This window comes from Nelumbo nucifera, chromosome 8 (assembly GCF_055504915.1).
Source record: "Nelumbo nucifera cultivar China Antique chromosome 8, China Antique-T2T, whole genome shotgun sequence".
In the NCBI taxonomy this organism is placed as follows: Eukaryota; Viridiplantae; Streptophyta; class Magnoliopsida; order Proteales; family Nelumbonaceae; genus Nelumbo; species Nelumbo nucifera.
The window spans coordinates 48806969-48879057 of record NC_142656.1 but is presented as its reverse complement, the minus strand read 5'-3'; the positions used below and the strand labels follow the sequence as shown (position 1 = coordinate 48879057).

General features: G+C 36.0%; 2 protein-coding genes and 2 non-coding genes across 9 annotated transcripts; 1 reads left to right on the top strand and 3 right to left on the bottom strand.

The window, feature by feature from the left end:
* Positions 1 to 37241: 37241 nt before the first annotated feature.
* LOC104611724 (methyltransferase) lies at positions 37242 to 57010 on the top strand. Of its 6 annotated transcripts, none has more exons than XR_016079804.1 (9): positions 37242 to 37377; positions 37547 to 37578; positions 37982 to 38124; positions 39133 to 39199; positions 39957 to 40034; positions 49816 to 49961; positions 51514 to 51594; positions 55960 to 56164; positions 56313 to 57010. XR_016079804.1 is itself a non-coding variant. In XM_088893921.1 (8 exons), the coding sequence occupies exons 1-7, from the start codon at positions 37320 to 37322 to the stop codon at positions 51551 to 51553; spliced, it is 564 nt and encodes a 187-aa protein (XP_088750047.1). In that variant the 5' UTR covers positions 37243 to 37319; the 3' UTR covers positions 51554 to 51590; positions 56313 to 57010. The 6 variants fall into 6 exon arrangements, 2 of the variants coding, with proteins under 2 accessions (XP_088750047.1, XP_088750046.1); XR_002023469.2 differs by having other exon boundaries at positions 37243 to 37377; positions 51514 to 51590; positions 56106 to 56164; XR_016079803.1 differs by having other exon boundaries at positions 37243 to 37377; positions 51514 to 51590.
* On the bottom strand, positions 55852 to 56739 carry LOC104611747 (uncharacterized). Its single transcript, XM_010278945.1, has one exon. The coding sequence runs from the start codon at positions 56737 to 56739 to the stop codon at positions 55852 to 55854; it is 888 nt and encodes a 295-aa protein (XP_010277247.1).
* Positions 57011 to 66744: 9734 nt separating the features above from the next.
* Positions 66745 to 66825, bottom strand: TRNAQ-UUG (transfer RNA glutamine (anticodon UUG)). The gene has a single exon. It is a non-coding gene; the product is annotated as a tRNA-Gln (tRNA).
* Positions 66826 to 68123: 1298 nt separating this feature from the next.
* Positions 68124 to 68195, bottom strand: TRNAQ-UUG (transfer RNA glutamine (anticodon UUG)). The gene has a single exon. It is a non-coding gene; the product is annotated as a tRNA-Gln (tRNA).
* Positions 68196 to 72089: the final 3894 nt, after the last annotated feature.

Genomic DNA, 72089 nt, shown 5'->3' with positions numbered 1-72089 from the left:
TTAAATTTGCTTTGGAGTAATTGACTAATTAATGAAAGAGAAATTAGACTTTAATGAGACATTCGGTATTAAATATTGATTAACGAAATTAATGATGAACTAAATACATGAGGTTGATATACACTTTATTTTGGAGTGGGAACCTTAAGCGATTTCTGGTTTGTTACTGATTTTTAAGAGATGGGTCTTTGGTATTTTAATGGAAGAGTTGGATTTTACAAAAATTGATTTTACTATACAGTTACATTGACTCCCATTGGATTTCCGTCTAAAGAGTGTGGGTGAGAGGGTTGCAACTTGTATTCATAGGGTTGTCTTAGATAATTATTTGGAGTTGCAAAAATGTTGGACCAGTCATGTGCCTATTTAGGTTGAAATTGATCTTCTCCAACCCTTGAAACATAAAGTCCCTATGAATAGGCATGATAGGACTATAATATGGGTGGATGTGAAATATGAACGCTTGCCGCCTTTTTGTTATTTTTGTGACAAGATAGGCCATGACAATAAGCATTGTAGGGATAATGTTGATCGTGAAGTTGCTGGTGACATTGGAGTTGTAGTTATAGAACCTTTGCAATTTGGTTTGTGGCTTCAGGTAGAAATTGGTGGTGCATCTTCACGCTCATCAAGTGCATTTAGGTCATCATCTAATGGCTAGAAACCCAAGATTTCCAATAATCATCCATACATGAAGGAAGAAGTGTAGATGCAAGAATTGTAGTGGGTGGTGGAGGGTCGTTGGAGCGGTGTTGAAATTGTTGATAGATGTCCACCTATTATACCATTTAATACTAATTTGGTGGTAGGGGGAAAGAAGAGAAATTTTTTTTAGATGATACTATTGGTAGTGTGCATATGTTTAAGTTGATGGAGAATGCACATAGTGTTAGTGTGGATGTTCTAAATAAAAGGGCTTTAGGGATGGTACCAGAACAACCCCTCGTTGATCAATGAGCATTCTTACTTAGAACTGTAGAGGTGTTGGGTGCCCCTCTATAGTTCAAGAGCTAAGTGTGCTCACATGGGGCCATCGTGTTGAGTTCTATTTGTTTGTGAATCAAAGGCCTTTGAGATGAGGGGAAGAAAGAGTTCTTCAATGGCTAGGCTTGGATAAACATTGTGTAGTTCTATGAACAGATTAGCATGGCTCGTGGCCCAAGTACAACACAACTCAGATGGTGGCCTAGCATAGCACGACACAAAGTCACTACATGTTAGCTCATCCAAATAATATAACCATTGGAGACCCCCCAATAACTATATTTCACTTTTTTTTTCAAGGGGGTTATAGAAATACCTCGTAATCACTATAAATAATTAGTTTTGGGGGGTATTTGTGCATTTTGGCATTGAGAAAGTGAAAATGACTTAAATGCCCCCTAATAGTTATATAACAATTAGTTTAAGGGGCACCTTGATAAAGTGATAAATACTTTTGTGAAAAACCAAAATACCCCTCCCAAAAACTATAAAACAACTAGTTTTTAATGGTATTTTGGTTAATTGAATTATTTACAACTCCTATTTATACCCCTTATTTTCCCTCATTCTCACCACATCAATTCTCATATACTCGCATAATATTCTCCCAGTCACTCTCATACTCTCATAGTCTCATGTTCCCTAGTCCCTAATTTTGAAGTTGAATCAAGTTCCAATGACTTGTTCAAGTGTCTCAAGTTAATAATTTGGAAGGCTTAAAAACTTGATTAATTGAAATCAAGTTGGTATTCTAAACTAGCAGACCGGATAAGTGGTAATTAATTTTCATTTTTTAGGGCTTTAATATTTTATTTTTTTAAATAACTAGTTTTTCTCAAAATCCCTTTTCTAATAAATTTGACTTCAATGATGTCTAGTTATAGTACAATAGCATCGATATGGGTGTCAGTGGTATTGCTGCTTGAAGAAATCATTCCTATTACTAATGTTATGGGCAAGAGTTAAAGTATCAATATCGAGTATCGTATTAAACAACTTGGATATGGATACGTTTTGGAAATGCATGGATACAGACGAAAAATATGAAAGACTTGGATACATTAGGGAAACACATACAAATTTCATAAATACATTAATAACAATAAATTGATGGTCAAACAACCATAAATAATGTATAAATATATATTTAATGGTGTACACAAAAATATATCATACAATGCATTAATCAAGAGTCCAAGATGGACTTATTATATTTATCCTAATTATTACATCAATTATTTTCTATTTTATTATTTTTACATTTTAACATTAACAAAAAAGTTAACCAAATATTAAATTCTCAAATATAAATTAAATTACCATTTAATAATTATAAAAACATATAATTTTAACTTAAAATATATAAAATTGCTTAAATTTTCTAAGATATATATCATATGCAGATTCATAATTTTTAATTATTAAAATAATTATTTCAATATTAAAATTTTTATTTGTATGATTTTTTTAAATTAAAAATCAAATTTTCATATAAATGTAGATTATTGGATTTGATAAATTCAATTTAATATTATATTCTTGAATATTTTGCAAACATATTTTTATTTTTTGTAAATAATAAATATGTTGTCATTTAATGTAAATTAAAATATTAATTAATAATTATAAAAATATATAAAATTTGTAAGATATATATCTTGTGCAAGTTTATAAATTTTAAGTAGTAAGGTAATTATTCTACTATTAATATTTTATTTGTATAAATTTTTTGAGATTAAAATCATATTTTGATATAAATAATTTTTTTACTCCTTTTGATGTAAATAGAGAATTAATAGATTATTCATTCCATTTTTTATAAAATACTAATTTTAAATATTATTTATTCTAATTTTTAATTGGGGTAGTTAAACATAAATATTGATTTTTTATTTAAATATACAGTAATAAAAATTTGCTATTTCATTAAATATCACAATGCATGGCATGGTAAAGTGGTTTGACGGAGAGCGTAAGGCTCACACACCACACAAGTAGTGCTCTGGCAGGGTTCAAATCATGTTATTAACAACAATTGAATTTTTAATTGAAGATGTTGCGTATCAGTCGGTATCGGTGCATATCGACTGATACAATGTGATACGAGTCGATGCGCACTCGTATCGGTCCAATACGTGCGATTTACAAGATTCGTTTTCATTCATAATATATCTTGTATTGCCCTAACCCAATACCAATACAATACACCCCATATCGGATGTATAGAAAAGATGGTACTAGCCATTTGGCGAAACACACGACCAATAATTTGAGGAAAAAATAATGATAATTAATCACAAATTAGGTGTAGGCTTTTTAGTAATTTTGAATATTCATACGAAATAATGAGCTAAGAACTAGCAAAATATATTGTACATGCTAAGCAACTCTTTTTTATTATTAATTGAAGACCTTAGACTTAAAAATATTTTACAATGATCTATTAATCCCTAATTTAAAAACATTATAGAAATACTATAAAGCATATGCTTTAAATTTTTTATACATATAAACAAAATTTAATTTTTACTTTGTCAAATCTTAATATTAAAATTTCACTTACATATGATATTTGGACTTCCAAATATAGTATTAATTATATTTGTGTCATAAGGGCATTTTGTTGATAAATCATAAATTTTACAAAAAAGAATTTTAAGTGTTATAATACTTGAATGGCCACATGTTTACCTAACAATTGTTGTAAATATTTTAAATACATTACATACTTATGATATTGAAAATTAAGTTCTTTCTTATTAGTTTTAGTAATGCTAGTAATAACAATTCAGCTATAAATATTTTAAAATTCCAATTAAAATCATTTTTAAATAGAAAATTATTTCATATTAAACGTGCATGTCACATTTTAAATTTGTGTACAAGAAACTTTAAATATTATTTTACCTCATATTTTTAAAATTAGAAATTCTATTTTGTTTATTAGAACTGTTGGAACAAGAAAATACAAATTTAATTATTTATGTAATAAATATGGGATAAAATATAAAAAAATGTATGAAATATTCAACATATGTGAAATTCTAAACTATGTTGGATAGTTATATTTCCTAAAAAGACATTCGTACTAATTTTTATAATGAGAAAATGCCGATGATTTTATAAATAATGATGATTGGGAAGTTGCAACTTGTATAAACAATTTTTTACAACCTTTTATGATACGACTAATTTATTTTCGAGTATTTGTTGCCTAACATCTTGTATTTAGTTAATGTATATATATAATTAGTGAATGTTTTGTAAAATATAAAAATGATTTAAAATTTTAAAATATTGTTGATGCAATGAAAATGAAATTTAAAAAATATTAGAAAATATTTTTCCTTTATATACTTATTGACAATATTAGATTTTCCTAGATTTAGAAAGATGGTGTATATGCTTTACTTGAACATTATTATAAAAATATGGGAATTGATATTGGAACAAAAGTTTCTTATGGATAAAGAGTGACCAAAATGAATCATTTACAAACTTAAAATTAAATGGATTTTATAATGTTAAAGTTAAGCATAAAATGGAATATTTTGGATATCATTGATTTTAAGTAGTTTTTAGCTGAAATTGCTCCAAATAGTTGGTGTAAGGAATTAAAGTTAATTTGTCTTTAATTTATTCTCAAAGAAGACCAATTTATTGTTGGTGTGGTCGGTAGTCCTTTAATAAAGAAAGGTTCATGGAGGGTTACATACTGCATCTACATTGAACCTCTAATTTTACAATTTGACAAGGCCTATTGACCTTAATCTCTACATAGGTTGATGGTGGTAAGGTTTTAAGGTTCTTTGTGGCTCTATAATGAGATCAACATGAGATGGGAAGAGATAGAAGAAGGTATGAAACACTTTGAAGGCAAAGAAAATATAAGTTGTATTCAAATCTAAAAGGTGTATGTTACAAAGCTTGGCCTAGTTTATATAATGTAAAGAGCGATATTTTATAGTTTTGTTGCATAAAACATTCAACCAAAATAGCTAAACAAAGAGATGGTTGACACAAATAGATAAGCATAAGACTAAAAGGAAAATTGGTGGCTAATAACGTCTTATATTTGCTTGTTAAGAGATTGCTTAGTGAGATATCCATTAGTGGGTCGGTTTTATGGCCATTGGGAGATAACTATAGAATGCTAGCAGTTGGCAATAAAGTATGATGACTAAAACATTGGTGCTTGTTTAGATGCCACAAAAGTCTTTGCAAGAGTCATTTAGTCACATACTAGTGTGATTTTATAGCTTGATGGGATGAGTTTTCATTCATCATTCCTTACTTTTGTCTCACTTTGTTCTCATCCTTGTTGCATTGCAACTATTTTTCTTATAACCATTAGATATGGTCTTATCACAGTCAGATTCCTCATCACTACTACGAGTAAACCTGTTCACGTCAAGTAGCCCGACAGGTCAAACCGAAAACACTAGGCCCATGGGCATGGACTTAGGCTCAGGCCAAAATATTAGGCCCATTTTTTTAGGTTGGGCTTGAGCTTTTTCAAACATGCCTAGTCGAAGCCCGAACTCAACCCCAATAAAATTTTCTATAATATAAAACATATTTTATATAATAAAAAACATGTAATATATGTAGAGAGATTGGAGAAATAGGATGACTTACCAATGGTGGGACCATGTTTATGTTGTATACTTTTATTTTATACTTTCTTTCTTTCTTATGTACAATTGTTCTATTTTATTTGTTGTATTTGTAAGGGTGTTTTTTTTTTGTCCTTTCACTACTTTTTTTGAATTAGTATAAAATTTTCCTTTTGGGGATGTGAGATTACATACTTGATTTAAGTTTGTAACATTCAAACTACTCTAATATGGTATCAGAGTAGGCTCAATCCTTTCTTCATTGATCTTGGACTTCTTTCTTTTTCATAAGAGCAAGATTTAGGGCTTCCAAATCGTCTATTTGCATAAATGTTTGTGGTCATTTTGAAGTAGTTCCGATCTAAACAAGAAGACACATTTTTCTAGTGAAAGATGCCAGTCAAGTAGGTATTTCTTTGTGTTCTTTCATTTAATCGATCTATTAGGGTTGAAACTAGAAACTTTGAACCACCTTCTTCATCATCACAAATTTTCATTGCGATCTAAATTAGATTTAGAGGGTTTTGATCCCTTACTTGGTCCAATAGTCTAAGTATCTTACCTTTCTTGGGTTTGAAACCATTGTGGAAGGGAATGATTGTTGGGGATTGGTGGATGGTAAAAATAAGAAACATGATAGTGAGGATGTTGAGAAATTGCAAACATGGAAAGTCAACAATGCCAAAGTGGTTTATTGGATCCTTAGTTTCATCATTACAGATGTTACTATTCCTATGTAGGGTTTCTGTATTGCTAAGGAAATGTTGACATAAAATGAAAAAAGGGATATTTGCAGTTCAATCTTTCTTGTCAATACTAAATCAAAACTGAAATATTTTCTTACAACAAGGGAAAAAGAAGATTTAAGAGTACTATGCTAGTTTTATAAATCTCTGGTTTGAATATGAATTAGTGGATATTGGTGAGACCTCTTTTGTATGTTGTGTTGTGGTCTTGAAGGAACACTTCACTAATAGGAAAGTTATGCATTTCTTAATGCATCTAAGGCCCAAGTGTGAAGTTATTAGGCTGAATATTCTTATTAGGGGAAACACTCCTCTTGACACTATTTTAGTATAGTTGCTTGGAGAAAAAACTCGTTTATTGACTCTGTCAACTATGGATCGGATATTAGATTTAGAAATGGAGACTATTTTTCTAGCGAACTTTCCAAACAGAAGAATGACCTATCAAAGATATAGTGCTATGAATGCACGGAATATGGACATGTTGCTTTTCACTATAAGAAGAACTTGTGTACTTATTACAAACAACACAAACATGTAATTACTGAATGTTCCACTAGGCCACCTAAGGGCTGGCCAAAACTAAGGAACTAAGAAGAGTAGACTGAAAGCTTGTCAAGCTACGATAGATAGTTAGGATGGTGATTCTATGATTTCTTCTTCTTTTGGATTGAAAGGTGATACATTTGGTGACTTTATTAAAGAAAATGTGCAACAACTTGTATCATCTATCATCTCCTTTGCATTCTCAGCCATTGGCTTATTTGGTAAGTCTTCTTTATTGTGTTCCTCACCTCATCACATTTGTATTATAGACTCTAATGCTTCCAATTACATGACAATGGCATACCCCGGATTTAGTTAGTCACTTAAACGTCCATCCAATAAACACATTGTTACTTCAAATGGAGGGAAACTTAGTATAACTGGAAACAATGATTTGTACTTATTTACCTTTCTTCTTCTTAGTTTTACCTTCCCAAAACCCTTTTTGTACCTAAGGTTACTAATATTTTGATTTCGGTTGGTTAGTTAATTAATGATGGTGATGTTGTTTTCTTTTCTTGTGATAACTATCTTATATAGGACATACAAACTAGAACAATGAAGGAGAAGGAGCATAGGTTGGGGTGATTGTTTGCCTTGGATTTTGGATAGTCATATACTTTGTAGAAATCAAATTATTATCATTTTTTTGAACTCTAAAGCAATTTGTAGAAATAACTTATGGCCCCCTTGGCATAGACATTTCAGGCATCCTTTTGGTAATAAACTTGATTTTTTTTTTGTTTCAATCTGGATGCCCAGCTTCTAAGAATTTTTTATTAATAAAACTTGCATTTTTTGTTGTTTAAGCAAAATTCATGTGTTGCCTTTTCCTATTAATTTTGAGCATAGTAATGTACCTTTTCATATTATACATAGTGATATTTGGCCATTTCTTATTGTTCCCAGACTTGGATATAAACACTTTGTTTCTTTCATTGATGACTGCACCAAATACACATGGATGTATTTTTTAATGAAAAAAACCAAAAGTGCTCCCCACATTTGAGAACTTTATTCAATGCCTCGATAAAAGTATTTTGACTCAAGGGGGAATATTATGATGACGACTTAGGTACTTTTCAAACCTTTTTGGAAGATTAAGAAATTCAATATAAAAGATATTGTCTTATACTTCACAACAAAATGGGGTGGCAAAATGCAAGAATGGGCATATTCTAAATATGGTGAGGACCATTTTTTTATTCATACACCTAATTCTTTTTGGGAGGAGGTGACCAACACTACTATGTTTTTTATTAACTTGTTTTTCTCATCAATGTTACAAAAATTGTAACCATATGAATGTTTTTTTCATCGTTCTCCTAGTTTTTATTTGCTTCATGTGTCTAGATGTGTTTGTTTTGTTCACCTTTCTCCTCATGAATACAGAAAGCTCACTTTTCAAGAAGTTATGTGTGCTTTTGTGGGTTATATTCTTGATCACAAGGGCTTTCTTTGTTATAATCCCAAACTTCGTCGCATTTGTATCTCATAGAATGTTATATTTTTGAAAAACATTTCTTTCTTTTTTCTCACATGGAAAAATCATCTACCTTTTCTAGATCTTTATTGCACTCTTTTAATTATGTAGGACTTGTGGATCCATGGTAAATCATCTACCCATGGTATCACTCTTTTGCTTGTGTATATGGATGATATCTTGATTACAAGAGATGACGTCAATGGCATTTCTTCTTTGGAACAAACTCTCAGCTATTCATTTAAAATGAAAGACTTGGGTTCCTTGTCTTCTTGGGGTTAGAAGCATCACATTTTGACTATGGGTATTTTGTCAATCAACAAAAATATGCTATTGATTGGGTGGAATCGACCTCATTAACAGATGAAAAGCAAGTTGATACACCGGTTGGACTTAATCATAAATTATCTAAGGATGCGGGTGAACCTTTAGGTGATGCCACTACTTATCGACATTTGGTTGGCAAGTCACATATATTTGACAATGACTAAGCCTGATATTTCTTATGCTATTTAGATTGTCAATCAATTTGTCTTAGCTCCATAAAATCCTCACATGTCATCAATTCTTCAGATTCTTTAATATGTTAAGTGAACACTATCTCATGGTATTTTCTTCTCCTCTTCTTCTCCATTTAATCTCAAGGTTTATACTGATGCTGATTGGGTTGGGTATCCAAACACTAGACATTTCACTACAAGATGGTGTGTTTTCATTGGAGATTCTAATATCATGAAAGTGTAAGAAACAACAATATATTGGTTTTAAGTCATCTACCAATGATGAGTATCTCACGTGTCTTCTGTTTATAGTGAATTAGTGTAGTTTTGCGATCTCTTTACCTTGGTCTTTCATATTTCTCATCGAAATCCCTTCAAACCATGTATTTCATGAACAAATAAAACACATTGAAGTGGATTTTCATTTTATTTGGGATCAATATCTTGTTGGTTCTATCACTTTTCTCACATGTCTTCTAGTTTTAAGTTGGCAGATCTCTAGCAAAACTTTGACACATTCTTGACATCCATTTCCCAATGACAAGCTAATGCTTATTCCTATTCCTAGACATTAGTTTGAGGGGGAGGGTAGAGGGGTTGGAGAAATAAGATGATTCATTAGTGGTGGAACCATATTTACGTTGTATATCTAAGCTATATACTACCTTTTGTCTCTTTTTGTACAATTGTTCTATTTTATTTGTTGTATTTGTAAGGGGCATTTTTATTCTTTTACTACCTCTTTGAATTATATAAAGTTTTCTTTTTGAGTGTGAGACTATACACCCGATTCAAGTTTGTAACGTTTGAACTACCCTAACAATAAATGCTTTTTCTTTGTTTCTCTTCTCTTTTTTCAGGCCATATTGAGATCTTTCAACATTTTTGGGTTTTGAGGTCACTCAAAATAAATAAAGCAGTTTAATTATTGAGTAAAATAACAATAAAATGTTTTTTTGCCCAATTTACAGGTTGGGCTTTGAGCTCTGGCCCGGGCTTTGGGATTTATGGAAGGCTCAAGATCGGGCTCAGGCCTAAATGTATTCTTTTAATAAAGAGGCAAAGCCCAATCTAGCTCATCCAGTGAAACAAGTCTAGCTATGGAAACCTCAAGTTACATCAATCATTCTTCTTGTTAACTTCTCTATAATTGTGAGTGCGAGTAGGAATTTTCTATTAAATTTATTTGAACTTCATTTTCTCTTAGATTTGATCTAAAGAGTCCTTTTTCAACGTTTCTATACCCTAATTGGTTTTTGATTTTGGATTAATTTTTCTTATTTGGAACATTTGCTTTTAGGACCTAATCTAGAAACATTTCAATTGGAGGCTTGAATGCCTTAAAGAAAAATCTTAGATTGTCAACCTACCAACCTAGGGTAGAATTACTCTATAAATTGATATGCGATGCATCTAGATGACACAAACCAATAAGGAATTGCCACATGGCTCATGTCGGAGGGTAAAATGGCAAAATCGCTGACAAACTGGCCTTATGTGCACTTCATTGTTGATAAAGAACATGGGCCAACTTGGAGGACCATTACATGTGCACTTAGTGACTTTCCTATAAATAAGGTATTCATCCCAAAGGTACATTCTCTATCCACTCAATTTTCTCTATTCTCTTGCTCTAGCCACCTTGGCTCACTTTGTGCTTAATTTCAATTATTCTTCTAGGCTTTCAAGCTCCTACCTTTGCACCTCAACTAACTTGAGTGTTAGAGATCCGCCCCTAGAATGAACTCTAGGGCCTCTTACTTGTTTTTATAACCTCAGGTGACTCAACTGTTCATGTCTTCAAGCTTGTGGTGGTGATATGTAATCTTTCACATTCTCTCTCTTTCATGTCTTCAAGCTTATAGACCAAGAATTATTATTTTTTTTAAAGCAAAAAAGGTAATTCCGTTCCACTAAACATTCAAATCTCAGTTACAATTCATCTCCCAACTCTTTTACAATGAAGTCAAGAGGAAAATTCTTTTTTATTTGTGAATGCAAAAGCTAGGAAAATATGGTATCCTTTTTCTCCAAATCCCTACATACAAGACAATCTTACCTCACCCAAAGACAATAGAAAGGGGAAAAGGGACAAACATTATACTAGACAACCAAATATATACCAAGATCATAAAGAAGGCCGACCAACTAAGATAGTTGAATGTCAAGAAGACCCACCTTGTCCAACACATATATGCCACAAAAAAGTCCTTAGAAAAGAGGCTTTAAACTGATGGATGAAAGTTTTTGTAGTTCCCCAAAAAGTTGATAGATGTTTATGTTTAAATCAGACATACCTTTATTCCTTTGCAGAGAGGGATTTGAACACACCATCAAATAGTACCAATCTAAAAGATCGATTGTCTAGAAAAATGAAAAGGAAAAATCAAATTAATTAAGCAATCTAATTTTGATTTATTTATGGAATTTTAGAAGCACATATCTTACCTGTTCTTGGATAGTCATAACTTTTCGATCAATATTGTAGACATTCATGAATTGCTAATTTTTAGTATAAATAATTGTTTTGTATGAGACTTATCTGTTAGTAATTAAGTATCCAAGAAATAATATAAGATATAGAATATTAATGTTACTATGAACAAGGCATTTAGCTAAAGGGAGGGAATCCAGGGAATTTTCTATAATTTGCTTATAAGTAATTCCTACAACCACCAATCATAAAACAACGGTTTAGTTGGAGTTAACTCTAATTTAACTTTTATGGCCTCGATGCGAAGCTAAGGTAAGTTAGCTAACTAATCATAATTAACATTAGGCTGTGTTTGGTTGCAGTGCAATTTTATTTGTACTAATACAAATATATTGGAGTGTAAATGTAAAAAAACGAAAATTCTTGTTTAATTTTGTTTTGGATTTTATTTTTTATTTTGTTTTATGTCTTAATTTAATTCATTTATACTGTAATATAACAAAATAAGTTAAAATTTGAAACAAAAATAGTCGAACCTAATAAGTAATCATACTTTTACCTAGTGTCAAGTGGATCAAAAGAGTAGGCCATGACCATTGCGTCTGCTTTTCTGACTGAACTATTGGTTAATTGTTTGAACTCTTCATAGCATTCCTCCTGCCCCTAGTGAGATCTGGCCTATTTTGTTGATATTTTGGCTGAAAAACAGAAGCACTTTCAGTTATCTTGTCTCATACGTGTAGGGAGGCGAATGGTTTAGCTCATTTTCTTGTTGGCTTTTCCTGTGTAAAAGGGTCATGGTTAGAAACAGTCCCTTCGTGGCTTTGTTCTGCTGTGTACATGGATGTTTCATCCTTTTATTAATGAAAGTTTCGTTTGATTATCAAAAAAATAAAAAAAATAAAAAAATAAAATAAATCACCTAAAAGAAGAATGCTTACAAGAGATTTGAATTCAACCCTCACCATTTGATGTAAGACCCCACATCTCACCATCAAACTGCGATCCACCATAAAAGTAGGACCTGCCATATATGAAATGTGCAATGTGAGATCATATTGGTAGAGGGTTAGAATGTGTTTTATTGGCAGAAGATCCGGACTCTCATATATTAAGTAATGGGTGTTTGAGCACGGATATAAAAATAAAAAAATTAAAAAAAAGGGAGCGTGACATTTGAAATCAATATTTTTTAACCCTGCAGAAATGTCATCCATACGAATCCCCTAGCTTGGGTCCACTCTCATGCATTCATTGTTATATGCAAACACTTTCAACGGCCCAATAAAACATGGACAAACTAGAAGTTCAACCAAAAAGCAGATAATTCAGTTTTGAATTTGAAATAATTAGGGATTGTGTGTGTTTTATTAGGGAGTGTTTGCCAACATGTATTGATTTTGTTTTATAAAATGAAAACAACTGCCATATCAGCCAAAACAATACTTCTCTGATGCAGCAGTTTTTTTTTTTTGAAAAATAAGAAAGCATTCATATTGTCGAGTACCCAGTAGTGTCTATTACCGGTCCGCATTAAGGTGGCATTTGGTTCTTACTTATCATCAGTTCTAAGTGATGAAAAATCAAATGTGCTTTTAATTTTCTACTGATAGTCAATTGATACAAGTAAAACAAAAAAGTTGCTTATCTTTATTGGACCAAATACCATTTAAGACTCTAAGCCTCTAACAGGTTAATCAAATGAAGCATTCACATCTAATCATCATTCTTTATATAGCCCATGGGATGGAGAAGAATCCCCCCCTTCTTACCTCTAAAATAGTGCTTGACAAGTGAGTGAAACAAGATTTTAGACCCTTAGGCTCAGTTTGGAAGGAATATAAATACAAATTTGTAGAGTGTAAAACCTTGTATTTTGTATTATTTTGTATGTATTTACACTCTACAAATTTGCATTTGTACTCCTTTCAAACTGAGCCTTAGGTTATGTTTGGTTTTTTAGAAAATAAGAGAGAAACTGAAATAGAGGAAAAGTTATTAACAATTAAAATTTGTGGAATTCTTTTAAGCTCAGTTTGGAAAGAATATAAATACATACAAAATACAAGGTTTTGTACTCTACATATTTGTATTTTCACTCCTTCCAAACTAAGCCTTAAGTTGTGTTTGGTTGCAATGTAAATAAATTTGCACCGATGCAAAAAATATGGCAGTTCAAATGATTTGAGTGTAAAGTCTGACCTATTTTTGTTTCAAATTTTAGCTTATTTTGTTTGATTGTAGCACAAATGAAGTAAATTAGGGAATAAAACAGAATACAGTAAAACCCAAGACAAAATTAAACAATAATTTACATTTTTTTCTTCATTTGTACTCGCATACATTTGTGCTAGTACAAATAAAATTACACTGCAACCAAATGCAGCCTTAAAAACTTTCCACAATTTTCTATCTCTCTTGTTTTCTATCATACCAAACACAGCCTTTGTGTTGATAATAAGACCTTAGTCTCAATTTTCAAATGTATTAATATCTATACCAATTATTGGAAAGAAAGGGGGTGGATAATTTTATCAAGCTCTAGTTTTGTGTGAGCCCTTAAATAGTGAGATTTGATGTTTGGTTGAATAATTGAATTATAAAATGATTTTCCTTTTGGATTTTAGAATCCTGGCTTAGACATGGACGGTTGCAACAACCACTTTTTCCAGCACATGTGATGGATGAACCCCACAAACCTTTGTCCTCATGCTTATACACCACATGTGACCCTGATTAAGACCATTTCACCCCAATAATATAAGCATAGATTTAAGATTCCACATAATGGAAGTGATGTGATATGGTACACACATTCCATTTCAGTAACCCTCTGGGCCCCACCTAGTCCAACAACCGTACAACCTAAATGATGCGCGTGATCATCATCAATTGGAGTCCTTTCTGATCAACCTTTCGGCCTTTCAAATGCAGTGATTGATTTGAGTGTCCTTATGATCAGTATGTCCCATAAAGCCCTGAATTCCTATCATCCAATTTTTGGGCCATATATGTAAGGTTAAAAACCATGAGAGTTGGGAATGTGAGCCCATGTGAAGTTCAAAGGGTGATGGTGGCTAATGATCGAATGGTCCTGATTGATATGGGGCATTGTAATGTAGAGGACTGTTTGGACATCTTGTCCTTTCTTTCCAAGTACTAGCTTTAGGGCTTTGGAGGATTTTCATATTTGCATGGTTCCTTGGATGCAACCCCAATCTTATAATTTGCTTGAGATGACATCTGTCAGTGAGATATTCCAAATACACGGTAGAGATGTGCTACAGGGTGTTGTGGGGCGATATGATCTCAATTTGCTTCATGGAGAGGATGTTTGTTGTCAATGTCAAAAGAGATAATTGAGTGCTTTGTGTTTGATTTGTTTGGTTGAAGCTTTGAATCACAAATTGCTTCTATCTCTCCTCTCTAATTGCTGCAATAGTTCAATTCTCTCTCTCTCATAACACATTATATATCACATGATTTAGGGTCCATCATGGCATGGCCATGCCAGTTAAGAGACAAAATGTGCTCCCCTAATGGGCGTGCCTTTTAGGAGAGACAAAAGAATATGGCAGCAACTTGGGCCTCGGCTTCTGGGGCCCATAGAACCTTCTGGGCCACTATATTTGGATTCTTCTTTTGTGCATGTTTAGTAAAGAGTCAAGACTCATCCATGACCAGGTCCCACTGGGAAAATGATCATCTCAACTCTCAATACTACACAAATGATGAACATGGTAAAAGTTTCAACAGTTTGAGACCGATAGTAATGAATCTTTTGCCCGAGCTATCTCTTCAGTAGGACCCCTTCACATCGGGAAAGAGAAATGGAATTTGGGCTCTATATATAATATATTCTAGAAAAGAAAATTCAGGAATGGTTGTTAATATCCCATTTCATCCAGTCGAGAGTATCCAATGCATGGAGCTCGAATTCCTTAATTCGAGATCTTGAATCACCACACAGTAGTCAGTAGGGATTTCAGTGGGCCGGGTTCAGTAGTATTAGAGCTGTCAATGGGTCAGGTTTCTTCGATAGAACAAAAAAACCGATTATATTGGTTTTGGTTTTATGATATCTGTTCTAATTAATAATTGGGTTGCCGTTCCAAGTTGATTAGGATATCCAGATCCATTATATAGTTAAAGGTTCAACTATGATATAGAAAATATATGATATCCAAAAAACAATAAACCAATAAATTAGAATCATAAAGTGATAGTAAATAAGGTGTTATTTATTAAAATTTAAGGGTGAGTTTTGATTGGCCAAAACTCTTTCCATATCATATAGCGGGGTATTCGTTTTTAGATTTTGAGGGGGGGACAAAAAATCCATGTTCTTTTTTTCTCAGATTTATGTGGAGGTCAAGAAAAATTTATTTTCTTATGTATCAATATCTCCCAGATGGATAAACAACTTTTTCACGTGGGAGTAAATTGTTAACACTTGGATAGGACAAAAATGCTTATCTGAATAAATAACTTACCGAAAAATGAACGGGGCCTAAATGTCCCTTGGTTTTGTTATATTTTATGTTTAAAAGTCTATACTTCTTATCATATATAAAATAATTTTGGTTAAAAACACGTGTCTTAATCAACATATAAACAGTTTACTATTTATATATTATTTAAAATAAAGTTTCAAGTTATCATTACCAGATGTAATTATAGATGTTAAGTATAACCGGGTTTAATCTGATCGGGCCCGATTAATAATTGGTTCATTTTTAAATCTATTTTATAGAACTAATTAATAATTCGATTAGTACTAATCCACCGGTCCACCCTGTTCCAAACCTGACGCGACCCATTGACAACTCTAATCAGTACAGATCTGAACGTGAATACAACTTGATAGAGTGGCTGTGTGATGAGGGGACGTGAAACTGGACAAGATAAAATATGAAATAATTAACAGCATAAATTAAAAAAATTGATATCCACACAACGGAAACTTATAGAAATAATTAATTGTAAATGTTATCGTAATTGGTTGAGCCTTACGGTTGAACCGATGAACCAATGACCCACTTCTCCTGGTTCTTTTGATGGTTCTTACAGCCTGAACTATCTAATTGGCATTTGGCAGTTAAACAGTTGAAAGTTGAAACCGTTATCAGTGAGTTTTCTTATTATTATTATTATTATGTATTTTTAACCATTTTTATCATTAATGACAATAATTCCCATTTATTATACTCAATTTTATTTTAGAAAAATCAATAATGCTGGAAATGCATGATACCAGAAGAGTTTTGACCAATCACAACTAGACATGTTCATGGGCGGGGTGGCCCGACGGGCTGGCCCGGCCCGACCCGACCCCCGGACGGGCTTGAACATGCTTATAGGCCCGCGGGCTTAAAGTCAGTCCAAAAAGCCCGGCCCGCAATAAATTCGAGCCAGGCTCGGGTTTTGTCAAAATAGCCCGGCCCGAACCTAGCTCGGCCCGACTTAATATTAAACTTAAAATTAGTTATGCGATTATGTCCATTTGAATAATTTTTTTGATTTAAGAATGTAAAATTGTGTTTTAAAATATAAAAGAAAGGGAAAAATACCATCTTGTAGGCCCATTGTTCATTTAAATAGAAAAAAAATACTACCTGAATTTTTAATTCTAATTTGAATAGGGAAAATTGTTTTTTTTTAATATATAACATTAAAGTCATGTCTAATTTTTCTGTAATTTTCAATACTTTTTGTTTTTTATACAAGGCTCATTTACTAAAACAACCCTATAGTTTCATAAATTTACTAAAACCTACCTTATGGTTTGTGTTTTACTAAAACATCCTCTATAGTTTACAATCAATTTACTTAATTGACCTTCCATTAGATGAAAGCGAAAAATGACAGTTTTAATCATACTCCATTCAAATAAATTTAATCAAAAGAAACTAAAAATAAAAATGCCATTTTTGCCCCTAATAAAACAGGGGCAACCACTCTATTTTCTCTATTTGGTCAATTTTGTTTTATATATAAAGAAGTGTCAGAGGTACTTTTGAGTAAACAACCATGGATCCATACTCTTGAACATTTTCCACTCAATTTAGGGGCATATTTGGAATAAACAACCATGAATCCATATCCTTGAACATTTTCCACTCAATTTAGGGGTATTTTTGAAATAAACAACCATAGATCCAAACCTTTGAACATTTTCCACTTAGTTTAGGTAATCATGTTACCATTTTCAGATGCCAAAACAAATGGTTTTTAATGAAAGATCGATTAAGTAAATAGGTTGCAAACTATAAGGGGTGTTTTAATAAAATACAAACTATAGAATAGATTTAAGTAAATTTGTGAAACTACAGGGAGTGTTCTAATAAATGGCCCTTTATATAATTAATTAATTATGCAATTTATGACATTACTAATTAACTCATTTGACCCAGACCATTGAACCACTAGCTCACCACCTGAATGAAAAAAAGTCCTATTTCCGGGTAAGCTTTAAAAACACTGATTCATGGTTAACCTACACCATAGCTTATATATAACGCAAATCGAGTTGCCAATTAATCTACAACCCAGAGCCAATTGGAGTCATACTGAATGCATCCCAATAGGATTCGGCCGGTCTCATTGACAGCCCTACTCCTTATCACAGGGTTAAATGGTGGGGAGGGAAGATTAGAGTTGTTTAGATATATTAAGAAAAAGAAGTGGGGACCCTAGCTATCAGATTGTTAATCAATGAAACACTTATCGAGTGGACCACAAATATGAATGTTTCATAAATCAGGTAATCTCATCCGTCCAATCCAAATTGGAAACTGAACAAATCTAGGGTTTTCAGCAGAGGAAGAACAGGAAAGAATTTGCTTCATATTTGTCTTGTGTGGGTACAATGCCCACACCTTAGAGGACAGGCCATAAGTGGATAAGTGGGGCTACTGTACTTGCAGGAAATAGTTGTTTGATAAAACCAGATTTCTCAAGCTATTTAACTATTACTGTAGGTCTAGTCTGAACTGTAGTCAAAATGAGCAGTAGAAGGTTAGAAAAAAACCAGATAAGGTTACAAAAGAAAGCAGTTTTTTTTAATTATTATTATTATTTTTTACATAAGAAGATGAAGCTAGCTAGGGGCCTCTTGTTTTCTTATCTTTATGAGGTAAAGGGAAGGAAAGAAGATTAGGATGTCTTTTTCTTGGCAGGCCTAGTGAAGTTGATATTCCATTATCTCTGCTGGTCTTTGAGGATATTATTTCCACACGTGCATTAGAAGGGTCTAGGGTTAGCAATTTCTAGGTTTTGGAAATGGTTTTATTGAACCAAAATCATATCTGTTTGATTCAACCGGTTCATCATTATCATCTAAGCCTTGTCCCAACTATATGAGTCAGCTACATGAATCTTGTTTTTCCATTTCATTCTATTTAGTGTCATATCCAGTCTAAAATTGTAACAAATTTTTACTATTTCCACCCAAATCCTTTTCCTTGGATCGATTCTTCTAATGGGTGCTATAGATGGTCTTTATGCATGTAACTAAAACACTTTGATGTTTGATCTACTTTCTTTCATTTTATCGTCTATCGTTGGAGGTATTCCTAGATTCATGTGACTTCATTTCTGACCCTATCCTTTCTAATTTTATTAACCATCCAATCTCCCTCCCCTCCAATATCACCAATTTGGAGTTTTGTGCATTTGACTCCTTTAGGTTGTGTTTGGTTTCTAGGAAGATTTTGGTGTGATGGGAAAGGATGGGATGAGAAAGGGAAAATGGGTGGAATTTTTTCATGTTCCGGTGTTTGGTTGCAAAAGGGAAAATAGTGGGAAAATCAGTCATAATAACAATTATTAATTAATTAATCTCCCCTTTCAACTATAAAAAAATAGTAATATTTTTATTATCTTATATTTTATCATTATTAATTATTAAAATTTTGATTAAATAATTTTATAATTAATTAATATTGATAATTAGTCAATAAATTATTAATTAAGAAATAAATTTTTTAAACTTATTTTATTAATATTTACTATGAATTAATTAATAATTTTATTTTATTATTAGTTCTTTTAATTATATAACATTTTTATTATTTATTTGTTTTTATTTGACATTAGGTAGATTAATAATAAAATCCTTATGTATTTATTCACTAACTAATTAGTTAATTATTAGCTATTTTTTGTTAATTATGAATTAGTTAATAATACTTTATTATTTTATTATTAATTATTTAAAATCCACAATTAGTTAATTAATTATTATCATTAAATATTTTACTTTTTATTAGTTAATATAATTTTTTATTTTATTAATACCTATGACTTAATTTAATACATTTAATATGTTAATATCATTTATTCATATATTATTAAATTATTTTTCATTGCTAAATTATTTCTTTTAATTATAAAATATTTATTTAATTTTTAAATGTTTTGTTGCTAATTATTAATTAATTAATAATATTTTTATGATTTAGTATTTTATTGTTGATTATTAATTTTAATATTAACTAGTTAATTAATTATTAACATTTTAATTTTTATTGGTATATATTTCATTATTAATATTTTATTTGATTAATACTTATGCCTTAATTAATAACTTTAATATATTATTCTGAGAAATAATAGCTATTAAATTATTTTATTGATAATAATAATAATTATTTATTAATTATTTTAATTAAATTATTAACTCATAGAACTACAAGGAAGGTGTTTTTTTTGTTAAACAAAATTTCCCCTACTCTCACTTGTTTCCTACAAAAATGGTGGGATTCCACATCCCAAGAATTGGAATCTATAACCATCCCTCCTTTTTTCCATCCTATCTTATGGCATCCCACAAACTAAACATGAGGAGGGAGGAACATTCCATATTTTACTTTCTCATCCACAAACGAAGTGGAGCCTTAGAGATAAGGGTGTCAATGGACCAGTTTTGGATTGGATCTTGTCCAGTCCAAAACCAATTTGAACAGATTGGACCAATCCAATTCAAAATATTTATTAGAATGGATTGAACCTGGTCCATCTGTAACAATTTTATATTGGATTGATTGGGTTGGATTAAGCCAATATCTGATCCATTGATATAAGATAAGAATATATGTATCAATGGACCGGGTTTGGGTTGAAACCAATTTAAATCAAAATGAATTTGAACAGATTAGACGATCCAAACATTTAATTGGACCGATCCAAATTGATCCAAAACATTCATTGAATTGGATTGGACCTGATCCATATATAATGAACTCACATTGGACTGGATTGGATTGGACCAAATCTAGTCTAATTGACACCCCTACTTAAAGATATATATTCTTCACCAGAAAGGTTACAATAGATATATGCATTTCTGCCACACTTATTTTTTTGGATATATTATTTATTAACTGCCAAATGTGTGATTGAAACTACGCATAGGCAATTAGGCATACTTCGGTTCAACCAGCTATAATTGAACAAAAGAGAAGGACTAGACCGGTCCAATGGGTTATGTGTGGCTGTTTTCAGCCGGTCCACCAACCAGACACTTGTTTTTGGTCTGGTGGGTAGTTGAACGAACCCTCTTCCCTCAATCCATTGAGAGGATCGCGACATGTGCAATTCTTTATAGTTACTATCAATCTGAACTTTATTCTGAACATGAGAAATACTCTAATCTCTAATGGAGTAGTCCAACATGTGAGTTGAATAAAGCTGAAAAAGGAATAGAAAGAGACAAATTAAGCACACTCTGAACAGCCCCACCATGTGAACAATGAAGCCAAGGATGGGATATGTAAAATGTGTATGTATCAGGATAGAGATAAATAACCCTTACCAAAGGAAAATTTGTCACAATATACTGTCAAATGTGCAAATGAATAAATCAATTTTCTTAGATTTTTGTAGTGATGGTGGATGGGGTGTGGGGTTTCTGTTCTTTTGGTCACGTTTCAATAGATTTGTCATAGGGCCTGTTTGGTATGTTTTTTTGGAAAGATCTTTTGGTAGCTTTGACAATCAAAAAACATATTGAGCTTTTACATGAAAATATGAGCAGTCCAAAACTAGTTTGGCAGATGTACATTTTTCCATGTATCTTTCCGTATCTTACCGTGTAATAATAAAATGCAAAAGATGTGAAAAACTTCATTTGAAACTTCCCAAAATCAATCCAAAATGGGCTTCTCACATCTTTTCGACACTCCGGCTTTTGACGAATAGATCTTTTGTGAGACAAATGGAAATAGACCAAAAATTGGTCTGCCTGACCTATAAACAACTAAAAGACTGTACAGAAAGACACACAAAATGGACCACCCATTAGATCAGTTCTAGTTCTGTATTTTGTGTCCCAATTTATAATTGGGTCTTGCTGTTCCGAACCGATCATATAGTTAATAGTATATAGAGGTCCCTAGTTTTACTGCCATTTTTATTAAGTTATATTATAAAAAATGTAGTTCTAAGTTCTTATATATTATCATATATAAGGGATTATAGATTACAAGTCTAATCAGGTCAAACCTGATTATTCCAATTAGTAATTGGTTCGGGACTGATTCATCCTGTCCCAAACCAGACCTGACCCAATATTTCAAAGGTTTTACATTCATACTTTACAAACAGAACAAAATAAGTCTGTTTAAATGCCATCATATATATAATGCATATATACATATTTTACACATAATACATATGTTTTCTACATGTTTGTGTATAAGTATGTGCCCAGGTTAGTGTAAATACATAATATATATACCCATAAATATAAAATATATATACATTGGTGTATGTATTATAAAAGGTTGAGTAGACTCAGGTTGTTGTGAGCCAGTTTCAGTCTGGGAATGGGCTACCTGTTGCCTGGGTCAGTCTCAGGCCCAATGTAAAGCCTAAGAACTCAAGCCCAACCCATGCAAAAGCTTCAAGACTAACTTCTTTTTACTATGAGACTTGCTAATGACCACCCCCTATTAAGCACACAGGGCAACTGTATCCATTATTTTGTTTGGGATCCACTGCTCATGAGATGAATTTGGATTTGATTTTCGGTTTAATTTAGGAGATTAAATCAGATTTAATTTCTAATTAATGATTCATTTTATCTAAAAGAATTAAAAAAAATCAAATCTTGATGGGCTGACCAAGTATTAATTTATGTGCATGTGTAAATATTTTTTGTGTTGTGATATAGGGCTAAAGTAGAATGTATTGATAGGATATTTAAGGCTGAAATGAGCTTTTAGGTTCAAGTCACCACATCCTAAAAATGATTTTTTGTTGGATGTTTTGCTTGGTCCAATATATAGGTGAGTTTGAACTTGTAAGAAAATAATATGATCTGAACCCAAAACCTTGATAAACCTCCAAACATTGTGCTTGTTTGAAGGGATTAACTTGAGCAGCTTGGTTGGAGTAGTTTTAGGTTGCGTTTGGTAGGATTGCAAACAATATCTGATTGTTTGAAATTCATGAAAATACACCCTAACACAAATAAAGCTTATGCATAACACAAATAAAGCCTCTATTAGTCATTTTGATGAAATTCATGAGCTTACATGAAATACTTTGCAAAGAGTTATAAGAAGCAAAACTCTTTAAACCAATTCTTTTGATTTCATGCAAGACATAAGCTATTTCCCAAAGATGAGTGATTTTTCAAATAACTAAATATTTATCGCTCTCCACTTCTCTACCTCCCTTATTCCTCTAGAGAGAGACATAAGTTAAGCCCATCACAATGAGCCAAAGCTTCAGCAAAATGGAAGTGCCACTATCATAATAATTATGGAAACAAAAACAAAACGCATTGGAGCTGTTTCTCACAACACCACTTCCTTTGGTTTCACTCGAATTCTCACAAGAACCAACAATATTTAGTTTGAAAGGATGGATAGATAGGGACTGTTGGGGAAGATGGGGTCACTGTAACTTTGGAGGAGAAGCTCTGAGGCACGTCTGAAGACATTGTCTTTAGAACGTTATTTGCCCCCACTCAGTTGCACTGAGTTTGCTGTTGGGTTACATGCAAATTCGTTCCCAGGATACAATAGAGTCTTGGGCGAGAATCTACAACCAACAAAGTTGAAGAGTCTCCAAAGAAACTTTTTGTGAGACTGTAGCAGACCGGACTGAGAGAGAGAGAGAGTGAATTTTGAAATTGTGTGATTTGGAGTCTGATTCATGCTCCTTAAATAATTTGTGAAGAGTTATGAGGAAAAGATAGGTACTGGTTTAGAGAAGGCACATTGAATAGTCACAATTTCAAACATTGTGACTGTTTAAAAAGTAGTTAACAAACTTTGAATTGTGCCTTTTGATCACACCTGATCGAATCGTGACCGTTGATCTCATCAACGGTGATCAACGGTTAGCAACACACCAAAACCAAAGCTACCCATTGCGAGTGCGACTCTAAAGCGCCTCATTGCACGCACACACGCGCGCACACGCGTGCGCATGCGTTGCACGGTATCGAATCCCCATACTCTCCTCTACTAATTCTAAGGAGTGTAAATCAGCTCCTATTGAAGTATTGAAAATAAAACTTGTAATTTTCCAATGTGGGACAAGTTCAAAATTAGGTTTTGTAAGAGATAAACTCATTTTTTCAATCAAGTGTGCAGATGCAATTTCTCATATAATTGACCAATCAAACCCATTGGATTTAATCTCTTATGAGATTAAAATCCAACAGGGACTGCTAATAAATGCAAGGAATAGTGGCCCTTTTGACTTGCTTGATGGGAATATGAAGAGCACTAAGATAAATATGTTGCTTTTAGAGGATGGGTTTGCATAAATCAAGCTTAAATCCACAAGAAACTTATTGTTTTTTAATGATTGTTGATGCACGGACCCCTTTCCCCTCAAATCTTTGACTATGGCCTCGTTTGGCACATCTTTCCACATGGGCTGTCAGCTTTTTAGAAGCTCAACAACTTGTGTTTTAGTCTTCCTCCATTTGGTTGGAGGGACATCTTTCCACCAAAAGACCATGCCTTGAAAAAGATGTGAGAAGCTCGATTCGAGTTTATTTCGGGAAGCTAAAAATGGAGCTTTATACCTTTTTTTGCTTGCCCAAGTCTCGTCTTCGTGTGGAAAGATGTGCCTGAAAACAAATGGTCTATAGGCTGCCAAAATCTTTATGTAAAAGCTCACATTATCTTTTGCTTATCAAATCTTCCAGAAGATCTTTCAAAAAAGACTTGCCAAACGGCACCGACATCTTTCTTTTCATATCATCCAATATTATAATTGAGGGTAGAATTTTGAAAATATGATGAATTTGAGAGGTATTATTAGGAATAGTCCACCTATATATTTTGTCAATTCTATGCTGAGTTGGAAATATTGGAAAATTGAAAAGGTCACTATAATATCTCTACAACTGAGAAGCCAAGGCTCAATTGACAAACAAAAGATTGGAGCTTTCAATACAATGCTCGTTGCAACAACAACATTTAGAAGCAAGTTGAATCCCTTTTTTCATAATCACATCATCAAGAGGTAACAACATGTAGAAATTTTCCAAACAAAAATGGATTTTTCAGTAGGAAGGCATGCTTTCCAAACATGCTTAAACTAATTGGCATCATTATCATGAATGAGATTCCAAGCTGAAGAAATAGAAAAATCGCCATTCAAGTTTATGTCCAAATGAGTTTATCATCTTCATCATTGAGAGTGGGCTTCGAATTGAATCTAGCTAAATCCATAATGAATTCAAGAATAGAAATAATCAACTCAAAGCACCAGTCACCATTGATACTTAAGACTTAGTTGGCATTGAAATCCTGAACTTGCTTATTATCCATTTCAAAAATAAGACGACAAAGACTTGTCCAATTGTCAAACCAAAATGAAACTTCACCTTTCCCAATCAACCATCTGCAATGACAAAGAGCTGTATCTTTAGGCTCAAACATATTTTGCCAAAATCTTGAGCTAACTCTTGGATTTGAGAGAAGAGCAAAAGTGGGTGGATCTAACGTATATGGAATACATGAAATAAGCCCAAATGATACTTTTTGAACAAGTATAAACTAGGCTTTAAGCATAAAAACTTTTGATATATCATAGATAGGAGTGAGAAAATGAGTAGGTTCTACACGGAACTGAACATAACTGACCTCAAACGAAACCTACCTAATCTATTACTAGGTAGGGTCTTGTTCCAAATTCTAGGAGCCAAGTCCCACCCAGGCCAATTCCAAGGTCTAGGGGTTTGTTGTTTTTGTTATTAAAAATCATGTTTTTAAAGAACATGTTCCCTTATTATTATTATTATTATTATTATTATTATTATTATTATTATTTTTGGGGGATGGGGGAGAAAGAATGGGTTTCATGAACAGACCTTTCATTTGGTCCTGGAACTGCTCAGACAAAAAATGATCATAGAATTGATCTTGATAGGGTAAGTTCCAGTTCCAAAAAACCTAGAACTGACCCCCTACAAAGTAGGTTCTAGGTTTTGCCTTGGAACTGAACTGAACCAACCCATGCTCACTTCTTAATCATAGAGAGATCTAATACTAAGTGCTCTCTCGTTGAGATGTTTGCAAACTTTGGCCTAACCAATCTAATGCATATTGTTCTCATGATCAGTGGCTCCACACAAAAAAGTTGCAAAACTAGAATGAATTTTATTAGAGATCTAATACTAAGTGCTCCCTCCTTGAGATGTTTGCAAATTTTGGCCTAACCAATCCAATGCATATTGTTCTCATGATCTATGGCTCCACACAAAAAAGTTGCAAAAATAGAATGAATTTTGTTTATATCTACTTTAGGAGGTGAAATTACATTGAGAATATGTATCAACATTAATTAAATTACATGTTTAATAAGAATCAACTACCTCCCAAAGGCAATAGTTTCCCTTTCCACCCTTTTACTTTATTTGAATTTTCGTCACTAAAGTTTCAAAATCAACAATTTTTAGCCTTTTAAAACCAATTAGATCTCCAAGATATGTAAAAGGAAATTGCTTTTGATTAAAGCCAGTGATATTGACTTTGTTTTTTAGAGGAAATTGCTGGCTCAAGAAGAAGTCAAGAAGAAGTCGAGAACAATGCTTCTCCAGGGTCTTAGAACTCCAAGCAACCTAGAAAGACTAAAAAAAAAACAGAGATTACAAAATCAGGTTTAAAAGTTAAAATGAGATAGAATGAAGTTTAAATGTGTTCTTGAGTTAGGGAGTGCTTCTAGTTGCATCAACTTCCACTTGAAAATGGGGGAGGTGAGTTTAGAATTTGAGGTTCATAGTAGTTCCGAATTTCGGGTGAACAAGAGGCAGTATATGGGTTGTGAGAAAGTTATCTTCTTTCTTCCTTGTCCTCCTTTCTGGTTCTCTCTCTCTCTAGGGGGCCTCCCTCAGGTTTCCTCCTCTTTTTCAAAGGTTGAGTTGGGTTTGTATTTATAAAAGAAAGGAGAGAAAGAGGTAGAAAATTCATCCAATCACAAGGCCTGGGTTTCAAGAAAACTTTTACAAGAGAATGGGTAAGGATTTTTTAAAGAAAATGGTAATTAGTCAACTTTTCCTCTTTGGTTAAAGACTGTTTTCAATTTGGGGGTGACTTTTATAGGTTTTGTGTGTCCAATGGGAGCTTAGGGCATGCCTGTCATGGCAGTCTCTTATGTAGGGCTACCAGTGGCATAAAATATAAATTTGATGAACTTTTAAATGTTATTTTGTCTTTTCTTGGTTTTACGTAGGGATATTTTGGGGTTTTAGGGCTTTTTGGGCTTATTAGGCTTTATTTCATTGGTCCAAGTGTTCTAATGAGCCAAGAATGGGTCTGACATCAGCCACCACCCTTTTGAGGCTTCAGGTTGGGACAAATGACATGGTAATTTAATCTGATATGTCGAAGTGGTATCTTTCTAGTTTAATGGTCAAACGAATGAATCTTATCATGAAATTTGGCATGTTGGGTTTTTTGGGTCTCTGAACACAGTGGTGAGGTCTGATCAGATAAATAGGATCGGAATGATGGAGATCTATAGCTGACAAGTTCGGATCAATGGGATTTGCGTTTGATGAAGGGTCAAATGGGAGAGTTTTGGGATGAAATTTGGTGGGTTGACACTTTTGAACATGCTAAATCTAATGGTATGATAGATCTTTGATTAGAGGTGTAGATTGGCTGATTTAGTTCAGATCATGGTCTTAGCTTATGGTTTTTCAATCAATGAGAGGGCCCGAAATGAAATCTTATTTTTTCAACGGTCAAATGGAGGTGTTTAGTTGTAAAATTTGGCATATTGGGGTTTTTGGGTCTCCAAACACAGTGGTAAGTTCTGATTGGTCATATGAAATTGTGATGACATATGATAAGCTCTAATTAATGAGATTTGCTGAAATAGGGTCTAGGCTTGATAAGGGGTCAAACGAGAGAATTTTGAGCTACAGTTTGGTAGGTAGGCATGGATTAGGGTGAGGAGTCAAGTGAATTATTCTAATATGAGAAAGATAAAGTTGATCTTGGCAATCATTTAGGGCCACCAAAATGGGATGTTTGTGTTTTTGCAGTTGATCATTGTAGATTTGTGGTGGGATTCGTTAGTTGATTGCTTCCTAGTGATCTTGAGGTGATGGGTGTACTGGATTTGATTTTGAGGAGTTGGAGTTTGAATATCGCATAGATTGGGGCCGTTAGAAAGGAAGTTGGCGTGATGAACGATGGGTCTTTGCAGTTTAATCATGAAAACTAATGTGTAACTAAGTTGTAGTTTTCCAAGTCTGGGGATGATGTCTGATCAGACGATATTGATCTCAAGGTTCTTATTTTTCATATGGATTGTGTCAAAAGAGGGGTTTTGGGTTTTGGAATGTCTCAAGTTGATTTGGTTAGTTTCTAAGTTTTTGGGGTCTAAGAGGAGGGTATGAAGAGGTTGGGTGAAGGGATTGAGCAAAAATTGGATGCTAACATACCCCTCATGCCAAATACCAAAAACTACCATCTTTTTGAATTCCCAGAATATCCCCATTCCAAATTACCAATATCCCCTTCCTCTAAATTACCAAAATACCCCTTAGACCAAACTCCCAAAATATTTCCATTACAAATTACCAAAATACCCCTTGACCAAATTATTGAAATGCCCCATTCTTCCAAATTACCAAAATACCCTTTCTTCTAAATTTCCAATGCTTACTTTGACCAAATGACCAAAATACCCCTCATTCCCTAATTCCCTACAATACCCTTTAACCAAATTTACCAAAATACCCTTTGACTAAATTACCTAAATACCCATATAAACCTACCCCTTCAAACCCTAGGTTACCAAATCACCTTTTAATCTCCAATTTACCAAGTTGCCCTTTTATCCCAAATTACCAATTTACCCCATGCCTTAAATTACAAAATTACCCCTTCTAACCCAAAATTTCAAATCAACCTATCTTTCCAAATCCCAACTTACTAAAACCCTACCCACTTTGAATTTTTTTGAAAACCCCCTCCCTCTTATTATAAATATCAAGCTCATTTCCCAAGATAGAGAGGTTAAAGGAGGTTGGATGGGTGAAATTTGAGAAGGGGGTCGGATGAGAGGAGTTTTAAGAGGAGAGGTCGGAGGGGTATTTTGGTCATTTGAAAATTCTTAATATCCCTTTTGGTTGATTTCAATATATAAATTTTATACAAGTTTTCCAACTTGACCTAAACTTGTTTTCATTGTAAATTCTTTGTAGAAAGTATAACTACTCTAACTGAATTTAACATTTAATTGAAGAATGTCCTAAATGAACTTATTAATAAATTATGCTTTGAAAATCCAAAAACTTTCATGTAATATGTAGAAAAGGATTTCAGAGCTACAATTATGCTAACTCTTGATGGAAGTAAGTGGAAAGTCTATATTAATTAACTCCTACTAAAAAGAAAGTAGAACAAGATGTTACTTGTAAGGAAGCTTATCAACTATTTTAATATTAAAATTGAAGATATCAACTATGAGGAATATTAGAGATATCATTGGAAGTGTAATCAACTTGAAAATGAAATTGTAATACTCAAATTAGATATTTCTAATCTTAAAAATAAACTTTCGGAATTTGAGATTGAAGGATTCTAAAGCATTGGTACCTATTGCCTTTGGGCTTACAACTTTAGTTGTACCAAAACCACAAGACTAGGTTTTAGCATTACTCAAAGTTGTAGCTAAGGATTCTAAAGTATTGGTAGTTTCTAGAAATAGGACTTCTTTCACAAGTTTTGGAGGAGATGTGTTTTTTGCAAAAAAAAAAAAAAGAATAAAAACGATTCTTCTGTACCTACATTTTTTACAAGTAGCATACCTATGTCATCTACCATATTTCACCTATCCATAGGACCCTAATCACCAGGTATACATTGGTCACTTGTCTATTTGCATAGTCCATGCATGAGGAATTTATATTTTTCTCATTAATAATCAAATTAAGTAACAAAGACAAATTAACAAGAAATAGAACAAAAAGAAATCATTTAAGCCTTTAATCGAGCTAACCTTGTTATCTGTATCTTCACAGGACTAGCACTACATATAACAATTATCCTCCTCACATGATTTAGCAAAAAACAAAATAATCATAAGGAGTATAGGAACTATTTACTCTTATTGCAAGCAAATGGAGCAAAAGGTAGGAGACACTACCAGTGAATCTCACCTTCTTATGTCTCGTTCTATAGAATGATAGGAATGACAGAAGGATAGAAGGATAACTATTGAACATGGAGGGATGACCTCCCCAACATATTTATAGACTCCCAAAAGATAGAAACTATTGGAAGATTTAACAAGGTAGACCACATTCTCTTCAAGAAACATGTGCACATACTTCATAATTTGCTAAACATTAAATCAAAATAATTTTCATAAAATCAAGTTAGGGCTTCTTGCATGAATCATTGAAGGAATAGTTGTAACCTCTGATCCAACTTGTTTTATATCAATGGCAATGCATTCATAGTTACAACACATACAACTTACATACTTGAACTAGTAATAAGGAAAAACTGAAGAGGAATCTAATAGTAGGAAATTGAAGAGTCTTGGCTGTAATAAAATCTCATGTATATATATAAAAGGCAAGTATCAACTTTGTAGGAAATCAAAGAGTCTTGCCTTTTATATATATATATATATCACATATGTAGAAAAATATATAATATAATTTTCAATATATTATATAAAAATAATGAGTCAAAATTATACATCTAACTTCATTTATTATGTATAATATAAGATGCCAATCATTAAATGAAATAAAATTTAATCGACTTATATTATTTGAGATACATAAATTAAGGAAAAATTAAAGATTCCATGGGCTTTTACTTATGATGGAGGAAATAATGATTTCCATTTAGGGTGATCATTTGTGGTCCACCTTGACCCAACACAAAAACTTTTGCAAGCATGAACACAAATATGCATGTCTAGCCTAAGCTTAATTGTGTTTACATTATTAACATTACAAATTTTACACATATATTACGTTTCATGTATTTAGGATTTCATAATCTTGACAGCTAAGGATTCTCTCTTCTTGATGAACCTTCTTCCCCTTATGGCGGATCCCCCTGGGGATTGTCTCTCTACTCCGGTATTTGCTTCGATCTTTAAACCAAAGACCTTGACACCTATTACTCCACCTATTATTGAGATCAGTTGTAAAACCTTAGCTCTTAAATTGTGGGGGGGGGGGGGGATTAGTGATGCTTTTTTAAAAGAGGAGATTTAATGCTTTCTTGCTCCTTTACGATATGTTCTTATGGGCAAATGTTTGCAAGTTGATCCATGACTCATGAGGCACTCGGGATGTCCTTTAGTTCAGGTGAAACTCTGAAGGCAAACAAACCACTGTTTTAACAGATATTATTTTGTAGCCAGCATTTTAATCTTTTTGATCAGTAACACATTAATGTGAATTTTATTAGAAAAAGGGAAAATAGAAGTAAGATATGAGCTAGGCTAGATCATCTAGCACACCCAACAAGCAATATTATCCATATGCACAACCTGTCCTACCCTCTCAGGCACAACTCCAATACAATTAATCCCCATTGGCCCTCTTTCTAACCAATGAGTTTGTCAACATTTTCAACCTTTGAACCCACCTGAATGAGGTGCATGTATGCCAAACCATGGATTTCTCTAGTGTATAAGGTACAGCTATGGACTAGAGATATCTTCTTTCATCCACCTAATACCTACTAGGGAGTCTCCTATCTCTAACCAACATTTTAATCAATATGTGATAGTTCACTCCATCTCCTCAGACTTACTTTTCACTACATTCACTAACTTTATTTAACTTTTTATTTTTTATATTTTTAGTTTAGGATTTTAATGATGTGTAAGTTGTGTTAATATTATTTGTCAACAGAGGAATGCCCTTTCTCCAATTTACATTTTTATTTCATGTTTCAAAGTTTCTTATGTTGTTGCTACAGTTGATTACTCTTTCTTTTTTTTTTTCTTAGATTTTTATGAGGTGGTTATGGGATGGTTCTCTTGCAGTGGATGCTTTCTATGGGCATTCTCTAGGATTATATGCTTTTTGTTATCACGAGACTCAAGAAAGTGTCTGGAGCTGGGTTTGATCCTAAATAATGTTAAATGAACCTAACCTTGACATTGTGGATTGTTCCCAACTTATTCATAAAAAATGAAATAAATAAATAAATAAAGAAAAGCTTCCATAGTTGACTTTCCTAATGAATAAAATAGTAAAATGCCATAGTCAATCTGTAACCAAGCAGTCAGAAAAAACATAGTTTCCTTCATCTATAAGTTGAGTTAAATTATTACTTTAGAAAAATGAAAGATATCAAGTAGTTAGATATTTTAACAACAAGTAACTCATAAGGGACACCATGAGGACAATAAACCTTACTAGACATGATAGGTTATCCAAACACACTAGAAATTTCCTAAGATAATTACTCAACTTTAACTTTTTATCATTTAGTTATAAAATTGGGTAGGGACATGGAAAGCCTTCAAGCTTTAAAAAATATAACCTGAGGCATGTTGAGGGCTCCACGGACAGAAAAAGGACAAACAAAATATTTGAGTTGCACTTGGGTTAGGTAGATTTGGATTTGGAGGCAGAATAGGAATTTTCAATTCCTTGTATAGAATTTCCATGTTTGGATCGATCCTTAGTGTAATTGAACTCGGTGAAAAGGTTAGAACTCAAAATGAAAGGGGTGACAATTATTTAATTTCTACAGCATTGAGGTGGAATAATTCAAATTCAGTTCATTTCCAAAATCAAACACATCCTTAGCAAAGGCAACAGAAGAAAAGTCTATAGCCAGATGCCATGCCACCCTATTCACTCCTCAAACAGTTCTTTGAGTAACAGATATACTTGTTTTAGTCCCTAGGAGAAAAAGAAAAAAATTAAACATCTTTACTCTTAGCATCTATATAGCGTGTATCTTGTTGGTAATACTCCATAACCCCTATTGCCATTAGTTGCTTAGCTGATAAGTATTGCTAGAATTCCCTTGAGCCATGATATTGTGGGATCTTCTTTGAATTAGAATGACCAATAAGTCAAGGGGAGAGTTAGATAATGTCCTTTAAAGGCCACTCACTATCTTTTTCTCTAGAGAAGCCCATATTCCCCAAAGAGCAACTCTCAAGTTTTGCTTAATGAAACCAGGAAGTTGATTAATAGTCTAATCGTTTACTCTATAGGCTCAATTTGGAAGGGGTACAAGTGCAAATATGTAGAGTGCAAAGCTATGTGTTTTGTATATATTTGTACTATATATATTTGTATTTGTATTTTGTATTTGCACTGTACATATTTTTATCGTCTCTGTTTGTTATCTTCTTTTCAGAGTTGGTAAGATAATTGTTCTGTAGGTGAGGCTGAGTCTGGGTTAGAACGACTTCATCAATGTGCTGAGAAGGAACTACAAGTTTATCTAAATGCAGAGGGCCCATCAGAGGACTTCAATGAGTTCCGGACAAAGCTTGCTGGGTTGACTAGGTAACTACTAGAAACACATATATATTGTTGGAACTGAACATTGTGGGGATATTTTTTTTTATGAATAAATATTAATAAAATTGGAGTGCAACACGAGGACTTCCCAGGGTGTGGGACATTGTGAGAAAAGCACCTTTTTAATATAAGCCCCTAGGAAGAAAGCCTTAATGGAATAAGAAAGGGGGAACCACCTTCATCAATCCTATCTTGCTTGTTATTCTCCAATTTTAGCAGTGATTTACAATAGAAATTTGAACTTTTAAAATTTAATAACCTGTTTGCTTTTGATGATAGTGTGACTTGAAACTACTTTGAGAATTTGGTACGAGCATTGGAGAACAGTTTGTCAGATGTAGACTCCCATGGTGCTTGTAGTAGAACGATGAGCTCTAAGAATTTAAGAGGAAACAAATTCAGAGGTGGAAGAGACAAAGAAACAACCTTCCAAGCTCCCAGTCAACTGGATGATTCAGGTCACTGGTCTTGTGACCATTGTACATATGCCAATGTTAAGTTTGCAAACACTTGCCAAATGTAGAGCAAAGTTAGAGCTCATCAGGATGTGGAATCAACCTTTCATGAGCTATTTATCATTTTTAACGAACTAGCTGTTGTGGTTATGTAGTCCAAATATGTGGATGGAGACATAGGATCAAATTTTGTGTTAATTGTATTATGCATTAGATCAAAGTTTTTGTTAGTTGTATTATTTATATGATATGAATTTGAAAATTGTAATATATTTTTAACATAGTTGCATTGAATTGTAGTTGGAATGCAATTTTTAACTTTTATAATATCAATGGACTCACATATTGACATTTTACATGTGTATTTTATTTAGATGATTGACAATAATTATTATAATATTTGCAACAATTTATTAAATTAAATATTAACAATTAAAATGATAATTGGCAAAAATTAAGGTAACAATTGCTTGATTGTTGCTACTTCAACAATAGTTTGGAAAAACCGATGCCATAAATAAGCATAATAAACAATTGTCCAGTTCATGATTGTTGTATATGAAACTTTGGGGCAACAATTGCTTGATTGTTGCTTATTCAACAAAAGGGTTGTTGCCTAAGATGCTAATTAGAGACAAATTTTTAATTGTTACAAATTTATAATTACCATAAGCTAGTATGATTGTCACCGAAGGTACTATTGAGCAACAATTTAGTAGCTATTGCTAAAAATTTATATGGGCAACGAGTTTTAGTAGTTGTTGCTAAAACAGAACATTTGGCAACAATTCCAATTGGTTGTGGCAAAACACTATTGTCAACAGCTGGGCCAATTGTTGTGAATAGTATATTTTGCTACAGTTGATTGTTGCTAAAAACTTTTAACAATGGCTTGGCTAGCCACAACTTGTTCAGTTGTAACTAAAACATTAGGCAACAGTTTTTCCTATATTAGGAACAATTTTTGACTGTTGCCAAAGGTTAATTTTCTTGTAGTGTCTTCATTTGTTAGGTAGTATTGCAATTATGATCAAAGACATATTCTTTCGAATTTCAAAGGGAGGAGTTCCTTTAGGTCCGATAAAAAGAGATCTTCACCATTACGGATTTCTTGTTTTGATTGTTTGAATGGTCACCGACTTTTGATTTGGGTAGAGAACTCTCAATAATTCTACTATGGGCGACCTTTCCAAAATTACTTCAAAATCTTTATAATGACCATTATATTAGATTTATTACTCAAGTTGTGACACTATTCTAAAGGTGGATCCAACTATGTTAAATCTTGCTAGAACAATCTATGTTGAAATAGACTTTTTGAGAGACCTTTCAAAGCGTTTGTGGGTTGTGCTTGGTAGGGAAAGATTTTGGTAATCGATTGAATATGAAAATCTTCCATCTTATTGTGGTTCATAGAACAATCAGGGCCATTCAAAAATAGAGTGTATAAAGAAGAATTAAGTGAACAAAAAGGAGACCTCAAAGGAGAATGGTGATAAGCAATACTCTTTGGCTCCTAATATGTTGTTGGTTTTTTGTCCAACTAGTGTTATCTATGAGAACATTCAAAAAGAAAGTATAAGTGTGGTAAATGAGTTATTTTTCACTACTCTTATTGAGGTGTTGATACAATTGGTTATGATCGACACTTAAACCAAGTGTAGGAACAAGCTCAAAATAGTAGCATTATAGTTGGAAGGTCAATTGGTTATGATTGAGGCAACAACCACAAAGAAGGAAAACCCATATAAGGTGAATACAAGAAACTTCTTAGGAGGAAGAGGTGTTAGCAATCCGAAACAACAACTCTAGAAACCTTATAGTTTTGTTCTTTTTATGTCTACAACTTTTTGATCATAGACAAAGAAGGAGAACCAAATGGAACATCATGAGGATGAAAGGATTACTGATACATATCTCTAGGCTGCGTTTGGAAACAATGCAAATAGAGTGTAAATCACAGTTCAGGGTAAATTTGCACTCTGGTTCACTTTTGCTTGTGTTTGGAAACATTATATTTATGCATTGACAAATGAAAGACCAATGCATATTTATATTGATAATAAGATGTAAAAGTACATCAATAAAAAAGAAGTAAATTTGCATTCAATCGGGCTTTTGATAAAAAAAACTTATATTTTATTGGAATTCATGTTTGCATCCATTACAACTAAAAGTCTGTTTGGTAAGAAGGTAAATTTGTCAATGCAAAACTAACCCAATTTTGCAATTTATATGAACCATTTTACACTCTACATATTTGCATTGTTTCCAAATGCAGTCCTAGGAGAAAAAGATAATTGCAATGACAATTAAAAATTAATGTAATACAGAAGGACTCCTTTGCTAAGAACTAAGGGTTGGAGCTTAATTTTGGGGCAATAGTGGTAGCCAATAAGGAAAATGACATGGGTGTGGAGAGTGCAATCAATGTTTAGAGAACCAGACAGGGCATAGAACTAAAAAAGGCAGAGGTTTAGGGGTTCAACTGTGGTCAAACCAGAGATCGAACCATGATGATGTGGCATGTACACACATTACAAGTCATATAATACTATACTTAATATATTTTACAAATATTATTGCATTTGCATGTGATGGATAAGTGGTTAACTTTTAAAATAAATGACCAAGGTTCAAGTCTCTTAACTCACATTTTCTTTGAAATACGGATGCATTAAAGGAACATATGAATTAAAGAGGCATAACTAAATGCAATAAAGAGTTGGATTAATGATAACATGGCATTACACATAAATATGAGGTCTTGGGTTCAAGTCTTGTTATCGCAATTTGAAGTTTCTATTCATGTTGTTACCTGGGTTTGGTTTCATAAAATTGTGACAAATTCATTAGTTTTTGGTTAAATTGGCTAGTTAATCGGCTTTTCATGAATTATGGTTTTCAAGGGGTATTTAGGTCTGATCTAGTTTTCTAAACAATGATGCCTACCGCTTTTTTTTTACATGATGAATGGTTCAACAATTAGCCAAGATACATCAATAATGGTGCCAAATGATATATTCAACAATAATGAATTGGAATATATGAACTTGAAATAGAAAAATTAAGGTCCCGTTTGACATATCTTTTCACGCAGGCTGTTGGTTTTTTAGAAGTTCGGCAGCCCGCATTTTGATCTTTTCCCGTTTGATTAAAAAAAGATCTAACTACCAAAAAGCTGCAGCCTTGAAAGGACGGGAGAAGCCTCGAAATGATTCCTAACCATCTTTCTCTAAATCATTTTTTAAGAAGAAGGTTGAATCAGTTTATTCAAAATTTGTGATACCCAAATATGTGTATCAATTGTCCAAATTTGTTTATGTAAGTTAAGGCTGTGTTTGGTTTGAAAGAAAAAGTAGAGAAACCTTCAAACCAAACGTAGCCTTAAAATCAAAATACCCAAATAGGCTCAAGAATGCCTGTAATTTAAGCCCAGACCCGGCCTGGCCCATGACACCACTACTTAAAAACTTCCGCAACATCTACACTGTCGGATTGCCTTTTGCAGAGCTGAAAGCAATTTGAGCTCTCTGTCTTGTTCATCATTCCGTCTCGATGATAATATCAATACAATCCGGTCATTTTTGTGCGAAGGAACGAACTCCTTCTCCAGGTTCTTCTAATAATATCCAGTTACTTTTTTTTTCTTTTTTATTTCAATTTTCGTTTCTATTCAGTCATGGCTTCATACAGAGAGCTTTTAAGATCGAAAAATATCTTAAATTCTGCATTTTTGGCTTTTCTGTGGATATTTCTTACTTGGGTTTAGCTGAATTAATCAGGTAGACGAAGTAAATACTCGGGGCAATCGGTGGTAAAGTCTCTGCAACACATTTTCTCCTTTTTTTTTTTTTTTTAAGTTTAGTTCCATTTCTCACATAAAACATGCTCAACTGATGAAGTTTGAAGTTCTGAACTCATTCCGACATACCATTTTCATTCCATTCCATAACCAGAGTAGCATTATCTAGACATATTTTAAGAAAAAATCCAAATTGAGATGCCAAATGTAGGGTTGTGCCTGGGTGAATTGAGATCAACCCATTTAAACTGTATCTGAATTCAATCGATTTCTTACTGGCTTGATTTGTTGTTGGTTGAACATGTGAAATTGAAGTAATAAATGAACTGAACCAAATTATTTTGACATTGGATAATGATAAGAGAGCTTCTTTGTAAGGCTTTTGACACAATATGATATCCTATGTGATTGGCAGAGACCACTTCCTGTACGTATATTAACAGTAGGGAAAAGGAGATCACCAGGGGTTCAACTCTTGGTTGAAGAGTACAAAGAGAAGCTCAAGCATTATTGCAGTGTCGAGGATGTTCAAATACGATCCAATCCTAAAAATACTTCGTATGTCTTTGCCTTTCTATTAAGTCTAACTCGTTCTTATTGAGACATTTTTTTTTTTTCTAAATTTTAGCATTTACATTTGAATTATAGTTTCCCTTGATGGAAGACTAATTGTGGTGGTTATGTTTGATATCATGTATATATGAATTTTCTCCTTTTCATTTTATTTTATTATTATTTTTTTGCTAGGCAAATGTGGGTAGGGGGACTTGTCAGTTGTAATTATATGCACTGACTTCTGATCCCGCTGGTACCTTCTTTGTGTATGTGTATGTCATTTTATGGTCTTTGTTTCTCCAGTCTCTGAATGAATTTGCTGGCATGGACTTTCTTTCCCTTTGTCGAAAATGGGGAATTTGTAAAGGAAGAAGCTATTCTGATTTTTTGTTCCATCTTGTACAGTCTTTGTTTTAGTGACTATGATATAATTTATTGTGATGGCAGCAAGGGTCAAAATATTGTTAAGATATGCCCCATATTGGGTGTGTCGTATCCGTATTGGTGCACCACGATATGCATGCATACACTGATACACACATGGTTGGGAGATTTTAAAACTCTGGGATGATAGAGGGTATCCCTCTAATGCTTATAAAATAAAAAAAAAGAGTATCAGTCATATTGATATGCACCATATCCAACTTCTGGTATTGGGTGTATCAATATTTCAATCCTTGGGTGGCAGATTAATTCAACTCTTTTTTTTTTTTGTTTTTTCTTTAAAGGTTTTGCATTTGATTTTACGTCTGTGTACATGATTTCTGCTTTTGTTCTTTTAACCCCTGCCTCAAATAGGATATCTTTTGGCTGCAAGCCTCAAATAGATTTGCTGTCATGAACTTTTTCTCCCTTTTGGTGGAATGGGAAGAAGTTGTATTCTCTTTTAATTGTTTATGTGAGTCATCTTGTATACCAACACCTTACTGATGGGTTTATCCCATTTAACATGTATCACTTAATTTCTTGTTTTTCTGATAAATTTTCTTCTTGTATACTCATCCAATGCAGCAATGTGAAGGCCCAAATTGAAGGGGAAGATATGGTTGCCATGCAAAACATCAGGTCTGAAGATTGGGTATGACCTCAAAAACCCAACTTGACTAGATTGAGACATGAAAATTTGCTAGTAAAGTCTTACTTTCTTCTAACTCAGGTGATTCGATTTAAATAGTCCTAAAGACTCAAAACGATGGGTAGGTGGGTCTGCAGTCTTGGTAGATATTATTCCCTAATCAATCTCCCAGTCATTTAGGTTACACCTTGTCTTGGACTCCAAACTGGCACAGTTCCACAAAAATTTTATATCCATTAGCCACACAAGCTTCTTCTCTTGTCAACTGCATAAAGTGATTGTAGTTAATGATGTTTTACTCCACCATTTGTGGAGGCATTTTCTGCAGCACCTCTTCCATATGTCATTATGGGTCAGTCATAAGATAAGAACACTCTTGATAATAGTGAATTGGAGCTTAATATGTTTAAACCTAGTTGTCTTCATTAGAGAGAAGAAAAACAGAATAATATGGGAAATGGTTGTGATCAAGTCATCATTGTACCTTCAGTGCAGATTCTTTCCTTTTTTTTTTTAATTTTGTCTTTGTTTACTTTATTATGTTGTCTTAACATATTGATTATGAATCTTGTTACTGTTCAAAAAAAAAAAGAGACTTATTGACTATGAAAATTTTCTGTATATATTTTTTTAACTATCTGTATCTTGAACAGCCTCAATTATTCAAAATTATCCGTCATTCATGACTTATGCATGGTTGTGTTTCTTGAAGATTGAGAGGTTGAGCTTTCCTTTACATTTTCTTATTATGTTTATGTAGGTTATCTTGTTGGATGAGCATGGATCAGACATTGGATCCGAGCAAATGGCTGACTTGGTGGGAGATGCAGGGAATACAGTATGCACATCACTTTAGTTCCAACAAGATATTCACATGCTTGAGATGTAGATCAATTTAAAGCATCCATTTCATCTCAAGCCTCTGATCTGTTGATTACAGCTTGAATATATTGGATGTTATTCTGTTGTGCACAATTGTGCTAGCTAAATTGGTGGCAACATGAACTTAGAGAAAACAAAAGGAAAAATAACAAAACAAACAACACAAAAGTTTATGTGGTCAACATAATACATCCACAAGTTAATGTGATAATGAAAGAATATACCAAACAAAAATACCAAAATTTAAATGAATTGTCAAAGACAAAAGAAATACTTCCAAGATCCACACTTTCTACCCAAAGCAATGTATCTCCCCAAAGACGTGATCTTCCTGGACTCAACCCAAAGAACAACCCTTTTCTTCTCCCAGAGAAACACTTTTTTTTTGGATAAATAACAGAGATTTTATTACTAAAGAAGAGAGATACATAAATAGGACAAATCAACTAGAGGCATGAGGTGCAGTCTCAGGTCTCAATCATAAATTACAACTGAGCCCAAAACAATTGAACCAGGGAAATACTTTCTTCTCACATAGTTCTTTCTAATAAGTAATTATTCAAAAAATAGATATCAGTTTCTTTATCATCTTTGCACATGAAGAAAACATTAAGTTAATCTTTTTGCTGCCAGACATTTCTTCAAAATATCCACCTAAAAGGATATGAGAGGGAACAAAGATTGGATGCAAAGCAACTGGTATTCAAAGTTGCATGTCAAGCACCATGCAATGGTACTTCTCTTGTTCTTCTTTCTTTAAGATCCTTTCAAACCAATTTTTGGCTTCACTATTCGTTTTGGTGAAGAAATTTGGAGTCATCTGGTGCCACCTAAAATAAGGGATTTCTATTGGGAGGTGTTTCACCAAAAAAATAAATACTTGAGTTTTTTCAGGAAAAAAGTCTTGTTGCTGCTTGTCCTCTCATGTTTGCATTCCTAGTTTAGCAAGTGGAGAGCCTTCTTATAACATGCTAATCTCCTATTTGTTTGCTATTTGGATTTGGGAGAGGATAATTTTTTGTTTGGTTGTAGGTTGACTCTTCCCCTGAGATGGGGAGCTTATTTAAGAGTACGTTCCTTTCACCACTAAGAAATGGAGGAAGAGTCTTATGGAGATACATTAGGCAGCTGCACTTTGGTCTATTTGGGAGGAGAGGAACAATAGGATATTCATGGACAAGTCAAGGCCTAAAGAAGAGATCTTGGAGAACATTTTGGCAAATGAAGGTCCTTGGGTTAAGACTTTGAAACTAATTGATTGATCCTTTCTCCATGGAGATTAGTATTAGAAGATGGCAATTGGTAGCTGATTCATCCATGCAAAATTCTTAAGTATCCTTATAAACTAAACTTTGATGGGCTAAGCTTTAACCCTAGTTCTGGCATTTGAGGAGTAACTGGAGATTGCATGGCCACATCAAAGCCATATTCTTGGGGCCAATAGGCTTTGAAAACTCTATGAGAGAAGAGTTTCTAGAAACCCTACAAGGAATTAAATTGGTAAGGCAGTTAATATTACAACATTGGTAGAGGGAGGAGATTCAGAAGAAATGGTTGGATGGATAAAAACTGTCAGAATGAGAACTTGGAACTACGGAAACAACCTAATAGAGATCAAAGTTATGACAAGGGAGCTAAGTATAACATACTCTTGGATTCACAGATCAACAAAATGCAACAAATGCCGAAGTAGGTTGGTGGAAGTGAAGGATCATGTAGTGAACACCAAAACACAACAAATGCCGATGATCAAGCAGTAGCTGTGTAGGTCCTGCCTTCTCCGAAAGATGAAAAAGTTTTAAAGGTTCTTTTCGGTGGTGAGATGACTACAGACTTGTCTACAAGAAAGGTGAGATGGAGAGGGGACATGGGGATCAAAGCCAAAAAATTTCGTTTTGAAGAATGCGTAGATGGTGAAAAATGGTTTGTGGAAATCGTAGAAAAAAATAAAGCAATCATTTTCGTCGTTGTGGATGCAATTGGTTGGTTAAAGGGATTCATGAATGGAGTGGTTCGTTCTATCAAAAAATAGGGATGAAAGAGTTCTGTGAGATTGAAGGAAAACAATAGGAAGTCGAGTTCAGGAGGAACATTAAAGGATGGTATGTTACTGTTATGGAACAGTCAGGTGTCAACAGAAGGAAGATGATCTGTGTGCTGGAAGGTAGAGGGAAACTTGGGTGGCATCTTTTTGCAAACAGGCTTCAGGAGATTATGTTGAGTATAGAGAAAACTCAAATACAAGAGAGGTGCGGTGGTATAGGACTAAGAAATACTTAGAGGGGTAAAGACATCTTGTTCGGAAGATCAACTGAAGAAGATACTCAACCGATTATGGTGACAAGTTCCTCTAGAAACCAGAATATGTTGATTGAAGTGGAGAAAGGGGCCTGGGCAAGGAGTTTTGTTCTAACAGCAGACAAAGTTATTAAAGATCAGGGAAGGATCATGAAATCGATTATGGAGAAATTTAAGCTTTTCGAGTTTGTTAGTCTTAGGCCTTTTAATGGCAGAAAGGCAGTCCTGTTTCTTGAAGGAGAAAAGTGTGATTTACCTGCAATGGAAATGGTGGTTACGACAGATGGTGTGGTGATGGTGGAAGCTTGACGCATGTCTTGCAACCAGAAGGATTTCAATGGTGGCAGTCTTGTTTTACAGTTGGTGGGGCTTTCTTTCAATCTTTGGAAAGAAACCGTTCCAGAGAGATTTGGTTCAAACTCTGAAGATTTCCCACAAGTCATGAACTTGCTTGCAAATGGTCTTTGGTTCAAAGTCTGGTTTTTGCTAGAAGTTGAACCGTTAAATGGGAAGAACTGCTCCAAGGTAGAAAACAATGGAATGTCCGAAGCATGGTAGAAGACAATGGAATGGGCGTCGATAGAGGGTTTCATTGGAAAAGGAAAACCTGTTAATTCCTATTGAAAATAGAGAGAAAGAGGCAGGTTTAATGTCTTTTGTGGAGATTGTAAAAAAGGGTGCCCCTTCACATTTAAAATGAGATCCATAGGAAGAAAAGAAGCAGCATGTAATTAATGAGGCTGATTTAGGTGGAGGGAGGAACAAACAGGGGTATGAATTGGGTCAGGAGACTGGTCGAGTGGGGGAGGGTGGCCCATGTGATTTTTTAACTGATCATGTGGTTTGAACCCAACTGTTGGAAGAGTCTGAGTAGTGATGGACGATGGCCTTGGTCCATCTTCTTCTTCTTCGATGATCGATTGGGACGAAAAGATGGAGGGTTGCATAACTAAAGTTGCTCCAGGTGGTGGGAGATAGTTTTAAGGGGAGTGCGGTTACAGAGTTGGAGGGGGATCAGTCCTTTGATGATGGTGTAGGTCGACAATTGGTTGGGGTGTTAGATAGTGTATGCCCTTAGCTCCAATTAGCTTGATGTACATAAACATTTATCAGTAAATGAATGAAGTACTTTATTGTTTTATGTTCAAATCGGTGTGTTTCTGTGTTACTCCTTAAACTGGACACTTATGAGACTTGTGTTAGTTTAAAATGTTCTCAGCCATTGGATAGACTTGGGGAGTTTTTATCCTGACAAGGCTGACGGTGGTGTGCTACCAAATTAGTGGAGCAGCTTGTCTTAGCTACTAGGGTTAGATCCCAAGCACAACAAGTGGATGTTTGGAAGAAACACAGAATGCAAACCAATTTCTAGTTATGCCCTAGACCTTGGAGATAGATGGGCAACACTGGAAAGTTGCACTTAACCCCAGACTTGATTATGGTACTACACTAGGTTTTGGATTAAACAATTTTTGATATGCCAACCAATGAGATCCATTAGGGGTAAAATATCTAAGTATGTTGGGGTAGTTTTACTTAAGTGGGTGATCATGGTGATAGGATTGGCCCATTTGTTAGACAAGGTGAATATCAGGATTTACACTCTTTGATGGAAACCTAAACTACTAGTAGTGGATTTCAATTCTATTTGAAATATGGTTTGCAAAATGTATTTATATGTTATATTACTATTTTATGAAGATTGTTTGTGAAAGGTTTTAATCTTGGGATCCATCTGAGTAAAGAGTGTGACATTGCATTTTGCAGTCAGGGAAGATGTCCTTTCCTGTGAGTAGTGTTTTGATGATTATGGGCCTTGAGGTTGGGTGTAAGAGACCATTATAGGGTTGATTACTTGATGAGCTTCATCTTACATAAGTCCATTGTCCTTGGGTCTTCATAGAGTGGTTGAATCCTAGGATCATTTATGTGTAAATGTTGGGCCCAAACTGAGCCCAAGCTGATTGGGTCAGGGGTTCATTGCCCCTGAGCAATGAATTCGGCCTAACCTCTTCTAGAGGTGGGGCTGAATCCTTGTGGACTTGTGTGAGACCTTTGTGGGTCCCATGCCATACAATGTTTAGGCTTAAAGTGGCCATGCAACACCTTGGGATGTGAACCATTAAGGAAAATGGGCCTAAGGCATTGCTAATATGATTAGTTAAGAGATCACATGACATGTGATTTGGATCGAAAATGTGTATAGAGCACCCATTCTCTTAAGAAGATGATGCTTATCAATTAAAGATAAAGTCTTGATCCAAATCTAAATTAGATAAACTCCTAATAGGATTAGGAGAGTGCTTTATATAAGGGACTAAGAGGGGAAAGACGATTCACACAAACCCTAGTTTGAACTAGCTGTGTTAGGGGCTGATTCTCATTAGTTCTCTACTTTTTTTTTGAAGAAAAACATCAAAGGATACTAGGTTCACACAACAACATCAATCAAAGCAAGTAGCAAATCGGTTTTGCTGAAACAGTGTTGTTGAATTGGCTTCGTAGACACAATTGTGCCATCTTCAGTTGGAGGCTGATTTTGGGTCTGATATTGGGTGTGAACTACCACTCTGGGAGCTACACACTGTGGTCTCAGTATTAGGTATGATTACTTTTAATTTGGGTTTCAAATTTGGTTTGGTTCAGTGCAAGATCAATCCTAAAATTTCAAATTTCAAATGAAGGGATGAGAGACCCATCATATGGATGGCCGAACCCTACAGGAAGGTTGGGCAAAATTTCAAAAATTTCTTAAACACCCATGTGGGAATTGCATTCCCTATTTTAGAAAACTGCATTTTCAAGGATCAATCTTGAAACTAAATCGGACTAGATCTGAAACCAAAGGGAGGAGAGGGATATACCTGATACGGAGTAATAATAACTCCCAATGAAGGTGTTCACGCTCAAGGAGAAGACCAAAAACTACTTCCACTGAAGATGTCACAGTGTGAGGTGAAGCAGAATCAGCAGGATGACTCTTCAGTAAGAATGTAGTAGAGGGCTGGTGAGCATGACTTCAGATTGCCTCTTCTACCAAGAAGAAATATCAAGAATGATTCTTGATCACTCTCTCAGGTGGAGATCGAACTGGGTAGGGGCAGCAAGAACAGGAAGAAAAGAGCAGAAGACAGGAGCAGTCAAATTGTGAGTTCTTCTCTCTGTGATCTGCGAACTCTGAACTCTTGTTCTTCTGGTGTGTCTGGAGGTTTGCCTTGCTCTTCTATTTATAGCCTTAAAGAGAGGATCTCCTAATCCCATTAGAAGTTTCCTAATCCAAATCTTTTATTTGGATCTGGACTCTCTTTAAGAGACAAGGATAATCCCTTATCTTATCTACAAATAAAGATCAGCCTTCCTAATCAAATTAGGAGTTTCCTAATCCAAATCATTATTTGGATCTGGACTCTTTAAGTGGATAGGGATAATCCCTTATCCTATCTACTGATCCAAATCCTAGAACCGCCCCTATTTAATTAATCTTATTAAGCTAGTTCGAATTGGGCTTTAGGCCCATTAAGTCTATGTGCTCACTTATTCTCCTAATCTACTGCCCAGTTGGCTCTCCTTGTATGGCGTGGGACCCAAACATTGATCTACACATCAGCCACATGGGTTCAGCCCAGCCTCTGTTACAAGGCTTGGCCGAATTCACTATAGGAGACAGTGAACCCCTAAGTCCATCACCATGGGCTCTTAATGGGCCCAACATTTACACTAAATGGTCCTTGGGTCAAGCCACCTTATAAAAACCCAAGGACTGTGGGCAGATGCAAGATTAGCCCATCAGGTATTACCCTCAATTGTTTTACACTTAACCTCTCAGCCCATAATGATCAAACATTGCCCGACAAGAGAGGAACTCTCCCTCGCCTACAAGGAACAGTGCTGCACTCTCTACTCACATGGATCCCGGGAATTAAAACCTTTTGCAAACATTTTGAAACCATAATATATATATGTATATCTCTATATAAATATATTTTGCAAAACAAATTTCAACGGTTGAAATCGATTACCGGCAGTTTTAGGTTTCCATCAGAGAGAGTGCATCCCCGATCATTCACTTTGTCCGACAAAGGGGTTGATCTTGTCACTATGATCACCCACTCAGATGAATTCTCAAACTGTCCCAACATACCCAGGTTTTGACCCCCTCTAAGGATCTCACTGATTGGCATATCAAAGAAAGCCCAATCCGACATCTAGTGCAGTATCATTAATCGAGTCTAGGGGTCACGTGTAACATTCCAGTTTTGCCCATCTATCTCCAAGGTCCAGGGCAATACTGGAATTTTGGTCCGGTTCAGGGTTTCAAGAAAATCCACACTACATGTACCTCAGGTCTCACCCTGGCAGCTGAGACAAGCCACCCCAACCAACTTGGCGGCACATTAGTGTCAGCCTTGGCAGGATAAATTTCCCCAGATCTATCCAACGGCTGTGAAGATTCTAAACTAACACAAGTCTCATTAAGTGTCTAGTTTAAGGGTATTACACAGGAATACACCACGATGACATGAATCAATTATGTACTTTATTCATTTACAATAAATGTCAAAAAGGTACATCAATCTGATTGGAGCTAAAGGGAATAACTGTCTAACATCAAAATCATCAGGAAATTGGTTTCCGGGTTGGGTTAGAAAATTTTTAAAAGTTCAGCCAACCATTAGGTCTGGTTCGGTCATGTCTAATCTGATTTCTAACCCTTCCAACATGGGGATGATATTAGGAAAATGTTTGGTAAGGGGGCTGCAGGTGGAGAGGAAATTGGTACTGAGAGCTTGGTCGGAAAGAATAAGGATGAGAGGGCGAGCAATTTTAGAAAGGGTGTAGATGAAGATGAAGAGGAGGATAGAATGGGGAAGAAGTAGAACATGGGTGAGGTTAATGATGAAGTAGATGTTAGGGAAAGAGAAAATCTGTTGGGGGTGAAGGAAACAAAGATTCACTGGAGTAAAAGAGTTTATAGAATGCTACCTATTGAAGATGACTTGGGAGATGAAGTGGAAGGCGAGATTTTGATTGATGAAATACACGAGGTTGAAAAAGAAACTGATCTGAATATGGTCATTGACAAGGAGTTGGAGGTAAGAAAAACATTGGGCCTTTATATCTTGGGTGGAGAGGAATTTGCAAGGAATGCTTTTAAGGAAATGGAAGAGTCGACGAAAGATTCTGTAGTGAAGAATGGGAAGGATTTTCCAATTTCTTACTTTGGAGGTTCAGTTGTGGAAGGGGAGAAGGGCATGGACTTGCCAGCAGAGAAAGTGTTTGAGAAGAACGCGGTAATAGAACTAGAAAGGATTAATGAATCTGGGGGGAAGAGGAAGATTGATAAGAAAGTCCCTAATGCAGTTAAGTGTTTAAGCACCAAAATAAGAACCGAATTGTGACAGTTTCAAAGGTATTGCTAGATTGAGGGGAGATTTATTTGGTGTTGGCATAAATAAAAGGGTAAAAAAGACAAGAAAAGCAATGAAGAATAAAAAATAGGTTTTGATTCCTATAGATGAATGATTGGAAGGAAGGGTGTGAAGATTGCATTGGGTAATGGGTCTTTGGGTGGTCTACCTGATTGGCTTTAGATAGATGGGAGATAAATCTTTCGGAGGGACCATGCCTTTTCTTTTGGGTTTTGCATATGGGAGGTTTTTGAGTTTATATTTTGATATTGGTTGAGATTTTTTGATTTCGGGGAGGTTGAGTTTGATTTTGGGGTCTTCGGGTGATTCCTTGTGACCTGTTGTATTTTCTACAGTTTTCTTTAATAAAATTTTGTTTTTTATTTATCTTAAAAGAAGGCTTTTCTGATGCCTTGGCAAAGGATAAAGGTAACCAAAACCCGCTATTCTGGGGGGTTTCCTGGTGTTTTTTGTACATCACTACAGGATATCCCTAAGGGAGATCAAAGCTATGTCAAGGTAACTAAATATAACTTACTCTTGGATTCACAGATCAACAAACGGATTTTCTGATGTCTTGGCTAAGGAAAGGTGAAACTAGCTATGGGGGTTTTCTGAGCTTTTGTATATCCAAGGCAAAGGGAACATATGCATTCTTAGTTCTGAGAAAAACAAAAAAAAAAAAAAGAAAAAAGAGGAATAGGGTCTGGTTACTGGTGGAAACATACCTATACTCTTTCTAATTAATGAAATTTCATGTTATGAAAAAAAAAAGAAGTCACTAATGTGGTGACAGAATCATGGAGCCCAAATTACTACCTTCCCTCCTACCAGTTAATAGCACTCTCAAATAGTAGATTGAGGCTTCAACTAATCTAAATAGCCATAGAAAGGCAAAGCAATATTGATAAGTTCAGAAACCAAAATGCCGAGCCAACTTATATCCTTGTCCCCTTTCCTGGATTGCCCACTGCATACAACAAATTGGTCCAACTCTGGGAGGATTTTCATTATTTCTTTTCATTCACCATGTGTCATAACTTCTTAAGCTAGTGTTGCTAAAATATTGTAAAGGCTACTGGACAAAAATTATTGGTAGAAATCCTTTGTTAACATGTTTGTATTCTCTAGACCCCTCCAGAGAACAAAGGTGGTCCTCCACATGAAATTCCTCTGACATCCTCATGATATCTTTTACCCATCAACTGCAGGTGTCTTATCTCTTAGGTTTTTCTCAAAGATACAAGGAACTTGTCCACATTGAGTGGTCATGTTCAACCAAATTAACTGCCCTGCTGTAACACAATCAAATACTAAAGTGCTGAGGCCTGACCAATTAGGAGTTGGGACATGTTTCTATTTGCAGATTTACCCAATAATCCACTATACATCTCATAGACTACTCCTTTTGCAACACTTCCATTGTCCCCTTCCACAACCAAGTTATCCTAGGTTCTTAGCTGCCACCTTATTTTCTCCATTTGGGATGCATTTATAAACTCATTTTGTATTCCTTGTTTCTTACTCTTTCATTGGGCACCTCTCTGTACTGCATGTTAGAACACAGAGCTGAAAAACTTGAGATAGAAAATTTCCTTGTTTACAAATTAATTGTTTAAAAGTTGGTCTGCTTAATGTGTGGTATATTCTAAAATTGTATTAAGTACATTCTTTCCATAGTCTTAACTTTTGAGTTTCATTATTACATATCACTATTGATCGGTTCCATATCATGGGCAATGCCTTTGATGATCATGAGCATTTTAACGTGGATTATGAATTCCTTACAGTTCTTGTTCATGAATAGCATTTCATATTGGATAATGTCATATCTCAGGATTGATTATGATCTATAAGATCTTCTAGGTCAGGCATAGCAGGTCACAGGTTGAGACCTCTTTCAAATCCTACATTTGTGCTGATATTCCATTATTATAGCTAGTTTGCTTTAATGAGTTTAATGAAATAACCTCAATATTGGATTTGAAGATTCATATGGGAATTAGTTTATAGTGATTTGCATATTTGTAGGGATCATCAACAATAGCATTTTGCATTGGTGGACCTTATGGTCATGGGCAGCAACTGCGTCATCGTGCTAATGTAACAATCAAGCTGTCATCTTTGGTTTTAAATCATCAAATTGCACTACTAGTGCTTCTCGAACAACTTTATAGGTAAGTAAATTTCTTGTTTTGTCCTGTTTCAAGGTGTTTTCTATTGTTGAAACTTATACTTACTATGTTATGTATTCAATATTATAATAAACTTAAATGGATCTTATAATAAAAAGGCCATTGTCCAATGTTGGTCCCTGCTATCCGGGGTCTTGGGAGTAGATTGGATATGGTCCTAATTTTTGGCATATTTTTGCACACGTGGCCACTCTCAAACTCGAATCCATGTTCTCATTCTTGCCAGCCTGAGGTCTTACTATTACACCAAGTAATGGTTCCTAAATGGATTTCTAAAATTTTAAATACTTTAGAAGTCCATGACATAGATCATAAAATATAATCTTTTTGGATGTTAGGGGGAGGGGAGGGGGAAGGTTTGGAGTTAATAATGCCTATTTTATTGTTATAATCTTAAAAATTATTGTAAGATGGAGACCAATTGCATATGTTAACCATTTAATTAGATGAGATGGTTAGGATCTTTCAATTAGATAAATTTTCTTTGATTGTAAAAGAAAAATATTATTAAAATAAAAAAGAAAACTGATTACAACCACTTAATAGTTGCAAGGGAACACCTCCCAAGCTAGCTAAAGTAAACCTTCTACCCAAACTAAAAAGCAAACTACAAGTCAAACTAAATGAGATTCCCTTCTTTCAAGTACCAAACCTCATCCCTAGTAGCTCCTCCTAACAACCAAATTCAGTCCTCATAAAAAAATCCTTCATGGCCTCCTTCCTCATTCCATATCTCTCTCCATTCCCCTATTATGGTTTTCTTTCAGTACAAAAAGTTTCCTTGGAGGGATATTGAGTTGTTGTCTTTCTTAGGGTTCAATTAAGGGTGGATTTGAGTTGAGCCGATCCAAACATCTAGCTACTTGAGCTTGGCTCACCTAAAAACTATGAGCCTCAAGCACAAGCTTGAGCTTAATTTGAGCTGGAGACTTGAGCTCGAATTTGGCTCGACTCGAGTTCGACAGTGAGCCAAACTTCCTACAAAAAAATTATTTTTTATTTTACATATAAAAGTTAGTAAGTATAAAAACTAGTTATTATTATACATTATATATAATATTTTTATTATATATTATTTTTATACATGTGTATATATATATATATATATATATATATATAAGCTCGAATGGGCTCGAGTTTGACTCAAAGCTTGATTTAGACCGAGTTAAATCGAGCTTTTCATGAGCCGAGCTCTACTAGTTTGTGAAAAGCTACTCCTAGGTTCAATCAAATGCATGTTGGTATACCATGTATGCTGTCTTGAACCCTTGAAGACTTCAGAACCTGAATTGATAGGATGAAAACATTGCTCTGTTCCCATATTTGCATGCATAAAGACCTCAGATTGTTGTGAAGCGTAAAAAAATTTATCTATTTCTAAAGCCATTCCTCAGAAGTTGATGCTAATTTTATTAAGGTGTATTGTACTGACTAAATAAACTAGCAATTGTTTGAATTGTGTTGCTCAAAATGTGTCATTGGATCTATCATCCACTTATTTAGTCTGATTCTCTAATTTGACATTTTATTCCAGAGCATGGACAATTATTAAAGGGCAGAAATACCACCACTAGAGCTTCTTGCCTCATCCCCTCCCAATAAACTACATATGTAGGTATTATTGAAAAGCTATCTTCAAATTTCTCGTTTAATTGTATAAGCATTCTGTAATTTGAATGCTTTCCTATATTTCTTTTACTTCATTTGTATGCCATCTCAAAGTTGAATAGATTGAATTTCTATAATAACACAATTACATTGTTTCCCTGTACAACTATGATGCTTCTTTCTCCATGAAGTTAGTTGTGTTGGATTTACGTGCCTCAAATAGATAACGTGCTGTCATATGTACAAATTCTATTTTAAATATCTCATTTTCAACTAATATTTTCTTATTGCTTTATAAAATACTGTTGTGAATTTGTAACTCCTGCATGTTTAGAGGTAGGGATGGAATAGTCATTTTACCCATTCTGATCACCCTAATAATACAGTAGGTGCCAGTGCACCCACTATAAAAATTTCAATTTTCTATTTCTTAGAGCAGTTTCAACCATAATTTGAATTTCTTTTTTCTACACTCTCATCTCTTAATACTAGTGATTATTATCACTGGAGATTGTTTTCTAGGTGGCAGTTTGGCATTGTCTAGTCACTTGTATATTTCTTCAAAGGTAGGAAGTGATAAAAAGATTTTCTTTTTGGTAAGTAACTTTAAAATTTATTAGAAGGAAACAAAATATACAACATTACAAGCACCCCACGAATAGGTATGAGATGCACCTCTCACATCAAAAACAAAGGAAAACGGATTACAACTGAGCCCAATATAAATGATCCCTATTAACCCTTTGCTTAGATAAGGTATCAACCATCCCATTAGACAATCTTCTCACCCGTTAAATCTTCAAGATCATATTGCTAATTAACCATTTAAATTTCTTAATCTCATCCCTAAACTCCTAGATGACAGTTTCTAGAATTTTTGGCCATCTCATCACCAGCTTGGAGTCCCCCTCCACAAACAACTTCTCCAAATTCATCCCTAATCTCCAAATTTTTAGCCAGTAGATGCAACTACTGCAGATTTTACAGGAGCAGTCGATAGACATTTCTGGTGAAGATGAATGGAGCTGGTCCTGGAGTAGGGATGGCTGTTTCTCAGTCAAATCCCTTACTGTTAAGCTTAGCAGTACAGGGGTTACTGAGTTCTCCTACCAGCAAGTGTGGAATTCTTGTGCTCCCTCGAAGTCTATCTTCCTTGTGTGGACTATGGTGCTGAACAAATGTCTCTGAAGACTCAATCTGGATAGAAGGGGTATTCAGCTGCCCTCTCTGGTGTGTGGTTTGTGTGGTTTATTGCCCGAGTCCACAGACCATCTGTGTATCCATTGTCCTATCTCTTCGAGAGTCTGGTACCACTTTATAGCAGCGGTTGGTCTTTGTTGGGTCATGCAAAGTTCAGTTAAAGATCTGCTGCTTTGCTGGAATTCTCAAGGTCTGAAGAAAAAAGGAAATTTAAATTGGAGAATTATTCCTGCGGTTGTGATGTGGGTAATTTGGTCCGACAGGAACAGAAGAGTCTTCAGCAACAAATCTAAGAGCACTGAGGAGATTGTGCAGCAGGCGATCAGCAAGCTGATTTCTTGGGTGTCTGTAGCCCCTGATTTTAAAAATTTGAATGTTCCTGAATTGTTTGGATCTGTATCCATTTGGAATCTGTAACATGTCCTATGATCTGAGTAGCCACATGTGGTTAGCTCTCCTGTTGTAATGAGTTCTTTCTGAATTAATAAATTTCTTACTTTACCTTTCAAAAAAAAAAAAAAAATTCAAATCCTTAGCTATCTACACCCCTTGGATTACTGCAAGCACTCTGGTATTATTGCCCAGAGTTGAAGAGGTAAGTCAGCTTGGAGTGCCGAGCATTCTGGTGCTGGAAACTCCGATCAGAGAGGAAGGGGAAGAAGGAAAAGAAATATAAGGAGGGACAGGGGAGAAAACTTCAGTGGAGAGACCTCTGAGAGAGGAGGAGAAAGGGGGTGGAAGACGAAATAGGGTTTACAATAGAAAAAGAAGACCCAAAGACTCTTCACAGAGATTAGGAGGGGAACAAGGGGGGGAAGGTGAAGGACCAGTGATTGGGGAAAGGAACGGAGATAAAGATAAAGATAAAGAAGAACAGATATAAAAGGATCATGAAGTTGAGGAAATAATACAAAATGGGAAGGTAAATATTAATAAACTGGTGGAGAGGGAGGTGGAGGTTGGAAAGTCTCTCGGGCTAGTCTTCTGGGGAGGAGAAGGCTTTGTAAAAATAGCATTTGAAAAGTTTGAAAAAATGAAAAGAGAGGAGAAGAAGAAGAAAGGAAGAATATTTTGAAAAAATAAAGGGGTGGGATGAGGAGGGAGGAGAAGAGGAAGGGTTGGATGTGCTCGAGTAATTTGGGGGGAGGGGGAGGAGGATGAAGATTCTTAATTGGAATGTAAGAGGGTTGAGGAATGGAAGGAGGAGGGAGATAGTAAGGAACTTGCTCCAAAGCTTTAAAACAGAGGTGGTTTTACTTCAAAAAACAAAATTGGAAAACTTTGATATGGAATTGAAAAAAAAAGAGGAGGGGGAGAAGGAGAAGATGTGGGAGGAATTAGAAGGGTTAAGACAAAAGTGGGATGGGCCTTGGTGTGTGGGTGGGGACTTCAACATAGTAAGGAGGAATGAAATGAAGGGGTCTGTAGTGTGTAGGGTCATTTGGGAAGAAAGGAACAGAAGGGTATTGGAAGACGAGTCAAAAAACATAGAATATATGATAGCAGGAGTGGACAATATGACTTCTGCCTGGGCCATAAGTCTTCCAGAGTTTGACCAAGTACACAAGGAAGATCTGTTAGAGAACTTCTGGAATACTTTGGAATTGAATCCATGTAATTTTGATTCATTTTCAGTGTAATTCTGTTAAGCAGATGGTTTCATCTAGACAACCAGTATTTTGAGATGTACTGCATCTTTTTCAATGAATTTCCTTTTTAATATATATGAAGATATTTACAGAGAAGCCCTTGCAGGACTAAAGAAGAAAATAACAAGAAGGAAAATACAATACAAACAAGGACTACAGTAATATAATACATCATTGGGACTCTTCACAAATAGTGTGGTCCAGGCAGGACCTAGGGTTCAAAAAGTATTCGGGGGAGGGGAAGAGGGGGGCAAGGGAGAAACCCCATCTGAGTTTTTGCTATTGGTGGTTGGGCTGGGGTGTGGTTTCAGTGGATTTTGCCTAGTCTTGGGTTTTTGGTGATTGGTTTTGGGTCTGCCTGTTTGTGTTGTTTTGGTTGGTAATGTCGGGAGGTTGGGATGGGTTGTTCTGGGCTGTGGGGTGTTTTTGCACACATTGTACAGTTTTTTTGGCCGATGGCTTGCTTTTTGTAGAACACCCCATGGATGCTGAATTCACATTTTTTTGCTTTTTTTTTTTGTTTTACTATCAAGAAAAGAAAAAATAGCAAATTCTCTATAGCTGGCTAATGACCATATTAAATGTTTGGGGCAGAATTTTGATGAGAAAAAATTTTAAGGTAACTTAATTCGGAGCCTAAATAGTCTAACCTTTTTTGCGTGCAGTTTTCATTTCTGGCTTTCTAATTCATAACAAATGATTCAAATGTGATCACATTTTATCTTCCTTGGTGTTGTACTGGTCCCCCTTCATATATGCACATTCTGTCCTTGTATATTTCAAAGATATATTCAAGAGAGAAAAGAGTCTTCCTTACACTAAATAGTTGTCGGTCTAGATTCATGAAAGCAGGATCTAAGTTTGTTATGATCCACTTCATTAAAAGAAACCTAAATTTGTTAAAGCAAATTAGCTATTCTTGGTTAAAATTCTGCTACAAAGAATCACTATTTGAAGAATGGGTTTTAAGCAAAAAATGATCCCTTTTTTAAGCTAATTTTTAGCTCCCAAGAATCAATTCATAGAATGACTTTTGTGGCCAATAAAACAAAAATGAATTACTTGGAACAATTTTTATACATCCAAACTTAAAATGATCATTAGAATCACAAAACTAATCAGAGTTAATTCTCTGAAAGCATGTCACAGACAGCCTTAAAACTCAAAATTTCAGCAGCTCCATGAATTGGAATCTATTAGTGAAGTCTGAAATAGTAAAATAAGATAAGCAAAAGAACCAATTTTGTCAAACAATTGAATTGCATTGTCTTGTTATGATGTACTATAAATTTTGATTCATGTGTACAAATAAAATACAAAGATGTAGTTTCTGAAACATATAACCCGTTGGCAAATCCTTTAAAATGCGGATGCCAACCATGGGTCTGAGTGTTGAAAATTGTATGAAGAAATGTCTAGGGAGTGAGTATGTTTAGGAGGGTGACTCTAATCCTGACCAAGTGTCCAAACATGCACTCCAACCCACTGTCAAGATCTTCAATGCTGACTTCCAAACTCTTCAGCCTTGCCTTTGCTGTTTGCACCTTCTCAACATCAGCATCTTTCCTTGAAATGCTCTTGCTTATGACATGGATTGCTGCATCAACACTTTCTACCTCATTCTTCTGATTGACTTCACAAACTACCATCTCTTTGCTGCATCGACTAGGCTTCCGCTTTGACATTGGCACAGACATAAACGACAACAGGGAATGAAATATGGAGATGGTAATAGCACTGACTTCTTTTAGTACTCTAGCTATGATTGATAGATGGTCTTCTAAAACCATATGTGGAGAAGATCCAAATTTGTTTTCCATTTGCTTCAATATGTCAAGACCCTTGACAATATCTTTCTTCATCTTCTTTCTCGCAGAGATGAAAGCATCAATGCAGGATTGGAGGCTTGACTCTTCACCTTTTCTTCTACGAAGACCAGATTGGAGATCTTGAACACTCTGTTTCATTTGCAGTAGCAGGTCCCTTGTAGTTCCACACACGTCCAACAATTTGACAGACGTATCCAGCACTTCAGAAACCCATTTCTGGTCTTGGAACTGGAAGAGAGCTTGTTGGGTGAAGGGCAAATTAAGAAGATCTTTGACGCATTCGTACACATCTCCAAGGTCAGAAAGACCAACACATATAGTCTCTGCCTTTAAGCTGGATGTCGACAATTCCTCCCAAGCCTTTAATTTGTTCAACTCTTCTTCGATCGTAGAAGTGGCAGGATGTGATCTGGCAGGCAAACTATTTGAACGGACATGTTGACAGTTCTCAGATTTTTCAAGATAACCAGCCATTTTTTTTGCTCAAAATGAGGAAAGCCAAAAACTTCTGCAGTGCACAAGTTTCTGGTTCAATCATCTATTTATAACCAAGAGAAAACATAAAAAAATACAGATGGGTGGAGGCAAGAAGAATCTTTTAAGTAGGCATCCTTACTACATGTGAATAGCAAGTAAATTTAATGTGATTCTTCCTCTGTATTCGGTCATGTTGTCACAACTCTGGCTAACAATCTGTATTTTTAATAGTGAAATTATTAACCATGGGATTTTGATGTTCATATAATAGTGCCACTTCTCTCCTTGTCTGCCCATCACGCTTTACTGCAGATCTCACATTATCTTCTTTAATAATTTCATCACAGCTGTCTATTCACATTATCTAACCTTTACATAGCTTGGTCAAGATGTAAAGGTTGAGATCTCGAAAGATATAGAAAGACATATAAAGTAGAAGATGGAGACCGACAAAATTAGCATTTATTATATTTGTATGCACGAGTGGCTTGTTGTCAGATTGTCTCTATGTCACGAACCCACCATGACTCAAGGGGACGTGGTCAACGTCGAGAATGCAGGAGCAAGATTAGGAGCAGGACTCTTTTCTTTTTAAGTTATCTTTTTTTCTGTTGCTGTTCTTAGTTGTTATCAGTTCGCCGTTATCTCCTATTTTTCTGTCAGTATTAACTTTTAATAAGGAGTTTTGGCTCCCATTTACTCGTTATAATCGATTATTTATAGTCTTGTTAATTATCAATGAAGAATATCGGATTTTTATCTCTTAATACAAAAGTTAGTGGTGGTCTGGGTTTCCTTGAATTAACCCAATGTGTCTCAATTCTCTGTCAAAATAGGGAAGAAAAAGTATTCCTCTTCATCATCGGTACCATTTTCCGGTCAAGTTCCCCAGCTCCCACGTCCTACCACAAGATCCCAAGTGCAGGCTCGTGACACTCCATTGATGCAAAACAAACCAAATATAAAAGTAAAAACACTGCCTGATTTCTCGATTCTGATTAAATATTATGATGAGTCGTATTGGCTCCTGGCGATGTTCTACCTGCCCTGCTATCAATCAAACCATATTCCTGTAAATTCACTAATAGTTTTAGCATCATAATTTTACTGAAGGAGACAGACAGTTTTAGCATCATATTCCTGTCAATGGGGTGGGTTCTTTTGCTTGAAAAATAGATTTTGGTGTGGGTATAGGTTTTGGGATTTTACAAGTCATACGGTATGGGTAGGGTACAATGTTAATCTAAATCCAACCCTCCCTGACCTGTACATTATTAGAAGGCATGTGAATTTATTTAAAGGATAATTGGTATTTTATTTTCTACTTGTTTTAATCAAATAATTAAAAATTTTGATGCTTGTTCAAGTAATTTTACTTGTTTACTGTTTATATATAACATGAAATAATTGCAAATTAGATGTGGGTTCTAGATCCAATCACCAGCCTGAACCTTTAGCAAATCATTTGCATACTTCTCTTGAGAAATAAAAATTTTATCTTCACTTTGTTTCACTTGCATTCCAAGAAAATACTTCTTGATATTCTTCCATCATCGCCTTCTTGAAATATTCCATCATCTTGGGATTGGTCCTTGTATATATGAAAGGATTTTTGCCTCTAACAACCTTTGAACTTTTCAAAAAAAAAACAAATTTGACCCTAAGAATAAAAAAGGCCATTTTCAACCCTAAATTTTGATGACGAGGCCATTTTTAGGCAAAAATAGATGATGTTTGAAATTACACTGATGAATCGGTTAGAAAATGTTATGTGACACTACTAAAGTTTGAGAAAGGCCACTTTCGACACTAAAGCTTGAAAATGGGCTATGTTATGTTAATTAAATAAATTATTTCAAGGTCTAATTAAATGACCCTAAAAGGCCACTTTCTTGTTCTTTGTTCTCGTTCTTCCACCTTTTTCATTTCTTTTTCTCCTATAACAGAAATAGGGTATTCAATAGTTTGATTAGTGTTGAGGTTAATATCAAGGAGTTTTTGTTTAAGGCCAGGCTGGGTTGAGTTAGGCAACCTTAGGTAGGAATGTACTTTGAACTGACCGAACTTGTACTCGTACTAATGTTTGTTCTTACTTGATGCATATATGGTTATCATTGTGGTTTGTTCAAGGAAGATGAAGCATATTGAGATGAAACGAAGTAGGTGGTGGTCACTTAGGAACACATTGAGATTCCAAATGATGACTAAGTCAGGATGGAGGCCTTTGAGGTGGCTCCTCGGGTGCTGGAAAGGAGGTTGTTTATGTTAGAGTGGCCTGTCCTTGTCATTGACATTGACATTGACTCTATGAGGAATAGTCAAGTGGCCTGAGGGATCTACCTTCTTATGGATTTGGAGGAGGCCATATCTTATTCTACTGAGGTTCTTCAATGTTAAGCCTACATAAAGGAAATTGAAGTTAGTATGTTTCTTGTTTTCTTGGTGCTGAGATGGTGTGATTCCAGAACAAAGAGAAAAGGAGGAGAAGGGAGAAGAGAGAAAAGAGAGAAGAGAGACAAAATTGAAGATACCCTTTTGAGAGTGGGCCACTTCAATTCCAAGGAAATATCGAAGGGGACCTAGATCCTTCACCTTAAATTTAGTGGCTAAGAAATCTTTTAGTCTCTGAATTTCATTCTTCTAGTCCCTTGTGATCATTATGTCGTCAGCATACACTATAAAGGCTGCAATCTTTACTTCCCCTCTTTTTCACAAATAGAGTATGGCTAGTCTGATATTGTTTGTAGCCAATTTGCTGTATAGCTAGATGAAACTTGCTGAACTAGGCTTTTGGTGACTTCTTTAGTCTGCACACTTTCTATTCTTTGCCTAGGGCACTAAAGCCAAGAGGTTGAACCATGTATACCTCTTCCTCAAGGTCTCAATTCAGAAGGGCATTTTTAATGTCTAACTAATGAAGATTCCAATCAAGATTTGCCGGAAGGGAGAAAAGAACTCTAATGGAATTCATCTTGGCTATTGGGGCAAAGGTCTCTGCATAATCTATACCATATACCTGGGTAAACCCTTTTGCCACCAACCTAGCCTTGTACCTTTCTATCGTGCCATCAGCTTTGTGTTTCATTGTGAACACCCACTTGCACCCTATCGGTTCCTTAGCCTTAGGAAGATTTACTAATTCCCACGTACCATTTTTATGTAGGGCATTTATCTCTTCTTTCATTGCATCTGTCCATTCAGGTACTAAGAGAGTTTCTACCACATATTTTGGGATAGGGACACTGTAAATGGAAGAAATGAAAGCACGAAAGGAGGGTGAGATGTTCTCATAGGTAACAAAATGGGTAATAGGATACTTGGTGGTACAAGACCTAACTCCCTTCCTTTTTGCAATAGGAATGTCAAGGTCATCATCATATGGAATTTCTATGGCAAGAGGGCCAGGAACATCAGTAGGAGGAAGAACCTTAACCTGGTTGGATATGACCTGTCCCCGGTGAATCTGATGATGTTGGCGGTACGGTTTCAAGTTGCTCTACAACTCTCGAATTTAGTTGGCTCTTGCGACGACGAAAAACACAGAATGGAGGAGGGTCAGGCAAAGGAGGAAGAACCTAAACCTGAACTGATTTTTCCTCCACCTTACTCTCCCCTTGAGGAGAAACTGGGAAAAAAGGATCACTTTAAAAGAAAGACATATCCATAGAGACATAGTACTTCTTGGAAATGGGGTCAAAGCATCGATAGCCCTTTTGGGAAGAGGGATAACCCAAGAAAACACAAGAAATGGTACGAGGATCATGTTTTCCGCGAGTAAGAGAAAGGTCCTGGACAAAACAATGACAACCAAACACACGAATAGGAGTAGAGAAGAGTGGAGCCTTGGGAAAAAGAAACTGATGGGGGGCCTTGTACCTTAACAAGTGAGATGGCATACGGTTGATGAGATAGGCAGCATACAACACAACATCCAACTAGAAACGTTTAGGAACATTCATGTGTATAAGTAACCTATGAGCAACTTCAAGGAGAGGATGATTCTTCCTTTCAGCAACAACATTTTGCTGGGGGGTTCTAGTGCAAGATCTACGGTGTATGGATCCGCACAAGGCAAAGAACTCCGTGAGATCACTATAGAAATATTCTTTGGCGTTGTTTGATTGGAAAATTTGGATTTCCATTTGAAACTGAGTGAATATCAAGCATTAGAAATCTTTAATGATTTTTGATACTTCATCCCTGGACTGCATAGGGTACACCCATGTATATCAGGAGTAATCATCAATAAGTGTAATGAAATATCTATAGCCAGACTCGGTTGCCAAAGTAACAAGGCCCCATACATCAGAATACACAATATGGAAAGGAAAATCAAATTTATTATTTCTTGAAGTAGAGTGATTTCTACAATGTTTGCTTAACTGACAAGTTCGACATGTGAAATCTGACACTGACTGATTTAAATAAATACAATAACAAAACTTTCAATGACTCAAAAGATAAATGACCCAAACGACTGTGCCATAAAAAGGACTTGACTCTTATTAGTTAGACTCTTAGACTCAATAGCCGCAAGACAATCTTTATTCTCCAGCATGTAAAGACCATCTACCATATGACCTCTACCAATCGTCTTCCCCGAGGCAAAATCCTGTATCATACAAGAGGAAGGAAAAAATGTTACTGAACAGTTCAGAAAATTTGTTATACTACTAACAGAGAACAAATTTTTGGGTAGTTTAGGAACATGTAGAACATCAGAGAGGGTGAGTCCAAGAGGAAGGGAGATGGTTCCTTGACTAGCTATGGTGGAGAAAGAACCATCAGAAAGTCTCACCTTGTCCTGACTAGAGAATATATGATAAGATTGAAAACAATTAGACTTACCCGTCATATGGTTCGAGGCTCAAGAGTCTATTATCCAAGGGGAGTATGAGGGATGTGAGGACACATGGAAAACTATGGCAGAATTATCGTTACCTGATGTAGATGCAAAGGAAGTCGAGGGTGGAGAAGCAGAATCCATCTGGCGGATTGCCCTCCCATACAACTCTAAATGGTTGCGGAAAGAATTAATGATATCTTCCCTCGGATCAGTCCAAGAAGAACTCACAGTGGTGGTAGATGATTGATGCTCTTGAAAAGCTAAATTTGCTGCATTAAACTCTCTCTGACCTTGTTGTCTTTGCTTCTTATTATGATCTGGCTTTTAACTCATTTTCTGAGCCCACTTTGTCTTTCCGTAAAGCTCCTAACACGGCTCCCAAGTATGCCTAGATTTCTAACAGTGTGTACACCATAACTTATCTTTGTCATTGCCTTTCGTTTGGAAGTCACTCTTCTTGAAGGAATTTCCACTACCCGTAGCAACACTCCCTTTAACTGCTAAAGCCACATGCTCTCCCTCAAGATTATTCATCACATTCTGTCTACTCTCTTCTGACTACACTAGAGCATATACTTCTTGTACGGATGAGAGGTCTTTACCCCCTAATATTTGAACCCTGATAGATTCATATATAGGATTCAACCCTAGGAGAAAGGCAAACACTCTTTGCTGTGAAACCAGAGACTTGTATGCTTTGGCATCTGCATCACACTTCCAGTCTATATTTTGATAGTGATCGAGTTCTTTCAAAATAGAAGTCAAGTCTAAATAGTAACAAGTTGAGGAGGTAGCCTGCAACTGATATATTTTAGCATAATGCCATTGTTCGGAGTATGTAGAATGTGCCTGCTCCCATATCTCAGCTGTTTCTGCTCACATGAAGGTCTTTCTCACTTGTGGTAGCATAGACAATAACAGCCATGACATCACAATGTTGTTTTCCTGGTCCCACCTATCATGTTCCATACCACTAGACTGGGGTTCCCTAATTTTTCCATTGATATATCCTGCTTTTCCCCTTATAGTTATGTAAAGTTTGATTCCCTTTAACCATTCTAGGTAATTAAGGCCATCAAAGGGAATCACAGCCATGGGAAAACTCATGTCAAAACCTCCGCTCATCCCACTCTGACTAGAGGTAACACCAGACATACCAGAATCTTCTAAAGACATAGAAGCTAAATCTGATTAGTCACAAACCAGCTAGAGAACAAGTTTTTTAATTCAATTTAGACCCACTGTACAGTCAAAAACAGGTTGCAGCAATCTGATCAAGTTTCCAGTTCAGCTACACTTCTGGACACAAACACACACAAAAAAAAACTTGTTCTCACTCAAGGAAATCACAGCTAGTCCCACACCATTACTGTTCTAAGATTTCAGCCCTATTGAACCCTTTTAGACTGATCACACACCATTACTGATCACACACCACTTCAGATGTGTAAAAAGTATAAAAAAAAAGATCTACAAAACAACTTTCACACAGTAACTTAGCTTCTATATGAGTAGAAAAAGAAAATAATCTGCTATCACAGCAGTTACAGATCTGTAACCTTGAAGTAATAACACCTTTCTGGGCAAATACTCTCACACATACGATGAGAGAAAATACTCTAACACCAGCCACAGGTCATTAGACCCACATAACCCATACATCTGAGTACAAAAAATGATTAGTTCGATCTACAAATTGAGGAAGAAAAAACTAAAAAAAAAACTCACAACATTTGATTTTTTCCTTTCTGATAGTTTCTTGGCTCATGACCAAGAAAAAGGAATAGTCTTGCAGTGAGCTTCCTCACACGTCCACCAGAGGTATTGTTCTTTGGTTCGACCACCAATAGATAGAAAAGGAAAGAAGCTCTGCTCTGGTCCTAAGATTGGATCTGCCGCTCTAACACCAGGTTTTCTTGGTGCTGAGATGGTGTGATTCCAAAACAGAGAGAAGAGAAGAAAGAGAAGGGAGAAGGGAGAAAAGAGAGAAGAGAGGCAAAATTGAAAGAGGCAAAAGTCGACTGGCAGCGCTAGTTTATTTTGGTATATATACTAGGGCGACCATACATAAAAAATAAAGGATAAATTTACAAAGGTGCCCTTGCGACACTAAACTTAAAATAAAACTAGGTTATTTCAACATTTTCTTTTCACTCACATTGTTTGGTTTGTTTTTCCTTTTTGTCCTAAGTGATCTTCTCTTGTAGGGTATCTTCACTATGAACGTTGTTGGTGACTACCATGCCCATATGTTGATGTAGTTCTGCAAGATTCTAAAGGAGGAGGAGGTCTATATAACCAAGATTGAAAAGCTGAAAGTATGAAGTGAAGGTGGCTGCAAAGAGGGCTTGGGTGGTAGAGGAGAAAGCTTGGGAGGCCAAGCAAAAGGTTGTCGAGCTCGAAGCCCAATTGGCTAAGGAACGTCTTCGTGCTACAACTACATATAAGGAGTCAAAGGACCATTATGATGCCTTGAACAAGTATGGGGTGATGACCTTCGTGAACAGATTGTTGATGTGTAGGTTGAAGGTATTGAGTGTTACCTGGACCTCGGTCTCAAGTTTTCCAAACATAGTGGCCACCCTTGTGAAGTTTCTCGCTGTTGAGGATGGAACAACACTGAGGACTGGTGACGTGCCCCTAATTCAACGTGATTCCTCATTTTTTCTTGTGCTTGTAGTGGGCCTACATTCTACGTACTAAAATTTTGTTGTTTTCTTTTCCCCCTATTTATACTCTGTAGGCCTCATGAGTCTAAGGTCATTATTTATAAAGTAATAGAAGTTTTTGTCTTGAATCGAGCTCTTATGATGACAAATCCCACATGTATAGTTGTTTTCTTAGTTTCTTTATTGTTACGATTATATGATAATTGTTGTGGTTTGTTCGAGGTCGTTACAACTATGCATGGTCGAAGGCCAAGTTGACCTGATTGAGCAGACTTGTTGAAGTGGCCCATTTGGGCCCTTTATGAGTCAATTCAAGTTGATGGACGAGATGACCCAACTCTTTGGTACGACTATATTGGTCTGTTGAGTTGACCTGTGCGAGGTCCTTTCTATTCAAGTTGCTCAATTCATCAGTTGAACTAGCCTTTCTAGGTATGTTGTGCTTATACCAGTGACCAAGTCTTGGCCTATTAGTGTGACTAGTGCATTTGAAAAGTCCATGCTTGGCTGTCATTCTCTTCTGAACTTAACTCGATTAGGTTTTTAGGTGAGCCCTACTTAGTGGTGGCTTGGTTTTCACGACAACTTGGTCGGTAAGACTAAGGGGGCATTCTTTTTTCAGATTTTGAGAGGGGGGAAAGTTGGTCAATGGGATTTTGGTTCCCATTGACCAAGAATCCCATGTTTTTTTTTTTCAGATTTATGTGGGGACCAAGGAAAGTTTATTTTCCTGGGTATCACTTCTCTTAGGTGGGTAAATAACTTTCCCACCTAGGGGGAAAGTTGCCAACACTTGAGTGGGACAAAAATGCCATTTTTAATAATGGATTTTTATGACTAAAATGGTCATTGCCTTATTTACATGAGAAATAAAAGAACATGGGTAAATGCACTTACCCGATAAGTGTTTTCCAGGAAAAACTTACCCAAATAACTGCATTTACCCGGGCAAATAACTTGCTGAAAAGCGAACGGGTCTTAAGGGTGATTGCTCCATTGCTCCGTTGAGTTCCCTCAGTCATTCAATTCCTCTACTAAACTTTTTATTTTGTGGGGCGTATGTTGGTTTATATTAGTAGCTAGTCCTTGGCTTGTCAGCATATGATCAATTAATCTATAGAGTTTGATTTGGTAGCTTTAGTGCTTGTCGTTGTTCTCTGTCGAGTCTAGCTTGGTTAGGTCCTTGGGGGCTCAGGACCCAGTCGTCATGGCTAAAGAGGAAAACGAAAACCGAATTCTATTAAGTCTTAAATTTGAAGGCACGAACAATATTCTAGCACTACTCAGTGTTTGGGGTGATTTTAGCATTATTCAAGCAGAGGTTTCTTCATGCTTTCGAGATGCCAACCTTGACGCTTGTCGTTGGCTTGTTTTTAGGCTTGGGTGCTCATCCCATAGTCCTATCTTTTTTGTGTCATTTATGGGAGACGTGATGACTATGGTATCCTCATTAGATGAGGTACTGATGAATTTCGTTTTTGAGTTCTCTACAGTCCTTGATGTCGTGTCCATGGTATTGGTGGAATCTTCAATACCCATCTTGACCTCCTCAGTTGGATTTGAGCTTGTGAGGCCATTTGTGGAAGGGTTTGTCTTGGAATCCGAATAGGATTTGTCTTCGATAGACATTTATAGGGGTGTAATAGTCACAACTTGGAGCCTTTGGGGGTTCGATGAGGTCGTCGACTAGCTCGGGACCTTTTGTGTCTGCGGAGTCTATTACTGATCGTGTTGGACTTTTGAATGATGGACTCGATTACTTGAGAACCAAAGGTTATGGTTATTGTTGGGCAGCCATGCATTCTGCTTGATTGTTGTTGTAGTCGTATTGAGTGGTTGGGCAGTTAGGGTATCGGTTCTACTACTTGTTCTGATAGCTTGTGCAATGTGTTTGCTCGTCTTGGTGGTCAGATTCCTTGGATACCAGACAACAGTGCAGCAAGGTCATTGATCCGGTGCTAAGAGTTCTCAATTAATTCTTGTGTATTGGGTCAAACCTCTTGATCGAGCTAGTTGTTTAGGATCCAATGGAGGAGGTTAGTGTTAAGGTCGACTTCATACGGGCATGGAGACTTGCTGGGAGAAGGACTTGTTTTGGGAGTTCCCATTTCTCATTCTGTATGAAAATCAGAAATGGGTTTCTTCATTTTATTGATTCATTTCATTCATTGTTGGAAACAATTTTAGAATTGAACTTTAACCTGGACATTGATGCATTCCACTGCTCAATGATTATATTCTTTAATAGTTTCTCCACAACAGTCTATTCATATTATCTAACTTGGGGTGAGCAATATATATAGTTTTTTGGTAATCAAAAATGGGACCCGATAAATCGAAAATTTTAAAATCGAAGTTTTGAATGAAAACACAAATTAACTGAAACTTGAATACTTTCATCAAGATAAAAAGTTATGGGTTCAAGTAACACCCAGATCAGGTAATTCGTCGTGTTTTTTCTTTTGACATTCAAAAGAATGAATTTTAAGGTCCTACCGGGAGTCGAACCCACCCAGGTCGCTGGATTCAAAGTCCAGAGTGCTAACCACTACACCACACCATAGAACCATTGTTTAATTGGGAAGTTCAAAATGCCCATGGTGAAGGTGAGATTTGAACCAATAAGCATTTTATCCGAGAAATTAATTCCAACAACTTGATCCAGATGTAAGGAATGAGACCTAGAAAGATACGACATATGAAGCAGAAAATGGAGACGGATAAATGTAGCATCTATAATATATTTGTATGCACAAGTGGCTTGTTATTGACAATCAATTCTCTCCATTGATGCAAAACAAAATAAACAAAAAACCATGGTTCCAGGTCACGGAAACAGTGTGGACGCCGTTGGTGACTTGTAGAGAAGAAGAAAATAACATGGTTACAGGTCAATTGGAGAAGGAGAGGAAGCTTATCGGAGGTTATTTTCTTGTCACCCATTGAATGCAAGCCGTCGGAGGTCGGTGAAACAGTGAGAATGCCATCGATTACCTGTAGAGAGGAAGAAGATAACATTTGAGATTAAACACAGGGTTCCAGGTCAACCGGAGGATGTTTCACTTCTGGAGGTCGGTGAATCAATGAGGATGCCACCGGTGTCCTTGTGTTATTGGGTGAAAATGGGGGAGAGAGGGAGTTCAAACGAAGGGGAATAGAGGAGATTCGATTGGTTTTGTTTTTTTCCCGCCCAGTTGAACCGGTCTGACAAGACAGACGAATTGCATTTAACGTTACTTTACCTAATAGAATACAGGTGACTCGAAGGGGGGATGTGCATACCTCCTATATCGGAGGGTTCATGCACCCCATGAGAGCCCGAATCTCCTGCCCACGAGAATTCTGCTAACCCATGTTTATCGTAGTCATACATGGAGAATATTTCATTCTCTACATAGCATTATGCAGGGAGAGATGTTCCCAATTCACGGGAATGGTGTATTGTGGGTACGAGATCTGGAGTTGCCCTGTGAGCCCAAGGGTCCACTGAATTCGGACTCCCAAGAATCCCAGCTCAATCCTGTCTATTTACATTATGGGTGAGCCATTGATTTATTTGGTTAAAAATTAGACCAAAGGTTGTGTTTGGTTGTAGTGCAATCTTACTTGTACTAATATAAATGCATGGGAGAACAAATGAAAAGAATGTAGATTTTGATTTAATTTTATTTTAAGTTTTACTTTATTCTCTTTCAGGTCTTATTTTCTTTCATTTATACTGCAATGATAAAATTTGAAGCAAAAATAAATCAGAATTTACATCAAAATCATTGGCATTACCAAAGTTTTGTATCAGTGCAAATTTGTTTGTAGACCAGGTTATTTGTCATATTTCTTCTTTTGACTATCAAAAAAATAAATTTTTAAGGTCCTACCGGGAGTTGAACCCAGGTCGCTGGATTCAAAGTCCAGAGTGCTAACCACTACACCATAGAACCATTTTTTAATTGGGTGTTCGGAATGACAAAAGTAAGATTTGAACCAATAACCATTTTACCTGAAAAGTTAATTCAACTAATTTAGTCCAGATGTAAAGAATGAAATCTACAAAGATACGACATGTAAAGAAAAAAATGGAGACCAACAAAAATAGCATTTATAATATTTGTATGCACGAGTGGCTTGTGGACAACTTGTCTCTCTTGATGCAAAAGAAGCCAAACAAGAAACAATGGCCAAATCTGACTCTAAAATATGATTTTGAGGTGTACACATTATAGATTAGTAGCTTTAGTATCATAGTTTTATTACTTTTACAGTATTTTTGGTTTGTGCAATTGAAATGGAAAAATAGGAATATTTTTTAAAGATTTCTATTTCCCTACATTTTTTTGGGCGAAATGGTGAGACGCGATGAAAAATGTGTTCTCAATTTTTGGGACACGGGGTCTCACTAAATAGGTACGGCTCCACTAAAAAAGAAAACTGAAAAACTTTTATCGAGAAAGGCAACTGAGCATCGTCTTCTTCTCAGATGCCGTCTAATAGTTTACTCACCGGCATCATCAACTAAGCAAAAGTCAGAACTGATCTCAGTGGATCTTTATCTTTCAATGAATGGATACCTTTTGGATGAACAAGTTTACACGCACATAAAAATGTATATCTATCTGCACCACACTAAAAGGAAATGCATTTATGCACTATTTTTCCAATGACTAGTTGACAAGCAAACAAGCAAGAGGGCTTGAGTGCAACCAGAGCTGTATCTTTGCCTACTATAGACCAACTAAGTTTCTCTATAGCAAACCCAAACTAACAATTAAAAATAGACCAACTAAGCCTGGATTGTTAAACCTACCTATTTGGGTCAGCCTCATCCTGACAAGTCATTAAGAATGTTGGTCTCCAGTTCTTACAGGTAGTTGGTATGGCTCTTGGTACTCCAGTTCTTACGGTTTGGAACTGGCCAAACTATTCATGAATTTCATAGAAAATTTACAAGATTTGATAGTGAAATATGGTAAACAGGCTAGAGTGGGCTTTAGCTGAAGCAGATCCCAAGTTGCAACTTGTGAAAATACAACAACTAAGTAAAAGTCAGCAGAACTTATTAATTTATTAAATTCTACCCAAAAAAATCGAAGTATATTAATTTATTAAGAAAATTTCAAATCCCTTGACTAACATGCATTAAAGTGGTCTCAGTGTTTAAGGCTAAAACATGCATTAAAGTTCAGATCAAGGGTATTCATCCATGAATGTGACTCATGCTATTCTATTGATCCAATCTATTCATTAGTCTTTGCAATCAGTAATAGGGGGAGAAAAGAAACGGAAATTCAACAGGTCTACAGGAGTGGTGGGCTCCTAGAGGATTTGCATCAACCAGATATGATTGAGTATTTGTCTATGTATTGATATGATTAAATAATTGTCTTAATGGAAATGGGAAACTTTGGTATTTGTATCAGATTCCATTCCAATAAGTGATTAAGGGAGATTTAGCCTGACCTTGTAACCACTTAACACGTGGTAAAGGCAACAACTCGGTACAACAGCACGCCCAAGATGTGAGCTCCGAAAGGAAGAACCAGCGGTCCGAACTTCCTACAAGGAGCCTGAACTCTCTACAAGGAGCCCGAACTCCCTACAAGGAGCCCGAGCCCTCTACAAGGAGCCCGAACTCTCTACAAGGAGCCCAAACTCCCTACAAGGAGCCCGAGCTCCCTACAAAGAGCCCGGACTCCCCGCAAGGAGCCCTAGCTCTCCCTTAGGCCCCGAGCCTTACGAAACAACCTGAACTGGCCCGTCCCATGGCAGTTCGGGCCACACCTCCATCCGAACTCAAGACTTCACCTCGCACACCACTCCAACACTTCGCCTCAAGGACGTCGAACTGAACAACCGTACCGTACCTGACACTGAAGGAGTTCGTATCCTGAGGCGGCGCACCTGACTGACTTGGGATCTGACGCTTGACAATCGCACTTCAACGGCCACCTGCCACCGCCATCTCCAGTTACAGAGATGGCTCCGACAAAGAGAGCAGTGGCGGTTATGCCCCAACAGAGGTGATGACACCCGAGCTGGCAGAAGCGCAGGGGTAATCATACCCGACCTAACAGAAGCTTAGGAGTGAGTGCGCGAAGTGGTTATAAAAGGCCCTCTTCCCCCCAAGAAGAGGTATGTGAACTTTGCGCCATCTGGTTTTATCTTGCCTTTGAGGAAATACTAACTTGAGCTTCGGAGCATTCTCACCGGGTTCTTCCCCGGAGATTACTCTCTTTCCCCTTCGTTTCAGGCACCTTTTGCTCTAGCCCGAGGCAAGATCCTTGACAGCTAGGACCCTCCGGATTGCGCACCATCAATTGGCGCCGTCTATGGGAAACGCTTCTAAAAGCCTCCCTCTAAAATTCTCATAACCCATTTTTTCCAAAAAACCCCAACACTCATGGCTTCTTCTAGCAATGCCGGACGTGGCACGGAGATGAACACCACCGGGGAACAACTTTAAGTCCCCGTGGTGTGCATCGGACAGTTCACCATCCCCCTTCCGGTGGATGGAATCCCTAGCTTGAATGCGCCACGAACAGTGGTGCCCGTAAATCTCCCCGCCATGAACGTCCCCTTTCCTCTCCCTGTCGAAACAACCTTTGCCGAACCAACTGTTGTCCCCCTGGTGACCAGCCAGAACCAATTGGATGACCTGATGCAATGCATGCGGGCAATGCAAGCCCAAATGCAACAATTCCAGTAGCACCAAGTACTGCACCACATCTCTCAGTATCACTATCAGCAGCAGTTCCCCCAACTGCCTCTGAGCCAACCCCAACTTCCACCTCGGCACCCTGCTCCAAAGCCGGTTAAACCCTCCCCTCAGGGCAGACGCCATCACCGAGGAGAAGCCTCCAAGTCTGAGCTCCCGCTGACAGAGAATCGATTCAGCGTCCTAGCAGCGGACTACCAACAGTCCGGGCCCATTGAGCTCGGCAACACAGAGGTCAGCAGCGCCAGTACCAGGCCCACTCAGCAACGAAGGCGCCGACGAAGTTGCCGAACTGCCACTCGTGTCCTGCCCGAGCTCAGAGGTAAAGAAGAGACAAGCTCGGACGAGGTAAAAGCCGCCCCTATTCTCTCAGTTCCTTCCCCCCTCTCATCTGAACTCCTTGAAGTCCCCATGCCCAGAGACTTCAAGGTCCCCCCTTTGGACAAGTATGATGGGTCCTTCAACCCCAACGACCACGTCGATGCCTTCCAGTCCCAAATGCACTAGCCAGGGCCAGTGAATCGTGCATGTGCATGGCCTTCACCACCACCTTCAGGGGGGTGGCCCGCACTTGGTATAGGAACTTGGCCCCCGGGTCGATAAGAAGCTGGACCCAGTTTGTGCAGGTCTTCACCGCACACTTCGTTACCAGCAAGCGGTGCCCCAGAACCGAGGAAAGCATCTTCGGAGTAGTCTAGAGGGAAGGAGAGTCCATCCGGGGCTACATCAAGCGATTCAATGACGCATGCTTGCAGATACCGCGGCTAGACCCAGCGGTGCAGCTCGCGGCGGCCAAGAGAGGAGTAACACACAAGGAGTTCAAATGGCACATGGTAGCTAGCCAGCCCGCGACCGTAGCCGATTTCCTCAAGCTCGCAGATAAGTTCATGAGAACAGAGGAAGAGATCAACCAAAGGGCCGAAAGCGGGATCGAGAAAAGGAAGAGGGAAGGCGAGCCCTCCAACCCAGCCGACAGAAGAAAAAACCCGGTCCGGGAGACGAAGCCGAGCCAGCCGTTTCGAGCTCCCTTAGCAGCTCGGACGGACTACACACCCTTGAACGCGAGGCGGACCAAGATCTTGATGACGATCAAAGACGCCCCATACGTAAAATGGCCACCTCG

What these genes read in the sequence shown, in the direction of transcription:
- LOC104611724 (XM_088893921.1), top strand. Translation starts at nt 37,320, where the DNA reads ATGATAATATCAATACAATCCGGTCATTTTTGTGCGAAGGAACGAACT. An exon ending in ACATCAGGTCTGAAGATTGG is followed by an intron (nt 39,200 to 39,956) that starts GTATGACCTCAA and finishes ATGTTTATGTAG; the next exon opens with GTTATCTTGTTGGATGAGCA. An exon ending in CTTCTCGAACAACTTTATAG is followed by an intron (nt 49,962 to 51,513) that starts GTAAGTAAATTT and finishes ATTTTATTCCAG; the next exon opens with AGCATGGACAATTATTAAAG.
- LOC104611747 (XM_010278945.1), bottom strand. Translation starts at nt 56,739, where the DNA reads ATGGCTGGTTATCTTGAAAAATCTGAGAACTGTCAACATGTCCGTTCA.